The sequence below is a fragment of the Pelophylax lessonae genome, assembly GCF_965119305.1.
Source record: "Pelophylax lessonae genome assembly, chromosome: 2".
NCBI classification, from domain to species: Eukaryota; Metazoa; Chordata; class Amphibia; order Anura; family Ranidae; genus Pelophylax; species Pelophylax lessonae.
The window spans coordinates 547,090,061-547,162,149 of record NC_138769.1 but is presented as its reverse complement, the minus strand read 5'-3'; positions in this window follow the sequence as shown (position 1 = coordinate 547,162,149).

Below are 72,089 nucleotides of genomic sequence, written 5' to 3'. Positions count from 1 at the left end.
GCACATCTGGACTTTGCAATATTTGCCCACTCTTCTTTGCAGAAGTGCTCAAATTCAGTTATATTTGATGGTGACCATTTGTGAAGTGCAGTCTTCAAGTCATTCCACAGATTTTCAATGGGGTTTAAGTCTGGGCTCTGACTAGGCCATGCAAGGACATTCACCTTAAGTAAATAAACTAAAATTAACCACGCTTCTCGCTTATAACATTAGTGATAAGATCAATTCAAGTATATATGCAAATATAAACATTTACCTTTTCCTATAGTAACAAGGCTATAAAATATACAATTAGAAAAATATAAAAATTCAAAAGGTCCAAAGTGATCTTAATGTGATAAGCATTCATCTTGTGAGTGTCCTCTCCGCCAGCATGCAAATACACCACACACTCACTTTACTCTGTTAACCCCTAATACAGGGAGTTAAATGTGCAAAAGGGGAGATCCCACAAATTGACCACCATATTTTGGAATCCTGGTCACTGCTGACATCTATCCAGATATCCGGGTGGGACTGTACTTTAATACTCCAACATCACCCCATAAATGTTAAAAGTAAGGAGTTATAGTAGTGTAGAATTATAAAAAGATTTATTTTAAATCCAATAATATTGCACTTACATCAAAGTAGACATTCAATGCAAAGGCATTCACCTTTTTCCCCTTCAACCACTGTGTAGTAATTTTTGCTGTGTGCTTTGGCTCATTTTCATGTTGGAGCAGTTGGCAGCAGATTTTCCTCAAGAATTTGAAGTTATTTTGCCCCATCCATTTTTCCTTCTATTCCTGACAAGTGCTCCAGTCCCTTCTGCAGAGAAACACCCCCATAACAGGATATGACCACCTCCCTGCTTTACTGCAGGAATGGTGTTATTTGGATGGTAAGCTGTATTGGATTTCTGCTAGACATATCGTTTGATGTTAAGGTCAAATAATTCAATTTTAGTCTCATCTGACCATAACACCATTTTCCATGTGACTTCAGAATCTTCAAGGTGCGTTTTGGCAAAGCTTGACTGCATGTGGCCTTTCTTGAGGAGTAGCTTTTTACTTGCAACCCTGCCATACAAGCCACATTTGTGGAGAATTTGTAATATTGTTGTCACATGCACAAAATTCAGTTGCTGTAGGCCTCTTGGTAGCCTCTCTGACCAGTTTCCTCCTGGCTCTTTCATCCAGTTTGGAGCGACGTCCTGATCCAGGGAGGGTCTGTGCTGTACCAAATACCTTCCACTTCTTAATAATAGGCTTCACTGTGCTTCTAGGCATTGATTAAGCCTTTACAATTTTTTTTTTTTTTTGGGATCCATCTTCTGACTTGTGCCTGTCCACAACTTTATTCCAGAGATCTTTTGACAGTGCTTTGCCACCCATAGTTGATTTTTTGCTTCAGTTGCATTACCAGGGACTGAAAGGCTCCGGGAGAGCTCTTTTTTAACTGAGCTAATCAAAAAAGTCACATGGCTTTGTATGCCATTGAGAAGGTGATAAGCTACACCTGATTGAGTTGAAAAGTAATTTTTAGGAGGGGGTGGTCCTTTTTCCAACTCAGTGATTCTGTTTTTTATTTATTTATTTATTTTCTGACATGTTTGTGTTATGTCTTTCACTTGGATGTAATAAGTTGCACTGAGTAAATACAGCTAGATAAAACAAAAACTGTCTAAAAACATGTGTTAAGTGTGCGCTATAAGGCCATTAGTACAAAAAGGTAAATATATAACCTTCTTGCCAATAGATACAAAAAATGTGTGCAGTGCTAAAACAATAGCAATGATATTAAATAAACACTATGTGCTGTGCCTGTGAACTAAATTACCAGTCCAAATGTGCATAATAGTCCATAATCCAAAGGTTATAATAAAGAGTCCAATTGTGTATACAGAGTTTTAGAACGCTCACCAGATATATCATCAAAGAATACAGTGATGATTGATGCACCTCAAGTAAGTAGTAATCTTAAAATGTGCTCCTCCTCCACCATATAGATGCACTCGCCAGAAATTGTATACAAATGAGCCTGAAAAACAATCCAAGCGAAGGCTGGAAAGCCAGCCTGGCCTGCAGGACCACCCCTTAGATCGCCGTGAGCTGGATATACTGAAAAAATGCTCACCAATCGGAGCCAAAAATGCTTGTATAGTGTAGTATTTATTTAAAAGGTATTTAAAAAGAACATGTGCATGTAATAAAAAACAAAACAAATGGTCATGAACTCACATAGAAAGACCGCTGTTCCTGGAATAAGGATACAGCGGTCTAATGCCATCGTGTAGGCCCCTGCTGACGCATTTCGTGTACTAACACGTTTTCAAAGGGATCCGCCTATCACTGGCGTCAGATTCTTACTGAGATGAAATAGCCAGAGAATTGGATGTTGGGCCGCATGTTGCCGGAAGTAGTCACACCACCATGTTGCAGGAGACCAGAAGTGACCCGGGTGCCATTTTGTTGGTGACTAAGGGTAGTAAAGATGCCATGCTAACCAGAACCAGGAAGTATATCTATCCAGTCATATGTAAACAGCTCATATCATCAAAAGATAAAAATAAACATAAATTTGCCCATCAATTAAAGGGGCCATAAAAACAATGCATGGACTCTTTTGGGGTCGCAACATGACGGGACTATACTAAGGTAATAGATCTATTAAGGCCATAAAATAACATCCGTGTCTTCGGGTTATCAATACAACCATAATGAAAATGTTTATACATATTAAACATACACATAAAACCCACCCATGACTGATCATAAACACTAATTTCAAGTTAATTCCCTACAACAGAGTGGATTTAAGCATAAAAACACAAAAATTTGAATAAAAAAGCAAAAGAAAAAAAAAAGGAAAAAAGGGGAAAAAGTGCCTTTGATGTCATTTTAAAGGGATATACACCATAGTAACCATGCCAAAAAAATTAACATCAAACAGTGCATACGTGTGAGGCAAACGGCATCTGTCTTCATGTCAGGCTGTAAAGCAACAAAACGGGATTATTTAAAGGAGGGTGATTATTTTCTATACCCACTGTACATGCAGTGGAAAAAATGCACAGATTTGACATGTAAACAGAAAAATGCTATAGCTCTGAAGACACAGAGCTCTCGCTGTAGCGAGGAGTGACGAGGGCTGAAAACCAAAAGGTGGGACTTTACGGGTACCAGATAGAAATTTGAATCTTCACCAAAATATATATAAAAGTATCAAAACTTTATTGATCATACATAGATAAAAACATCCACTGAAAACTAGAGTGGAGTAAAGACATAGACATATACATATACATAATACAAACAGAAAAGAACAAAAAAATCATTGAATGGATATATCATCTGAATATTGGCAACAGAATTATCAAGACCAAAATGCACTTAGATAGTATTGGCTACTCCGGTGAGTATTCCGGCTCTAGTCCACAAGCTGGTGCCCAACATGTTTCGCCGAAGGCTTCTTCAGGGGCATTTAAGATGTTACATAGATATGGTCATGTTTGCTAAATCAGGATATAAACAGAAACACAAGGAGATAGCCATTAGTTTCAAATATCAGTGAAGGCAATATTAGAAGATATGGGCACTATACCATGCAGGCCCAGGATGGAGGAGCCACACCAAGTGGGAAAAAAAGCCCAAAAGTCCAGACATAGAGGCCACCGGCGACACACATGCAAAGAACCGTGGGACACATAGAGGAAGCTGGGGGGAACGAGTGCGGGAGCCGATATACAATACTATGGGTTATAGATGGATGTGAGTTAGTGTATAGAAGATATCTAAATTTGACAAATGCAAAGTGCATGCCTAGATTGGTCTGTAGCTTTACAATGTACTTTGATAGAAATCTGTTTTTGTTTGGTGATTCAAATGTAGTATATCTTATGGTTATCATGAATATAGAGAGCTTTAAAAAAAAAAAATCTCCTATATGGGGACATGCAATGGTCAAATTTTATTTGAAAAAAAGTACACAAACTGGCAGGTATGGTGCTGCTCAATGCATTGTTAATATTCCGCTTCAGGAAAGTAATCTCTCAATTAAGAGTAGGAGTGTACGCTATATGATTCTATTGTATTGATCCCAATTAAGAAACTAAAATGAAAATAGGATACATAGGCAGGCAACACAGAGATAGGCACGTTTTTCAGCAGATCACAGATGTCATGAAATGTGTTATTTTAATCTCTTTACACATCTCCATTTGCATTTATACTGCTGATCCAGTGCACTTTGGATTAAGCACAATTTCTCATTATAAAGCAAGGGAGGCCTATATTTAGTGCCTGCAAAAGTAATGGCACAGTTCTGTGCCAATGAATATTTATGAGAGAAGGTGATTTAATTCTGTCAGTGAATACTTGAATACAGACAAAATTGTTTCCTAGGGATGCAAAGCAAATCACAACTGACCATGCAAGATGTGTTTCACTAAAAAGGTAAAAAGACAGAAGCTATAAAAGTTCGCAGAGCGGAAAATACTCTGGAGATATGACTGACAGCTCTGGACATAGCACTATATTCAGCTATTCGGCTACACATTCTCTGCTCTTTAGGAAATGAAGCCCTGGGTGGTTTGAAGAACACAGTAGCAATGCTACAGTTGCACACAATACTGTTTTAGCATCTGATGATGGTTATATTCAGCTGAAGAAAATGTCAATAAAGATTATATAGCCTGCCTATTGTGTTATTTTTAGATAAATATAAGTAATGTGGAAGGCACCTGGGTGGCTGACACATGATTTTTGTGTTTAGTTATCAGTTATTTTAATGCCCTGGGAATTCTGTATTTCTGGGAAGAAAAAAATAATTTCTTACTGTTGAGAGGTTTGGTAATAGAAATGAAGAAAAGCAGACACGTTTGGCCTGTATGACAAATATGGCTGCCTCCACAATTATCATTTAAACATTTGTGTAGATATTAAAGACTATGTTCACCTTTTCCTTGAATATATCCTATGCAGATGGGGAGATGGGGGGGGGGGGGGGTTGGGGGTAGCAGATTACGTTAGCTACCACTGCTTGGATCAAGAGGAACAGCCCTTTATTCATACATTTTTAATCTGATGTGTCAAAGATGAGGAACCCCCGGATGTGGACATCTGGGCTTCCAGATTCAACCACAAACTACCATGTTTGTGGCCATGGCCAGGGATTCTTTAGCCCTGGCATCAGATGCCTTGATAATCCCCTGGTTTCAGTTCAGGCTAATCTATGCCTTCCCATTGGCTGTGAATTCTACCCTATTTCCTCCACAAGATAGAGAAAAAGAATCTGGTGATTCTCATTGTGCCAAATTGTCCCAAAAGAACCTGGTACACAAACATATTCAGACTACTAAGAGATGACCTCTGACCTCTTCCCAATAGGACATACCTACTGGCTCAGGGCACTCTATTCAATGCGTCCCAGTTTCTGGATTTAACGGCATGGCTGTTGAAACCCAGGTCTTAAGAGACAGAGGGCCCTCTGTGATTGTCATCCCTACCTTCCAGAAAGATCTACTATCACACCTGGAAATCCTTCTCTGCCTGGTGTGAACACAGATGCTTAATTCCTAAAAATGTCTTGGCGCCTTGCATTCTGGCTTTTCTTCAATCTTGACCTTACCAGAACTTAGCCTTAAGCAGCCTAAAAGAACAAGTTTTGACCTTGTTAATTTTCTTTCAAAAAACACTGGCTTCAATCTCCCTTGTCAAAATTTGTAATTCTTGGTGTATCTTGCATCAAGTCACCCTTGCAACACCCTGTGCTTTCTTGGGATCTCAGCTTGGTTCTCTCTGCTCTGCAGAAAACACCCTTTGAACCCATTAGAGATATCCCCTTGGATGGCCTCTCTTGCAAAGTGGCCTTCTTGGAATTGTTACTTATTCTTCACAATGACAAGGTTGTCTTATGCCCAGGGCCATCCTTTCATCCTAAGGTGATACCAGTCTTCTACCTCAATGAAGACATTGTCCTTCCATCCCTATTCCCTGCTCCAAAGCACCCAAAGGACATTTTTCTACACTGCCTGGATAGAGTCAAATTCAGAAGAGTCTGCCTAAAAGCAACAGTTTTAGTCGGGAAGACAGATTCCCTATTTGTCCTGTACTCTGGGCCGTTGCAAGGGACACCCTGTTTCCAAGTTCACTATTCCTCAATAAATAAGAAATCTCATTGCTAGAGCCTACACTCTCACAGACAAATTGTCCCACCAAATCAGTGGGAGTTTCCTTGGCATTCCAGCAGCAGACCCCTTTAGCCCGGCCTTGTATGGCTTCCACATAGTCCTCTGTTCATACCTTTTCAAAGTTGTACCAGGTGGATGCCCAATCATCTGTTATTAAAGCTTTTGTCTGCAAGGTTCTTGCAGCAGCACTCTGAAGTTAGTTCTGTTGACCCTTGTTGTTGGGCCTAATTGCGTAGGGATGCCCCAGGGTCTATGAATACTTTGCCTGTGTCCTGTACTGTATGATTAAAGTGTAACTAAACCCACTACAGGAATATCAATCTGTCTATGCAGTAAAGCATGCTTGTTATACTCACTGTGGAACCTAAGGGGTAATCCTCTGCATTGTGTAAAAAGGTTGTTTGAACCTGTCTACTCTGTTCCTCCCCCTTCTTCCAAAGTCCCCAAACCATCTCCTTCTAGAACAGAGGCTTGGGGACAAGCTGCACATGCTCAGTTTTGTGTGTATTTTTTATTTTTTTTTGTTTGGTAGAGTACATGTGATCAGCACAGGGCCAATCAGCAATGTGCAGACAGAGGATGAAGGGGTCCTGCAGCCTCATAGGAGAGTCAGAGTAGAATGAAAACTCCTCCTACAAGCTTTAACAGATACTGATAGAAGTCACAAGACTAGTGACGATAGATCGAAGATAATGAGCATATATATATATATATATATATATATATATATATATATATATATATATATATATATATATATGGAAACCCCATTGTTTGACGGTTAAACTGAGTTGGATGGAAGGTTCCCCTTTCCTATTTCTCTCCCTGTCCTTTCCTCCTTTCCTCTCCCCCCCCCCTTTTTTTTTAGGCAAAATGTTATGATCAATAATTTTATTGCAACATTTTATGTTGATATTTTGTTATTTTGTTTTTTGTGTATGTGTATTATTATTTTTTTGGAAAATTACAATAAAAGAGATATTGAAAGAGAAGTCACAAGACTGCTCTAACTGCTGATGACAAAAGGTATTTAGCAGTTTAAATTTACTAAAACTATTGCATTTCCATGCTCTGTGTACTGTGGGAGATCAGATATAGTGAATGCAGGGTCCTGGGTTTAGTAACACTTTTGGAGAATAGGAATCTTTGCTTACCTGTAAATCCAATGTCTTAAAGTAGAGTACAGGGCACAGGCTACCATTACTTGGTTACTCTGCATTGCTTGCTATAAAAATGAGAACTCACATAGTGCGGTTTGGTTATAGGGGATGTGCCAAGGGGGAGTGTCATCAAAAAATTTGCCCATGTTCAGTCACCCGATGGTATGAGCCTATAACCCAGGGTCTATGAATACTGTGTGTCCTGTACTGTACTCCAAGATAAGGAATTTACAGCTAAATCAAAATTCCTCCTTTCTTTCTCTCTTTGAAAGACAGGCAGCTTGATCTAGGCCAGTGGTTTTCACATCCTCCTGGGGAGGGGAGGGAAGTACAAGGAGGGCAAATGACTGAAGGTGTCCTGCTCTTTAGCAACCAGGCTGTTTGATCCTGGGATTTACTTAAGGGACTATTGTCAAAATATGCATTACATGGTCCTGTACATTAAGTGGAGGATCAACCATTAGAAGGGTGAAACTATGCAACACACTTCACTAAACTAGAGGTGTTTGGCCAGTGCCATTCCTTAAAGAAAATGAGGCTCAGGCTGTGTGTCGCACATCTACAGTATGCTGCACTTTTTTGAGGTGCTTTGGTGGGCTGGAATGAAGGTTCAACTATTTCCAAATGGGGGTTTTGGTCAAAAATGAACCACTGAATTATGTGAATAATGATTCTGTCCTATAGAATTCTGATAGGATGGTTACATTTCTAGTTTGGATCTCTCAAGTTCTTCTAGCAAGTAATGCAAAAAAAAAAAATTATATTTTCTAAGAAAAAATTTGGGTTTATCAGGGTTCAAACAACTTCCTAAATCAGAATGATTACTTTTTTTTTTATTTAAAAGCACTCAATTTCATTTTTGCCCAAATTATTTTGCAACAATTGTGTTATTTTCTTGTTTTAATACAAATTCACTAGTGGATGGGATGTTACTGTTCAATGACATATCTTTGTCTTGTTTGAGCCAGAGGGCTTTTGTAGGTATATTGAAAAGACCAGCTGTCTTGATGGCAATTCTGACAGATGCAACTGCCAAAATGTCTGCAGTTCTTTTAAGCATGGGGATAGACTTAATTATCTCTTTTCTGTAGGGCTATACTTTAATTGGTGTTCTAGTTTATTAAAGCACAGCTTGACCTTGACATTAATGTGATATTTATATTTGCCTTAAACTGATTTTTTTTTTAATATTCAAAAAAGATGTAGAAAGGTATAAATTACCTACATTCTCAGTTGCAGCCACAGCAAAATACTCTGGGGGGAATTTACAAAAACTGGAGCAGACAGAATTTGGATCAGATGTGCATGGCAACCAATCAGCTTCTAGCTTCAGCTTGTTTAGTTTATCTTTGAAAAAGAATTGTAGAAGCTGACTGGTTGCCATGCACATCTGATCCAGATTCTGTCTCCTACAGTATTAGTAAATTCTCCCCTCTGTGTCTGCTGATGTTGAACCCTAGAGGGAACACAGCTTTCACACCCCTGGTGATGTATCATGGGAGATGGTCACATGCTCCCCCGTGTATTTTCTGAAAGCAGAGACCCTGGAGAATAAAACAATGGTAGTTTTGATTTATTAATATATGTTCTGAGAGAAGGGACCCTGGAGGGTAAAACGATGCCAGTTGCCAGTAATGCTTTTGAAGGTACAAATGATCCGAAGTAACGATTGCAGATCATAAGGAGTGATCTGATTGTAGCATAACCCCCTTGAGGGCTGCTGGTTAGTGGAAGTTCCTCTGCACTCACCTGACCCTGAAAAATATCCAACCCACTGGGCACTGTAGGTTTTGACATTTCAGTGTTAATCTCCAAAAATACACTGACACAATGGAGATGCAAATCTTACTGTTTACTGAGGTAAAGGCAAGCCGAACAAACTTAATAAGAATAATTAGAGTTCAGTAATAACCAAAGTTGCAGTGTCAATCCGTTAAACCCCACTAATCACAATGGAGTTCAAAAGACTGACACTGAAGAAACAAATGCTTAACAAACAGGATATTATGTTCAATGAATAATAGTGCCTGACTGAGTTTTCAGCTCTAATTGTCAAGGCTATTGTTAGATTTGTTAACTATGAACACTGCTTAACCTCTTCTAAAACCAGAATTAGCAATATCTCATCTTTACTTAATAAGGTTCTAACATTACGCTAACAGGTCCCCTTTAAGAACTGTGAATAATAAAGTTCCTATCCTAGCAAGGCCTTGTGGAAGCTTCGCCGGCAATTGGAGCTCTTTAAAACTCTTCAATGTTATTTGTAATCCCAATATAATGGTGTTCATGAAATCCTATCTGCAGTCAGTGTATAGTGGATGCAGGTTTATACTTGCGATTTAGGATGTCACCAGGCACTATTTCACACAGGCAAAGTGTCCCCCCACATTACAGCGTCACTGGGGATCTTTGGCTCTTGCTGCCCCAGTCAGTTAGTTCAGCTTCACCCGCTCTGCACTCAGCTCTACTGGATTTGTCACCATCCTGTGACTACCAGCATCCGCACTACTGAGGATGGGCTCCGCTCTCCCTAGGCCAGACGCTCGGGCCTCCATCACCAACTGTGTCCTCTGACACCTCTCTGACCGATCCGTCCTCCACGAGTCCCGGAAGCAAGAGAGCGTGCGTTCAGCCCAGCAGAGAGGTATATCGGTTCCCCCATAATCCTTCACTCTACCGTGGCTCCCTGGGAGTATAGTCCCTCCTGCCATCCACGCAACAGTTGGCCTTCAACTCCAAACTACATCCCCCACAATCCCATTTCTGGGGGAAAGCCAATGCTTCTTGTAAAACTTTTAAAGGGGCACTCTGGTTACATTACAATGATAACTTGAATATATATATATTCATGACATCTACACATATGCAGTAGTCCCAGCTTGGCTGCATCATAAATGAAAAAAAAAAAAAAAAAACCAGAAACTAAACACATTTTCAATAGTGCACATGTTTAGTTCAGACTGCAGTACCCCACAGCAACCAGAATTCATTACTTATCAATTTTGATTAGTCAGAAGAATGTAAGATGATTGGTTGCTATTTGTTTGATCACATAAAGCTGCAATTATACTTAGGTACTATATGCAGCTACAGTGCCTTGCGAAAGTATTCGGCCCCCTTGAACTTTGTGACCTTTTGCCCCATTTCAGGCTTCAAACATAAAGATATAAAACTGTAATTTTTGTGAAGAATCAACAAGTGGGACACAATCATGAAGTGGAACGAAATTTATTGGATATTTCAAACTTTGTTAACAAATAAAAAACTGAAAATTTGGGCGTGCAAAATTATTCAGCCCCTTTACTTTCAGTGCAGCAAACTCTCTCCAGAAGTTCAGTGAGGATCTCTGAATGATCCAATGTTGACCTAAATGACTAATGATGATAAATAGAATCCACCTGTGTGTAATCAAGTCTCCGTATAAATGCACCTGCACTGTAATAGTCTGTTTAAAGCGCAGAGAGCATCATGAAGAAAAAGGAACACACCAGGCAGGTCCGAGATACTGTTGTGGAGAAGTTTAAAGCCGGATTTGGATACAAAAAGATTTCCCAAGCTTTAAACATCCCAAGGAGCACTGTGCAAGCGATAATATTGAAATGGAAGGAGTATCAGACCACTGCAAATCTACGAAGACCTGGCCGTCCCTCTAAACTTTCAGCTCATACAAGGAGAAGACTGATCAGAGATGCAACTGCAGAGATCTACAGCTGAGGTGGGAGACTCTGTCCATAGGACAACAATCAGTCGTATACTGCACAAATCTGGCCTTTATGGAAGAGTGGCAAGAAGAAAGCCATTTCTTAAAGATATCCATAAAAAGTGTTGTTTAAAGTTTGCCACAAGCCATCTGGGAGACACACCAAACATGTGGAAGAAGGTGCTCTGGTCAGATGAAACCAAAATCAAACTTTTTGGCAACAATGCAAAACGTTATGTTTGGCGTAAAAGCAACACAGCTCATCACCCTGAACACACCATCCCCACTGTCAAACATGGTGGTGGCAGCATCATGGTTTGGGCCTGCTTTTCTTCAGCAGGGACAGGGAAGATGGTTAAAATTGATGGGAAGCTGGATGGAGCCAAATACAGGACCATTCTGGAAGAAAACCTGATGGAGTCTGCAAATGACCTGAGACTGGGACGGAGATTTGTCTTCCAACAAGACAATGATCCAAAACATAAAGAAAAATCTACAATGGAATGGTTCACAAATAAACATATCCAGGTGTTAGAATGGCCAAGTCAAAGTCCAGACCAAAATCCAATTGAGAATCTGTGGAAAGAACTGAAAACTGCTGCTTACAAACGCTCTCCATCCAACCTCACTGAGCTCGAGCTGTTTTGCAAGGAGGAATGGGCAAAGATTTCAGTTTCTCGATGTGAACTGATAGAGACATACCCCAAGCAACTTACAGCTGTAATCGCAGCAAAAGGTGGCGCTACAAAGTATTAACTTAAGGGGGCTGAATAATTTTGCACGCCCAATTTTTCAGTTTTTTATTTGTTAAAAAAGTTTGAAATATCCAATAAATTTCGTTCCACTTCATGATTGTGTCCCACTTGTTGTTGATTCTTCACAAAAAATTACAGTTTTATATCTTTATGTTTGAAGCCTGAAATGGGGCAAAAGGTCGCAAAGTTCAAGGGGGCCGAATACTTTCGCAAGGCACTGTAACATATTAATTCTGTTCCATTTATTTAGATACAGCTTTTGTTACTTCAGATAATTCATAACTTCAGATTCATTTGTATTCGTTTCGTTCCATTTGTTTAGATACGGCATTCATTACTTCAAACTCGGACCCTTCATTCATTCGGAATTTGGTGGTTGTATTTGTAATCGTTTGTAACCTTCGTTGGTTCAGATATTTTAGTTTTTTACATTTTCTAAGATTATTCACAAATCCAACAAAACAGTGCCACCGGCTCACCACATCCTGTCTGGACTCTGTATAGAATGCAGTTTAACACAGAAAAACACACAAGGCAATAAGGGACAAGCTCATTGGCCTGAGGTAACACACTAATACTGCCCATTCAATAATTTAATTAATCCGAATATATCCAAGAGAAATACAAATGCATTCAATAATTATTTTTTATATTGTGGACGGTAACGAATAGTTGGAAAGAACGAATATACAAAAAGCAAAATTATCCGAATGTAATATATATACACGTTAAACTCATGGGTTGAATCGTTTTTTGTTTGTTCGGATTTTTGTATTTTTGTTCTTTCAGATTTTCATTCTTTTGGATTTTCATTCTTTCTGACAATTCGTTTTCGTACGATTCCTCAAAAGAGTCTTTCGTTCATTTGGATGCTCCGGAATGAATGAATATGCTGAATTTTCCCCAAAAATGAATTAGTAACGAAAGCAATTGCACGTGTCTAGTCTGAACCACATTCCTGTTTTTACAGGAGCAAGTACCTTTTAATAACACATTGAGGGCAACATGGAAAATGTATGAATCCTTTACAATTACAGCTGTATGTGGCATTGCAAAACCAGCAAGGTTTTCAGTGGGAACCTTAGTGACAGTGTAATTTGCATGTCTGACTTTAGAATTCATGTTTTTCTTTTGCAAGTATATCTTGACTTTTGGAATTTGCTGCCCCAGCAAACTGACATGCAGTGTGGGAAGTCACAAGAAGTTGTCTGTCTGAAAAAAAGTCCTTAGGCATGTCTGTAAAAAAATGAACGCACAGTTTGTTGGCTTAGTTCCTGAGCTCCCTTTTGCTTTCACCACCGCACAGTGCACTGCAATATTTTAATATCTATAAAAGTGTAAAAACAGCGTGCACAAAAAAAAAAAAATCTTCACATTGCCCTCAACATTCTTCACACTTTCCCCCATTCCCAAATCATGATTTTTTCAGGAATATTTAATGCCAAAAAGCAATAACACAAGTTATGAGCAGCTGTTTTCACTATAATTTAGAACTTTGGTGGTCAGATAAGGATGTATAAAAATTGGCCAGCAGCAGGGCAGTTTTGCAGCATTGAAAAACAGTCATAAACAGAGCCGCTGTTAGAAATCACAGGGCCTTGTACAGCCTACCTGACAGGGCCCCCCCAATGCCCCCAAACATTAAAATTATATTTTTGCTAAAAATACACTAAAATCATTATTATGGGCACAAACACAACATTCCTTAACACTCTCCTGCTCATCCTATAGCAGAATGAAAGGCGGCCGCAGCTTTTCTATCCTGACTATGATGTCCTTTGCACTGTGCCACTCTTGCGCATTTCCGAGGGTGCGCAGTGTGACGATCACTGGTGAGCTGTGTCCCTTGGACACAGCGCATCACTGATCAGGGTAAAGAGCAGATGACGTAGGCTTTTTACCAAGTGATAGTCTGTGTCCGGTTATTGACATTTCCGCTGTCAGTGTCTGAGGAAAGCTCAGCTTTCCAGTTACAGGGGACCTTACACTAATAATCAGGGCACTGATCATCAATGCCCTGATGATCAGTGCAGCCCTATTAGTGCAGCATAACAGTGTCTATCAGTGCAACATATCAGTGTCCATTAGTGCAGCATTTTAGTGCCACTTATCAGTGCCCATCAGTGTCCAATATCAGTGCAGCCTAATAAGCGCCTCCTCATCAGTGTCCATTAATGCAGCCTATCAGTGCAGCATATCATTGCCCATCAGTGCAGCCTCATCAGCGCACATCAGTGAAGGAGAAAAATTACTTATTTACAAAATTGTATAACAGAGAGCTTTTTTTTTTCTTATTTGTTTGTTTACAAAAAATAAAAAACCCAGTGTTGATTAAATACCACAATCTGGAAGGAGTGAGGGGACAGAGAGTAGTCACCTCAGAGGGTTGCTTAAGAAGAAGGGATGCTCAAATCTGATAATGTAAAAATATTATGAAAACTTTATTGTGAAAAATTAACAGAATAACATCTGGTACACAGTCCACCAAAATGGGGGGGGGGGGGGGGGGCAATGATACCACTGAGGATCAGCACACATGCAGGGCAGCCATCAGACATTTTGGGGCCCCTTACACAGCTTTAGGCCTGGGCCCCTCTGAGCCTGACCATCAACATTTTGCGGGGCCCGCCCTCTGGCCGTCCCACTGAATCTGCCCACTGGCCATCCGACCGAGTCCTTCAGTGCACCCACTTCTATTTTAACACTTTTACAACTTAATGAATGAAAATGAATCCAATCCATCAAAGAGACATCCCCATATATTCAGCAAAGAGACATTCCAATCCAGTAAAGAGACAGCCTCATATATACAGCAAAGAGATATCTTAATCCAACAAAGAGACAGCCTCATATATTTAGCAAAGAGACATCGCAATCCAGTAAAGTGATGGCCTCATATATTCAACAAAGACACATCCCAATCCAGTAAAGAAGACAGCCTCATATATTCAGCAATGAGATATCCCAATCCAGCAAAAAGACAGCCTCACATTTTCAGCAAAGAGGCATCCCTTCAGCTGCATCGGCTTACTCTGCATCCTCCATGCTTTAGCAATTGCTAGTTACTACAGCAGCAACAACTCTGTCTTGTTGGTTGGGGCCTGGGTGGCTGGGCCCCTCAGAATGCCTGGGCCCCCTACATGTGTATGGGCTGTCCCCCCCTGATGGCTGCCCTGCACACATGTGCAAACAGTAATACAAAGGACAACATGTAAAACAATCACAAAGACATACGCGCCTTGTCGCACACTCATCACCCAGGATCTAATCAGCATGTACGTAACTCAGCATGCAGCAGTGTTTAGTCCTTGCGGACCATATCCCTACTGAAGCTAGCTGAGTACACACTGAAATGCCAGCTATAATGGAGAAAACCACAGCAAATTGTCTCCCAGTGTGTAGAAATTGCTGGAACCCACATAGAAGGACCAATAAATGTGGCTGGTGTTATTGGGTTGGAGGTATCAAGTAATGAAAATATTTGGTAATGGTCACTGCTGATGTCCCTGCGTACATTACACTGGTAAAAATAATAATGATCAATGAACATTAAGCCAAAACCCAGCCAGTGATGTATGGTGAATGACTCACTAATTGAGGACACTTGGGGTTTATTGTGGTGAAGTTCCTCCTCACGTATGCTAGATGGCGGGCCAGGGTGGACTGTACTGGAGAACTCACTGCTAGTCCTCGGGAGAGACCTGGTACATCAGGAAACTTGTAACAAAGGTAAGTGCATTATCAGGAGACGAGCAGGGTACTAAAAAGTCCAGCCTGTGCCGTGGGGGAGGGGAGACCCAGCGGTACAAAGAGTGTGGGCATAAGCTGCAAATATGGATCCGACTGATTCAAGATATTCAAGCGGAAAGGTAAACAATCTTGCTGGCAAATCACCGTAACAGACTCAAATGCAGGTGGCTATAGTAATGTTCCAGGGGGTGTTGATAGGTATATCCTGTATGGAGTATAAGGAACACTCTTACCACATACTGCAGAGTCTAATCGATCAAGGGAATGTCCATTGCCGACTCTCCATCCCCTGTGATTTGAAGAAATTCCATAGTCCGGAGCAGCTATGCACGCCACAGTACCTCGCCAATGTTGTGGAATAATCAAATCCCCTGGTCTCCAGGCGTCTCCCCACTCTGGCCGGAAGTCCGGTTCTTCATAGCCGGATGTAGTATCCCGTCATCACTAAAGCTCAGCTCGGCAAAAGAGATCACTCCGGGTGAAGGGCGGGCGGAGGCGTGTGACGTCAACGCGTTTCGCGTGCGTGACTCACGCTTCTTCAGGACATCATTGCGCACGCCGGGATCCCTTTTTATAGAGCATTTTGATTGTTAATTGTTCACAGGAGGGAAACAGAGAATAAATGTCCTGGCGGATTACAGTACATGTAAAGCGCCGGGACATTTATTCTCTGTTTCTCTCCTGTGATCAATTAACAATCAAAATGCTCTATAAAAAGGGATCCCGGCGTGCGCAATGACGTCCTGAAGAAGCGTGCGTCACGCACGCGAAACGTGTTGACGTCACGCGCCTACGCCCGCCCTTCACCCGGAGTGATCTCTTTTGCCGAGCTGAGCTTTAGTGATGACGGGATACTACATCCGGCTATGAAGAACCGGACTTCCGGCCAGAGTGGGGAGACGCCTGGAGAGTACACCGCGGGATTTGATTATTCCACAACATTGGCGAGGTACTGTGGCGTGCATAGCTGCTCCGGACTATGGAATTTCTTCAAATCACAGGGGATGGAGAGTCGGCAATGGACATTCCCTTGATCGATTGGACTCTGCAGTATGTGGTAAGAGTGTTCCTTATACTCCATATAGGATATACCTATCAACACCACCTGGTGCTTTACTATAGCCACCTGCATTTGAGTCTGTTACAGTGATTTGACAGCAAGATTGTTTACCTCTCCCCTTGAATATCTTGAATCAGTCGGATCCATATTTGAAGCTTATGCCCACACTTTTTGTACCGCTGGGTCTCCCCCTCCCCCATGGCACAGGCTGGACTTTTTAGTACCCTGCTCGTCTCCTGATAATGCACTTACCTTTGTTACAAGTTTCCTGATGTACCAGGTCTCTCCCGAGGACTAGCAGTGAGTTCTCCAGTACAGTCCACCCTGGCCCGCCATCCAGCATACGTGAGGAGGAATTTCACCACAATAAACCCCAAGTGTCCTCAATTAGTGATTCATTCACCATACATCACTGGCTGGGTTTTGGCTTAATGTTCATTGATCATTATTATTTTTACCAGTGTAATGTACACAGGGACATCAGCAGTGACTATTACCAAATATTTTCATTACTTGATACCTCCATCCCAATAACACCATCCACATTTATTGGTCCTTCTATTTGGGTTCCAGCAATTTCTACACACTGGGAGACAATTTGCTGTGGTTTTCTCCCTTATAGCCGGCATTTCAGTGTGTACTCAGCTAGCTTCAGTAGGGATATGGTCCGCAAAGACTAAACACTGCTGCATGCTGAGTTACATGCTGATTAGATAATGGGTGATGAGTGTGCGACAAGGCGCGTGTGTCTTTGTGATTGTTTTACATGTTGTCCTTTGTATTACTGTTTGCACATGTGTGCTGATCCTCAGTGGTATCATTGCCCCCCCCCCCCCCCCCATTTGGGTGGACTGTGTACCAGATGTTATTCTGTTAATTTTTCACAATAAAGTTTTCATAATATTTTTTCATTATCAGATTCGAGCATCCCTCCTCCTTAAGCAACCCTCTGAGGTGACACCTCTCTGTCCCCTCACTCTTTCCAGTTTGTGTCCATACTTTATGGTTGCGGTGGCTCTCAGGTTTAATGGGGCCGACAGGAAATTTTCTGCTGGACCTGGGATGTAAAGGAGGTTACCTGTAGGTGTTACTAACAGTGATCCTCTGTCACTCCACACCGTCTTCCCCTCTTTTCTCTTGATTAAATACCACCAAAAGAAAGCTCTATCTGTCTCAAAAAAATGATAAAAATTTTCATTTGGGTACAGTGCTAGATGGCCACGCAATTGTCGTTCAAAGTGCGACAGCACTGAAAGCTGAAAATTGGCCTTGGCAGCAAGAGGGTAAAAGTGCCCTGTATTGAAGTTGATTTATTATGCATTTTCATTTTTTTTTTCTTTTTACAATTTTATTTTTTTATTTATTTTTTTAAATGTAACTGTTGGGAGGGGGGGGGGGCTTTGATAAAATAAAAGGGGTCTAAAGAGACTCCTCAATCTCTGTCTCTGCAGCCTCAACTGCACAGAATTCATGAACAGGAAAAGCTCTGCACAGTCTTCCTGTTTATTCACAAATTGAAGCATAGTAAATAGGAAAGACCAAAGAGTATGCGGGCGCCCTATGTTATTTGGTTGCTGAGGTGAGAAATTTGTCTGCTGACTTCATTGTAGTGCTTATATAGATATAAAGCATTTTACTATTGATTATAAAAGAGGTAAAGTGGTGTTCTGCTTTTGCATAGTGGAAAATGCCTTAACTTGATTCCTAGGTGCTATAAGTGGGTCTCCATGCCAGCACTAAATTCGCAGCAAAACATAAGGAGCCCTACAGAAGGCTGCCAGAGGACATGAAGACCTGTGTCCAGCTCCTTTTCAGAATTCAGACATCAGCTCCATCATTGAATAGATGTAAACATCGGCTCCATCATTATCTGCTCTGTCAGATGATAAACCAAGGGGGAGAGTGCCATTTTATTGATTGTATGGTTTTACACAGGCTGGTGTATCATCCTTCTGCCTATGTTGTTTTTTTTTTTTTTCTATGAGTACACCCCTATCTTTCTGGACTGGGGCCAAAGATACCTGCTAACTTTCATGGACTCAGCAGAGGACTGGGAATCTTTGACCTAGGGAACAAACACAACCAACCAGTCCTTTTATGGTAGGGAACGATTTCTTTTGGCTAAAGAAAGTGTACCACACAAGTGTGCCATGGTGTTCCTCTGATTTGTGGGTATGGTGAAGGTGAATGTTCCCACAGGACATAGTTTATTGTGACACACCGTACTGTTGTAGCATTAGCTACCTAAAATTATCGGCACTATGTTTGGACAGCAGTGACTTTCTTTCTACTGCCGGAATTAAAAAGAGTTAACCTGAGTGCTTCTCAGCCATTCAAGAGAAGCCTTGTATTTTATCAATGAATACAAGGCTTTCTCTTATTGGCCGAAGTGGACAGGTTGGCCAATATTTTTCACAAATATAATGCACAGAAGAGTGCATAGATCAGGAGTACATAATGGATAGAGCACAGTGGGTCTAGACTTTGCAATGCAACAGAGTTCAGGGGTCAGGAGAATGTAATGCACAGTGCGCAGGAGTATGTAACCAACAGAACACTCCTCTCTAAGCCCCCCTTCTCCTTCACCAGTATGAATTCCTGCTGTAAGCCAAAATTCTCCCCAACCAATACAAACCCTTCCAACTCAAACCAATCTCTCCCCAAACTAAAGTGGCCTGAACACACAATTGCTCTTTGCTCTCCCTTCTTAAAATGTATTTACAGACCCGAGTCCACCACCCCTCTGCATGTTGTGGCTGGATAGCACGGACAACATCACTAAACAGAGGAAATTATGCCCTGCCTGAGGACTGACCACGTCCACCTTTGCCTGTGGACACATAAGCTACTGGCCCCCTCACAGTGCCATGGGAACGTCTGTCTGCCTCTTCTTGTTGACCTCCGAGACATGACGTGGGGGTTCTTATTAACAAAATGTAATAAAGATGTGAAAATGTGTACGTGGATGCACTTTATTCAATGTAAAGTGGTGTTTGGTGCACTTTAACCTGAGTATTCACTACATAAACACACTCCACCGACACACTACAATATACTGCAGTAAAACTGCACTAACGCTCAGAAATATACAGAGATTAAACATGCACTAATGCACCAAAATATACTGCAATAAATGGGATGTAAAGTACTGAAATATACTGCGTTAAACGTGCACTAATGCACAGAAATATACGGATAAAAAAAAAGTTTTGAGCAGAGTGGAGATTCGGGCACCTATTAGATTTTTATCATCGTCTGTGATTTTTAGATTTTTATCACTGTCTGTCTGACATTGGAATTTATTTTGTTTTGTTTATATTCTGAATAAAGTTTTCTTTTTTTTTTAATAAAAAAAAGTTTTGAACCGAGTGGAGATAGATTTGGGCACCTATTCGATTTTTTATCACCGTCTGTGCAGGCATGGAAGTCAAGTCATGGAAGTTCTCTCATGTAAGGAGTGGATAGCCCAAATGGGTGACACGTTACACTTATAAAAGGACATTTTTCAGCATAGAGGGCGCCCAGGCAAGTTCCAGGCTATTTGGTCCCCCTGGCTAGACACACCAGGTTTGCCTCCTGTAGAATTGGTCCTGGACAGAATATTGGGGTGAAACTTCATTTATATACATAGCTGCGGGAATGAGGGTTGTGGAAGGGTGGGATTGGGGAAAAAAACTGAATGACTGGTACCTTACATTTTGTAATTGGTGGACTATGGTGCTGTTGTTCATATATAAATGTTTTGGTACATTTTCTCTGGAAGTTGACATTGGAATTTACTTTGTTTTTTTTATATTCTCAGTAAACGTTTTTTGACATTCCCAATACTTCTGTTATGGCAGAATTATTTTAAAGTGCAACTAAAAGCTAATAAAAAAAACTGCTGGCATATAGGCATGTGTTGCAGAAGAGGCTCTCTGTTTCTCTTCTGCAATAAAAGCTCCCTTTCTGCCTGCTAGCAAGTTCTCTAATTTGTGCACTGAGCAGGGCAAATATAGCTTAGTGCGCAATCTTGGTATGCGTTGGACACTTGGATGCATTTATAACTTTGAACGTGCTTAGGAACTACGTCACCCTGTGCCAGCACTGATGGAGCAGTTAGAGAGGTCACAGTAATAGCTTACTTGAAGTGTCACTTTGGCAAGTCTGCCATACTGTGCGAATACAGTATGTTATACATATTTGCACATTTAAGATAAGCCCACTTACTGAAATGTAGAATTAGTTCATTTTTAATAGGAATTGCTTGTATCATACCATACTTTAATTTTCCAGCTGCCATTGGGGAGAATGTAGGATAGAAGTACAGCTTTTTTTAATTTCTACATACATTATATTACCAAAAGTTTTGGGACACTTGCCTTTACACTAACATGAACTTTAATGGCATCTCAGTCTTAGTCCATAGGGTTTAATATTGAGTTGGCCCAGCCTTTGCAGCTATAACAGCTTCAACTCTTCTGGGAAGGCTGTCCACAAGGAGTGTGTCTATGGGAAGGTTTGACCATTTTTCCAGAAGCTCATTTGTGAGGTCAGGCACTGATGTTAGATGAGAAGGCCTGACTTGCAGTCTTCATTCTAATTCATCCCAAAGGTGTTCTATCGGGTTGAGGTCAGGGCTCTGTGCAGGCCAGCCAAGTTCCTTCACCCCAAAACTCACTCATCTATTTCTTTATGGACCTTGCTTTGTGCACTGGTTCAAATCATTTGGTGGAGTGGGGATTATGGTGTGGGGTTGTTTGGGCTTGGGTTTGGCTTGGCCTCTTAGTTCTAGTGAAAGGAACTCTTAAGGCATCAGCATACCAAGACATTTTGGGACAATATCATGCTCCAAACTTTGTGGTAACTGGTTCTCAGTCATATTGGAACAGAAAGGGGCCATCCTCAAACTGGAACTGGGATGACATTAAAGTTCATGTGCGTGTGAAGGCAGGCGTCCCAATACTTTTGGTAATATAGTGTATCTGCTGCCACACGTCCAGTTTAAAAACAATTTTTCAGTTCTTTGACATTCGCTTCCATAGCTGCATTTCCTGATTCTATGCTACTCTTATTTGGAAAATGGCTTTAAAAATGGCTTGTACGCAGTAGTAGTAAACAAGCCATTTGTTCATAATTATAGATTGGTTTAACTTTTTTTGTGTGAATAATACAGAAAACAAGTATTTTCTGTATGACAAACAGCTTAAACTTTCATCCTAGAGATATTTTCTTGCAAGACTTAAAGCCAAAATTTGTGTTGTGCTTAATTAACTTGCAATAAATTTGTAACTTACGTTTATGCTGGATATAATATCGTTAGATAATTACAGAAAATGTTGTGAACTTGAAATGAACCTTTGTTGACCTAGATTTGTATTTACTAGTTATCTTCCTATATATATTAATTAGTTTGTTTAATTCCCAATGAAAGAAAATTCACAGCGGCACTATGAGTTGTGTTGCTTTAGGCGTTCATGAGGAGCTCCCTTGAAGAACTTCTCAAGTCCAAACAAAACATGTCCTACATTTAGTTGGTTAAGGCAGAGCTGTTTTCATTGCTAAATATAACTTATTAGCAATTTAGTCTCATATTCTGAAGCTGGGAGGGCTGGCAATGTACGAATAAACTGACATGCTAATTCAGACAGCCAGATTGATGATTACCTATGCATATATGAGTGGTAAGAAAAATAAAAGGGGGTGGGCAGTTCCCTTTTTGGCTATTAAGTCACATTTGATGGTAGATGGTTGGGCTTAACTATGAACTTGTTTATCAAAGTAAAACTGGTTTCAGAGGGGGCACATTGGAGGGGTTTTAGGCTAGTAAAAATACTGGTAGACACTTTTCAGTGTCTGCCCTTTAGAACTTTAACTTTAAAAATGTAAAATTGATGAAAGAATAACTATAAAGTGGACTTTTTTGTAACTTTACAAGTCATACATCTTTACAAATCATAAGTGCAGTGACAGGACACTGTTTCAAGCTTGCGTTCTTGTGCAATTTGAGTGCAGTGCGTTTTCAGCCTTTTTATTTGAATGGGCTGAAATCCCACTGCAGCACATCAAAAGTAGTGCATGCACTACTTAAAAAAATTATGTACCATGCATTCCGGTGCAGGCAAACGCACTACATTTGTGGCCTGGGTTTGGGGTGCCCCTAGCATTGCATTGACACTCACTGCAGATCGTAAGTGCAGTGCATTTTGATTATAGTGCAGGAAACGCACACAGAACACGGGTCTCCTGATCCACGCTCTGGTGTGAACAGATTAAAACAAATAATTTTTAAAGCTTCAATAAACTCTTATTACTTTCACCTATCCATTATTGTATAAGGTACCTCATGCATAAATAATTATTGTTTGCAAACATGGTTTGGGACTTTATATAAGTACCAAACTTATGAAATAGTTCTTAGTATAAAAATATATCACATTATTGGTTGACTATTAAAATTAAAATTGTGATGCGTTTTCAAGGATTGAAATTGACTACATCAAGGCTTTATATAACATGTATACATTCCATAATATACAGATATCTTCAATATCAGTCTGTACCAACACTTCAACGCGTTTCAACTCATACAGAGTCTTCATCAGGAGGTAAAGAATATGTTCTGGAATAAAAACTGCTTTGTATCCAACCCACCACTGACAGTCCTGAGTCCTGACACTAAGGAGGAGGTGTCACTACTAGTAATGGTGCTTGGGTTTGGTTTGCCGGCCATTCGTTGAACCCATCATGGTGTCTGAAAATTGTGAACCTAAATCCAAACCCTACTTAAAACTATGGAGGGTGAAACTTCAAAATCAACTCTGGCCATTTCCAAAATTAATAACCAAGGGATTGCAAACAAATGGCATGGGGAGCTTGGCACTGCCATTGGGACATGTACCAATGCAAAAACATTGCAATTTAAAATACTGTTCAGCAGGAAGAGCATGCTCCTTATAATGTGATGTTGATGGTGGTCCTTTCTAGTACATGCTTGGGAGATGCTTTTAAGGTCTATGTGACATTATGTAACAGTGCAAATCTAATAGACAGTGTCAGCAAAACCATATTCTGGCATCACATATTTAGTGTGTAATTTATTTTGTAACTTTCACAATTTGCTTGGCTTTAATACAACAGCAGCACCCCTATTTGATTAATTTCATGAACAAGCGGTTATATAACTGTGGAATTATAATAATAATAAAGGTACAGTGCCACAAAAACAAAAAAAAATATAAATGAAGGTAGGATAACAGTGAAAAAAGAAAAAATCAAACATCTGTGTAATAATAGGTCCACTCAAGGTGAGTCCATAAGTCCCACAGAATAGGATGATTCACTATGACTAGATGAATGCTGAAGATTAAGGAGAACCCAGTGCCAAGAACAGGATCAAATCCAAAAAGGATGCATCACCACATGCACAGAAGAAGATATCTGCTTACCAGCTCGTTTGACCATCGGTTAGGAATGGTCAAACAGGCGTGTGTAGGATGGTAGCTCAGGATTATTTACACTCCACCAGACTCCGTTAGCAATCAGGTTCTTATAAGCAGGTGGCTCCTCCAAACCTCCCAATACTAATCAGCTTGACCAGCCATATTACCTCCAAAAACAAAGGGAGACTCCAATGGCATAGTATAACATTTTAATTGTTAAAAAAGTAATACAAGGGCAACTCACATATCAGCTGTTTGAACATGCATGAAGTACGAGCTAGCGTGTCTACGTGCTCTCTGTTATATAATCCTTTATTCAATAAATGTAAAACCACTTATAATTCTGTAACTTGTCACAAGTGCACAAACGAGTGTTCTGTGTATACACCTATGATCCAAAAGGATGGACACAGGTAACGTTATGCGTGGCTCCTTCCCCTGTACGCTTCATCAGAAGGAAGGACTTCATCAGCGGGTATTCCTAAGATGTAACCCGTACGGGGTAAGGAGCCATGCGTGAAGTTACCCACAGCCATCCTTTTGAATTATATGTGTATACACAGAGTGCTCGTTTGTGCACTTGTGACAAGAGCCAGAATTGTAAGTGGTTTTACATTTATTAACTAAATGATTATATAACAGAGAGCACTAGATTATTTCTATTTGCTTTTATATCACTATCTACGATCCTACCTAGGAATTGGCTGTCTCAGATCCACTCAGACCATTGGGAGACTATTAGATCTCTTCATGGGAATGCTTGTTTGACCGTCCTGTTGGTTCAGAGGTCATGGTCCTAGGGTGAGCGGCCATCTGTGTGTATGGTGGAGGTGCTGCACATTATATGACACCTGCATGTTCAATCTAGAGACACCACTTTGCACCATCCGGGATCTTTTTTATGAATTTTTTATGAAAATTTATTTTGGACTTTCTCTTATATATTTATAGGATTTATATGTTTTTCAATATATAAATATTACTTGGGCTGCACTATTTTCATTTATTAGCTTATTTGAAGGTGTTGTGAAATTAGACTTGAGTGTTCAGCTGCAATTATTAGTATTTACTCAGTATTGTTTGCGCTGATTATTTTTAGATTATATTTTTTGGAATTACACTGTTTGTTTTTGCACATAATCACTTATTTACCCTCCCTGGTGGTCTAACTATGTCAGAATTTTTGTGCTAAAAGTGGTACATTGTTTTGCATGGAAATATATTGTTTTATATTTTAGGCTTGAATTTCTTAGGAATAACCTACTTAAATCTGTCCAAACAAGAGTCTAGTAGACATCCCGGGTATGATAAAGTTTGAAACACAAAAACACAATATCATAAATTATAATATAATAATAATACATTTTATTCAATAATATAATCAAACCAAAAACACTGAAATATGTACAAACAAGGGGTGCGATATTACTAGTCACTGTAGCAAAGGTTTAGTAAACATCTCGGGTATGAAATATTTTGAAACATGGGACTGCACAAAGTCCGACGTCACAATCGGGACAATAGAATCTGGTTTCTTTTCTTATTTTCCTTTCATTGTCATAGAAACATAGAATGTGTCGGCAGATAAGAACCATTTGGTCATCTCTCTTTGAGCAACAAACCACACACATCCTTGCAGGTGCTGACTTTTTCTCAGTTGGTGGGATGTAGTCCATGAAGTGACGACCAGTCAAGCGTTTTGGGTTGACAACGCCAACAGCACGACGTCCAGATCTGTTCACAGCCATTGATGGTATTTGGTGACACAGAAAGATTTGTTCGGCAACTTTCCAAATAAAGTCCGCATGAATCAAAGGCTTGTCACTCTTTTTTTTTAGCAGAAAGTAGGCATTCCACAAGCATTGCTCAAGAAGATGTCTGAAGATCTTTTTATAGTATTTTTTTTGCTGCTTCCTCATAGCTGGGTAGAATTCCATTGCTTGGTCGGCTCTGTCGACACCTCCCATGGTGTTGTTGTAGTCTATCACTACTTGTGGCTTCATTACTTCTTTCCCACCTTTCGTGCGTACCATAACAGTGGAGGTGGTATGCACTGTACTCACACATCACACATTAGGCACACATCTTTCTTGTCCCTCCATCACAGTGCCATCATTTTTTCTTTCTGCCAGGCAACCGTTTCTCCTGTCTTGAGCTTCATTTTGCCAAACATTGGCGGCATGTCGCGCTGGTTAGCCCTTACGGTTCCATAGGCATCAGTTTTGTTGCGCAGTAGAACCTCATAACGTTCAGGAGATGTATAAAAGTTGTCCATGTTGCACAATACCCCTGATTTAGCAATGGCTCAGTTAGTGAAAGAACAGAAGATGTTGCCATTCCATAATTACTGTATTTTTCATCAAATGTTGTTCCTTTTCCAGTGTATATCATTGAATTCCAAATTTGGCCAGTTGACGATTCGCACAGCATGTAGGATTTTATGCCAAACCCTGCCCTCTTTGATGCAATGTATTGCACCCTGCTAAGCCTTTCCCTTGTAGGCCATTAGACTTTCATCTATACTGATGTCTCTTTCTGGCACATAGCTCCGTTGGAAATTCTGAAGAATCAATTGATATACTTTCCAAATTTTTTTTAGTTTTGGTGCAGGATGAGTAGATTCATCAAATTCTTAATTAGTGGAGATATTTCATTATGACAGAAATATGTATTCTGACATGACCGTGCCAAAGAATGGAGTAGCAAGTATGTATTGGTTATCCAATACCACTTCTGCAGGGGTTTCCCCACCATTCCCTGAAGAATTATTAGGCCCAGAAATTTCCAAAGGTCATCTTTGGTCAGTGTTTCCCACTTTCTGCATCTTGCAAATCTCTGATGCGTAACGCATTGTTGCTCTTTGTACCGGTTGGTCTCAGTAACTATTTTTCCAATAACCTCATAGGTCAAAAATAATTGTAAGTATGCCAAGGGGTTGTCATGGTCAATGTCAACTTTCATACCAGGTGCTCCTGTAAATGGGAATCTTGGGGGGCGCTACCTGAGTCAATAGAGCACCAAGTCCGCACATCGATGAGCTCAGTCGCAGAATCGTTGCTGTCGTCACTTTCTGTACCTAGTGATGAATTTTCCCACGAATCGCTATCGCTCGGTTCTTCAAGTATCTCCGTTTCCCTGTCGCTGTTTTCCAGTTCGTCTAAAAGCACCTTTGCACAAAAAAGAACACTTAATGGACGCAATGGTTGTTCTCAATTTTCTAGGCACAAAGAACTGGAAAAGCACAGGCAGGACACTGGAAAAGCCATAAAGTGAAATCCTGAGGTGAAATGGCATAATACAGTGTAATCCGTTAGGATAACAACTTTGTATCATGTCATTTTTTTTATGTACTTTTTTAAATTGCCGCCGGTTCCACCCCCCTGTGTCACGATGCTCACAGGGAAGGAAACCGGAAGACAGGTGCCAGCATCTGCCGAGCACACAGCGGGAGGACAGCGGGAGGACAGCGGAAGGATGGCTGGAGGATGGCTGGGCAGGACAGTGGGGGATTGCTTGGGAAGGTGAGTTTGATTGTGGGGTAGTCCCAAGTGTGGCTCAGGGTTATCGCTTTTGGTACTCTATATTAACCCAGAGCCACAATTGGGAATACTGCTAGGGAGGTTAAAGTGTTACTAAACCAACAACAGTACAATCAGTCTGTATATGCAGTAAAGCTTGCTTGTTATACTCACTGTGGAATCTAAGGGGTTAATCCTCCGCATTGTTTAAAAAGGCTGTTTGATCCTGTCTTCTCTAGTCCTCCCCTTCTTATACTGTCCCCAATTATCTCCTGATAGAACAGAGCCTGTCAGAGAAACGGCCATGCTGCAACTGGCAACTCCGCCAGTACTTCCAATGGCCGCAATGGACTCAGGCCATAGACTCATTGTCAGTGAAATGGCTGTGCTGCAACTGGCAAATTTGCCAGTACTTCCCATGGCTGCAATGGACTCAGGCCATAGACTAATTCACTGGCCTATAAAAGGACTCTGCTCAGCCCATCTGATTGCTGGATTGTCTTCAGCTCTTCCTGTTTCCTGTGCATTACTACTTCCTGGATTCCAGTTTGACCCGGCTTGTTTCTGACCTGTCTGCTCTCTCTCCTGGCTTTGACCCACGGCTTCGTCTGACCCTTCGATCCTGCTCCAGTGTTTGACCCTCGGCTTGTGTGACCATCCTTGCTCTCTTGTCCTCTGCCTGACTTCCAGTGTACCGATCCCGGCTTGCTCAACGGACTTGCTTCTGCTCAATCCCCTTGTCTTGGCGACCTGTTTGGACTGATACCTGTGTATGACCCTCGGCCTGGCTTTTACCTGCACATTGCTTGATTCCCTGGAGGCCCTGCAAGTTGTTCCAGGATATCCTTGTGAACCTTTACCTGCACTCCACAAGCATCCAGTGCTCCTTGGGACGCGTCACCTCCTGTCCCACTTCCAGGGGTGATTCGCACCGAGCTGCAAGGGAAGCCCTCTCAGCATTTCGGCCTCTACCTAGAAGTGATCTGACAGAGCCCTAGGAGGCACTCTGCACTTGCTCAGTTTGGTGTGTATTACTTCAGAGTTTTTTTTATTTGGGAGGGTGCATGTGATCAGCACAGGGCCAACTAGCAGTGTCCAGACACCAAGTCCAGGGTCCTAAAGCCTCATAGGACAGTGAAAGGAGAATGAAAAGTCCTCCTATAAGCTTTAACCAGTGCTTGGCCAGACATTGATAGAAGTCACAAGACTGCTGATATGAAAAGGTATTTAGCAGTTTATATTTTAAAAAAAATTGCATTTCCATGTTCTGTGTACTGTGGGAGACCAGATTTAGTGAATGCAGGGTCCTGGGTTTAGTAACTTTTTAATTCAATTGCATATGTCTACTGAATTATACTGTTTAAAAAATCCCCATTCATATGTGGAGTATATAGGCGTTGGGTACTGGAATACCTGGCTGGAAGGACTTGTTTTATCTAATAGGACATCTAAGCCCACGACAGCAATCCCATTACCCTTCGAAATCCTGAACTGGGATCCTCCTGGGGAACAATCCAGTCCCCAGAAAGATTGGGATTGCTTTAACTGTGGACAAATCTATTTGACCCAAGGTACCCCGGCTATTTTTCTAGACATTCCCTCCCCATCTGGGCAGTCAAGATCCTAAATCAATCATAATCTGGGCAGTGTATATCAAGTTATCTGTGGGAATTGGATCCCATGTGTGGATAATCCAATCTGCAACTGTCTCTGGACGCCCCATTGGCCCTTGCACATGTGTGACCATCCATTGAATTGATTTTATTAACAACCCCATGAGCCTCTGTGAATCTTTGGCACCTATTTTGCCCTGAAGAAGCCGCACAGGCGAAATGCATCGGTGATCCATACCCTGCACCACTGTAGGCTAGTCCTATATATTATATGTGGAACTGGGTGTGGTAAGGTGTTTTGCAGAGGTCCACATTTATGGTTTGATGGACATGTGATGGTGGTTGCATCAATGTATGTTTGTTAGTTTTCCATTTTAATATTTGTATTTTGAAATAAAGGTGTTTTTATATAAAAAAAACATTGTCTTGCTACTTTTTGTCTCCAGGGACGGGATATACAGCACCGCTAAAGCCCCCCTTGCTAGCTCCTTAACCAATTTTTGCATTTTCAGTCTAGGGGTGATGGTGCAGTTGGTTGACTGACTGAACGTTAATCTTTTTACCTTTGCATTATACTGTTTGTCTATTATATGAAAGTCTGATTGGCACAATTCAGTTTAAGGCTATCTCACTATATGAATAAACGTTTATATAATATTTTGTTTGATATACAACTTCTTATTTTTATAAGATGGAGTTTGGATCACATATCTTTTATTAGGAGTATTTGAGTTTACACTGACATAACCTTTTTGGATAGCAATGCACTTTTTTCTTTGTGTATTTTTGTGGACTGAGGGTGTGAAACACTTACCAAGTGCTGGCTAGCTGTCCACATATGTAGTTAGATGTGGCTGCACATACAGTTTTTTTGAGTGCATCACTGCACTGCTGGTTCAACATCACCATAAGCAAGTTCAGCACCAAGGACTGCACTTTATGGAAGGAGCAGTAAGCTCTGCAAAGTTTTAGATTGTCAGGATGAAAAAATGCATATCATTTAGCCTTCCCAAATGTGTCAAGTGTCAAAAATTGCAAGGAAGGCACCAACAACAGAAAATGTCAGATCTATCAGCCAATAGATTAAGCACAGAGTGCCCTTAATCAATGTTCATAGATGACAGTGGAAACAGGTTCAGCACCTTGCCAATGTCTTCTGGAGTCATTGGAAGGAGTACATTTACAGCCTTCAGGGTCGCGGCATATGGCAAACTAGCAAACCTATCCTGCAAGTGAACATAGCCCTCTAAAAAGAAAAAGGATGCTCGCCATAACCATTGGTTAATGGGTCTCATTACAAAGAATAAACAAAGCAATGATGGAAAGGTTTGAAAAGTAGAGGTCTAGGTAGTAAGGAAGAATAAGCACCACTCTACTTCAGGCCTATCAACAAACTGGTACTTCTTTTGCCAAAGGAAGAGGAATCGTCTTCTACACCAGTGACTTAATTCAAAGGGAGGTTTTGTGTGTCACCACAGGATAACACTGTGGACATCAAGGTAATTAATGTGCCTCGTCCTAATATTAAATATCAAGGAAGGAATGGGGGTAGTTGAACTTTGTTGGCACAACGACAGGACAAATTGTCATAAAAAGTTAGGTTTTTATTAGAAAATGAATTTAAAAATATAAAGCAAAAGGTATTGTAAATATATAGAACCAACATCTATAAAGACATGAATTTAAAATCAATGCTGACAATATATGGACCAATAACATATGAGTATCCCATACAACCACATAGTTGGAATGCAACAGAAGAGAAATGTTAAATATAAAAGTGTAGACAATGACTAAACCATTGATACTCAGAGAGAGGCCTTTGAATGGTTCTATATATGTACAATACCTTTTGCTTTATATTTTTTAATTAATTTTCTAATACAAACCTAACTTTTTATGACAATTTGTCCTGTCGTTGTGCCAACAAAGTCCAACTACCCCCATTCCTTCCTTGATATTTAATTCAAAGGGAGGCAAGAAGGACTGGTCCAATTTGCTGCCTTCCCCTCTGAAGACAGTGTTTTGGTGAACTGTGGGAGGTGTTTTAGTAGGGAAAGTAATTGATTTTTTTCCCTGCTTTGCGGGGAAAGAAAATCGATTACTTTTCGCTGACAGGACAGGGTTCTGCCTTGTTTACAGAGGCAGAGCCCTGTCCTGTGTGAATTCATGACGATTGCTGGGTGCATGGAGTAATCCATTGGCCGGCATCCGGTGATTGATATCTGCTGTATTTAATCACAGCACAACCGGGTAGTATCAGATCACGTATTAGGTACGTGATCCGGCACAGCCGAGCCACCTGGCTGCCGTATATCTAAGTTATACAGTCGGGAAGTGGTAAATGTTTGGACTTGGGTGTGGCTAGCGGCTGCTGTCCCCCAGGGCAGGTATGGCTGACAGCTGCTGCTGCTATCCCCCATGTGGGTATGGCTGATGGCTGCTGGCTGCTGGTGGCTATTCCCCAAGGTGGGTATGGCTGGCGGCTGCTGCTGGCTGTCCACCAGGGCAGGTAAGGCTAGTGGCTGCTGTTGGCTGTCCCCCAGGGCAGGTATGGCTGGCGGCTGCTGCTAGCTGTCCTCCAGGGCAGGTGTGGCTGGCGGCTGCTGCTGGCTGTCCTTCAGGGTGATTATGGCTGGCATATACTGCAGGCTGTCCCCCAGGGCGGGTATCATTGTTGGTAGCTGTCCCAGGAGGCGGAATGCATTTGATATCACTCCCCCTGTGACAGGTTCTACTCTCTACTGCAGCCACATGCTTCCTAAACCGCCAGCTCTATTCTTTGCTCTGGGATGGCAGGTCGGGAACCTGCGATCTGGGCTTGCTGACCCACTATCCCAGAGCAGGAGGTGGTGGGCACCCCTGTGCTAGAGTAAAGGTTAAAGTATTTGTGAACTCTCACCTTGTAAAACAAACCATTCCGTTTAAAGTAGAAATGAAAGGCAAAACATTTGTGTATATATAACTTTAAATTTTTTTTAATACTTTTTGTTTTTTATAAGTGATCACATGACCTATGTTCTCAGCTGCATAAGGGGTGGGGGTGGAGACTGCAGGGAGGTGTGTCAGCAGGGGGCAGAGAAAGAGCAATGCACTGATCTTCCCAGTGAAGAGCTGTGCAGGAGGGCGTGTCAGCACAAGTCCTGGTCATTGGAGGACAGGCAGGGTGTGCTCCCAACACAGCCAGAAAACTGACCATGCTGGGATGGATGTGCTCTCATGCTTAAGAGTGGTCAGTTTTAAATAGGAAAGCAGGAGGAGTGGCAGAATCATCAGGTTTGTCACACAAAGGAAGTAATACAAAGAAAACAGAATACCTCCTAACACATACATCCTAACACACATGTGATACAATAGACACATATTAGGAATATTAAATATTGTTGTAACATACACTTAAACCACTTGCCGATCGCTCTATAGCAGATATACTGCTACAAGGCAGCTGCTGTGCGCAGGATCACATATATACATTATATTACCAAAAGTATTGGGGCACCTGCCTTTACACGTACATAAACTTTAATGGCATCCCAGTCTTAGTCCTAAGGTTCTATATTGGGTTGACCCACCCACTGTAGCTATAACAGCTTCCACTCTTCTGGGAAGGCTGTCCACAAGGTTTAGGAGTGTGTGTTTGACCATTCTTTCAGAAGAGCATTTTTGAGGTCAGGCACAGATGTTGGAGAGAAGGCCTGGCTCGCAGGCTCTGCTCTAATTCATCCCAAAAACGTTCTATTGAGTTGAGGTCAGGACTATGTGCCAGCCAGTCAAGTTCCTCCAACCCAACCATGCTCATCCATGTCTTTATTGACCTTGCTTTGTGCACTGGTGTGCAGTCATTTTGGAACAGGAAGGGGCCATCCCCAAACTGTTACCACAAAGTTAGGAGCATGAAATTGTTTAAAATGTCTTGGTATACTGACGCCTTAAGAGTTCCCTTCACTGGAACTAAGGGGCCAAGCCCAACCCCTGAAACACAACCCCACACCATAATCCCCCCTCCACCAAATGATTTTGACCAAAATTGTATTTGGGTACAGTGTTGCATGACTGCGCAATTGCCAGTTAACGCAATGCAGTGCCCAATTGCAAAAAATGGCCTGGTCATGAAGGGGGGGGGGGTAAATCTTCTGGAGCTGAAGTGGTTAATGCACCCTGTCTCCCAGTTTCCCTTTTCAAAACAGGAATAGACAGGGGTGTCCCCTTTTTCCCCTCCTTTTCACGTTGATAGTGGAGGCCTTCCTTCATAGTCAGAATAAATATAGCGATTGCTGGTACTCTATATACAGGTGCATACCATAAAAGAATATCATTAAAGAGTTAATTCTGCTGGCACCTGAGGAGCATGGTCGTGGTCTGAAAGAGCTCCTGGAGTCTGTCCTGATTGCAGGGTGATTTAAGCGACCCAAAGCAGCAGTGACCTGACCATCTAAGCGGGTAACATTAGGCAGTGTGGGGGATCCACAATATGGGAAAGAGGAGGCTGCAGAAAGGTCCCATTAAACTGACCGACTTCTTCCAGAGCGTCAGCTCTCCCTCTGGTCAAGATGGCACCGCCTCACCTCGCTCTGCCACATCCTCGGTCAGCAGCTCTCCACAAAATCAGGAGTAGAGAGCTGACTCACAGGGGAGACCGTCCTCTACCCCTCTACATGGAGCCCGGGACTCGCTGGACGATGCAAGGGAGATGGCTGATCCTGTTTAAAACTACCCTACCTCAGGCCATCCTATCCTTGACACCACCCTGAAGGATATGTTGGTGTCTCTGCAGGGCACTCTCCTTAGAGACATGATTTCATTTATGTCACAGTTGAAAACAGAGATAGCAGACATAAGGGAGTAAATCACGTGGGGAATAAGACGGGGGGAGTTTGCTGTTGCTCAGAATGAGCTTGTGGACTCTTATAATGATCAAGAAGAGGAGATACAAAAATTGCGGATAAAGATAGCTCACCTAGAAGATAGGTCACGAAGAAACAATGTCAAATTAAGGGGGGTCCCGGGAGCAATAATACCTGCAGAGCTAAAACAATATGTGCAAAAATTGCTGGCCCCCCTTTTGCCATACATGGGGAATTAATTATAGATAGAGCACACCGGCTCCCAAAACCTCCTCATCTCCCTGAAAAGATACCAAGGGATGTGATAGTTAGAATACACTTTTTCCCTGTGAAAGAACAACTAATGCAAACGTCCGGACAGCACTCCCCTCTGCCTGATCCTTACTCGGTCCATATATATCCATATATGCTGACTTATCACAATTTACCATCATGGCACGTAAGCAGTTGGTGCCTATTACTAAACTCTGTGATATACAGATGGAGCTACCCAGCCAAACAATCTATTACCAAGGATGATGTTATCTACAATGTCACTACGGTAAAAGAAGGCCTCAGCCTGGCTCGTAAGTGGGGTCTACTTCCACTAGATTCTGGTAATAACCCCCCCGAGAGGACATTCTCCCACCGCATCCTCGTCACAGAGGTTTTTCAACCAGTGAGAAGGGGGGATGATCCCCATACTCCATCGCAGTCTCAACCGCCCTAACTAACAGGGTCACTGCAACTACATTGCCTGTTACAGATGCCTGTACTCGACCCCAGTTTGCCACAGTAGCGGAATGCTACTAAACGCATGTTTACGCAAAGTTTTTATTCTTTTTTCTTTGTTTGTTTTTTCTCATCCTTTGTTTTTTGTAGTTTCCTTACCTATACGACAACAGCTCAGTCACAACACTTTGGTTCCCTACGCATACTACGGCACACTTATGAAATCCTGGATAAGACCCCTCTCTTCACCGTCAACTTGGAATATGCCTATACAATCGACTGCTATCTTTCTACAAATGAAGGTACGGTACTACCAGTCTATCATCGGTTTTTCTCCTTCACCATGGCGATCAAGTTTCTCTCTCTCAATGCTAAGGGCTTGAATAGTCCCTACAAGCGTAAAGCCTTATGGGTTGATGCCCACAAACGCAAATGTGATGTTCTATGCGTCCAGGAGTGACATTTCCATGTGGACAAACTGCTGAAATGCTCTCATAATCTATTCCCAATTATTTTCTTTGCAAATGCAAAGGCCAAAAAGAAGGGGGTGTTTATTGTCTGTATCCTTTACATTGCATGACAAACTTATAAATGATAAAGGCAGTTATATAGTATTAGTATGCGAGTTGAATAATGCTATGTACACCATTGTTAACCTGTACGCCCCTATTAGATGTCAAATATGCTTTATCCGAGCTCTCTATAACAGGGTCTGGAAGATTAGCAAGGGTTATCTTCTTATGGTGGCCGACTTCAACTCGATGGTCGATAAAGCTGAGGACACCTCAAATCCTAGCCCTGCCTATAGGCATACCTTGCAATCCTTGCTCACAACAGAACGGCTATATGATGCATGGAGATTCCTCCACCCATCTAAGAAAGATTATACTTTTTTCTCACATTCCCACGCTACTTGCTCTAGAATAGATCTGACTATTGTGGATCTACATACTTTGCAAAATATATCTTGCGCTGATATTCACACTATTACATGGTCAGATCATGCCCTGATCTCAGTAAAGGTTAGAGAAACACATAACGTCATAACGTGGCACCCTCAGTACTTTGGTGTAACAAATAATTTCTGTTTACGCAGCAAGGCCACCGAGAGATGTTGTACGGCAGCCTTTGGGAATACTTCCTGTTGAATAAAATTGCAGGCTCCAATCCTAGCATGTATGGTGTGCTCACAAAGCGTATATGCGAAGACTTTTGCTCCAAGCATCAGCCTTAGAAAAGAAAAAAAAAAACGCCTTAAAGCGGTAGTATACTCTGCTATTTGACTTTTACCTACAGGTAAGCTTATAATAAGGCTTACCTGTGGGTACAATTAATATCTCCTAAACCTACACGAGATATTCAACCTGCATGCAGCCGCTGACGTCTGCGGCGCATGCGCTCTGAAGGTCCGGCGGACCTTCAGAGCTCCTTGCTGGATCTTGCCGGAAAGTGAAACTCCCGCGTGCATGCATGGGAGTGACATAATCGCGGCTCCGGCCACTCACAGCGCGGAGCCGCCGAACCAGGAAGAGACACGAGGGAGCATGTCAGCTCCCTCAGCGTTGTCCAGACGACCATGCCGGGGCTTCGTTCTAAGGTAAGTATTTCATAATGAGCTAGTATGCGATGCATACTGGCTCATTATGCCTTTGTCCTGCAGGGTTAGTTTTTTTTTTTTTTTTTTCATGAGTATACAACCGCTTTAAAGTTCAATTGGTGACATCTTGCATTGCTCAGCTAGAATCTCTACACAATAGACATAACACCTATGTTGACCTCTGAGTTACTTAACTCATTGGATGAGTTAAAACGAGCTACGTCAACTGTTGCTCCTGGAACAGGAGAAGAGCCTCAAGCGCTTAAAAGTTTTATTTTAATGCCCAACCTCCTGGATGTCTTTATAGTAGTAACCCTACCTAAACAGAGGAAGGAGCCTAACTGTCCTCAAAATTTTCGGCCTATTTCCCTTCTCAACACCGACTTAAAATTATACGCGAAAATATTGGCTAATCGTTTAACAGAAATAATCCCCTCTTTAATTAGTTTTGATCAGGTCGGCTTTGTTAAAGGATGCCAGGCTCCAGATGGAACCAGGCATATGTTGAATCTAATAGAAATTGCTGAAAACCATTAGACCCCCATAGTCCTGTTGACGCTTGACGCAGAAAAAGCCTTTGACAGGGTCCATTGGGGATACTTAAGAGCTGTCTTAGACAAATTTGGGTTTATGGAACCTACCCTTTCTGCCATTATGGCACTATACACTAACCCGTCAGCTAGAATTTTCACATCGTCAGTGCTGTCAGAGAGCTTCACCATATCTAATGGCACTCGACAGGGTTGCCCTTTATCCACGCTAATTTTTGCACTGGCGATGGAACCCTTTGCAGAAGCCATAAGAACAAACCCTCACATCTCAGGAATTACTGTCAATCAAACTTTACATAAAGGGCTGTTCGCCGATGACGTCATACTTTCCCTCACAGACGTCGCTGTTTCACTGCAAAACAGTTCAATCGGTAATTGATAATTTTGGAAGGGTATCCTACCATAAAGTAAATGTTCCTAAATGCTCGATCCTACCTTTTAATATCCCGCATCAATCTCTGCAATCCCTGCAATTCCCATACCAATGTCGCTGGGCATCACGTTCCATAACCTACTTAGGTACTCAACTGACAACTCCTACATCTAGACTATATCAGGTTAATTATATTCCCTTACTTAAACATATTATGTTGGAAATGAACCAAATAACAAAACACAAACTATCCTGGATGGGGCGAATAGCCACTTTCAAGATGTTACTTCTGCCAAAAATCTTGTATCTATTCCGCACAATCGCCATCACACTCCCGAACAAATTCTTCAATATACTAAAAAAAATCCCCCACAGATTTTATATGGAGGGGGAAAAGAGCTAGAATCCATTTTTTGATCCTGACGGGACAAACCAAATTGGGAGGAGCAGGACTGCCAAATTTGAAAATGACTATAGAGCATCCCTCTTGGCTCAGCTTAAAGATTGGGTAACATCCCCACCAATCAAATCATGGGTAATATTGGAAAAAAACTCTGCTAGCGGATAGAGACCTTACAGCATTGCTATTAGCAAAAACCACTATGCAGCCGGTGTATATTCCTTCCCATCCAATCCCATCCAAATCCTCTGTAGAAGCATGGGAATATTGTCTTACTACTCAGAGCCCTAATGCATCTGTTAAAACTTTGGAGATACCACTCCATATATATGAGTACGTTATTCCCTCATACTCAGTAGCATCATTGATTCAGGAAGGACATCCATGGATCAAGGATGTAGTCACAGACATGTCCATCCAAGGTTAATTTAGATATATTCATATTAGCCATTTACATCGTAAATACAATAGGTGGCAACTGATGGTAAACGAGGCGATATGGAACTATCTACACTCCTCTCACACTCAAAAAGGGGGCATATCTTAGTTTTATGACAGGATACAAGGCCCTTCTTCTGCCTCTAAAATTCCGGCTTTCGACCGGTGGGAAAAAGATCTTAACCAAGAGTTCCCACTGGAATCTTGGCTTTCTGCTATCCAACAAATGCACAAAATCACACACTGTGTTTCCCACAAAGAAAACGCATTACAAATCATATATGGATGGTACCTCACTCCTTATCGGTTGTCCAGAATCTACTCAAATGTATCTGATGGTTGTTGGAGAGATTGTGTACAAGCCGGTAATCTGCTTCATACCCTCTGGCATTGTAAATCATCGACAAGCTTCTGGAATAAATTTTTTTCTCTGATCTCCCAAGTTACGGGTGTACTAGTTAAACCTTCTCCACAACTAGCCTTACCAGGCATCCCTATAGACAACATGCCCAACCAATTTCGTGCAGTAGTCCTCCATATCTTAATAGCAGCACGGCTCACAATCATTAGCAAATTATAGCAGACCTCCTGCAGAGCCCCTTATCTATCCGAAGGTATCCATAGAGTGCGTCTTCAATGTTTCTATGAATGTGCCTTATCATACTCCCAAGATAGGGGTTCCAAATTCCGAACAGAGTGGCAGCCCTGGCTGCAATGGTTTAAGGTTGAAAATGTTAAATAATATTGTCAGGAATATTGGGGAGATTAAATAAAAGAAACATGGAATTATATTATAAAAAGCTATGTATATTCAGTTCTATACAGAGATTCTGAACAGTACAGCAACCATCTTGTATGAGATCATGGAAAGTTCATGTTCTTTTACAAAATGCCTTTACAGAGAGTCTTGAGATTTTCAACAGATATCTTTGTATTCCTTTAAATCGTAAATTATGGGACTTTCTGACATTTCACCTGATAAAAGCCTAGCCAGGATGGCACCAAGTTTTAAGGGGGGTGATGTTTTCTTTATTGTCTGTATTTTACAATGAACAATAGGTTCATTTAAACTATATTTTTAAAGATACATTATATCACGTGTAAGAAAATATTAGCAATAATTATGTCATTATATTATGTAAAATATACATATGTAGGAATGTTTTATATACCATATTTTGGTTTTATATTCTTTCTACAGTAATAATCTTACTTAGACGAAGCTAAGTACTAATTCTACTTAAATTACCCCATTTAGGGACGTTTGTGTTTAAGTTTTTATGGCCACATATATCTTCCAATCCTAGCCTAAATGTCTGACAGCATATGACATGGTCAAATGAATTAAGGCTTTTCACTAGCCAGCCAGGTCATAAGGTTATCAGTTAATAGTAGTACTATTGTATTGTTTATACTGAATTTAAAAAGCAATACAATATTGCCCCCTTTGGAGACTACTACTAAATGCAGTCTCGGGGTAAATCAGGTATTTCCAATAAATATATATATTGTATTAATAATATATTCTTATTAAATGGTGTTACCATATTCAATCCCTGCCAAGATACATGATTGAGATATTAGATAGACATGTATATATTATGAGAGTATAGACAGGTTTTTATGTTGTTTTTATAATTATTCTTAATTGGAGAAATGATCATTTAATTTTAATATCCAATATACTGGGTGATTAGTAGAGACGTTGCCAATGACCTCACCAGTTATTGGATAAGTAATCCCAACCAATGGGGATAAAGCTCCTCCTTCTGGGTTCGACTTATGGTCATTTTACTGTCCTTTTGTTCAATACAATATAAAAAGGGAACACCAGATGTGAGAGACACACACACATTACGACAACATTCATTACACTTACAACACACACGCTACTTACATCCATACATATACTCATCTATACATACTGCATCTTGCTCCATCATTCATCTGAAACTTTGAAGGATGCCAAACGAAACTCCTCCCTAACTGGCCACCGTTTTGGGAAGGCAGCCATCTTAAGGACTCTGGTAATGACCATTTTAAGCTAGCAGCCATCTTAAGTGTGGTAAATATACCTTGCTGTTTACTTGATTATTATTTACTATTGTTTATTTCCTTCCTTATATGTTTTAAATAGCATATTCAAGGGTAATAAGATTACAATCCCAGCCGTATGAACAATAGTAGATTTTTCTCTAAAAGCTGATTTTTGTTTTTATACATTTTTATTAATATCAGATTTGGCGCATTTTTTGCAATATTAGTCTCCCGTTTTGCATAGCCTATTCTCGCTCCATCTGCAGCGGAGTGACTGTTGACTGCGCAATTCGCAGACAATTGTGGTCTAATTATATAGAACACTTATATATGGTTTCTACTATACCTGGGGAAAAAGTAATCTTGCTTTCATTTTAATGTCATCATTGAGCTATACATCACATTGCATTTATCGTTTTAAGTTTGTATTTTATGTAAAGTTATCTCTTTGTGTTACCTTAAGTCTAATCATTTATTGTGAATACATGTCTTGTGAATAAATATTCTTAAATATTCCCTACTGTAGACTGGATTTACTAAGATTGGTATATGCTGTTAAAAAGAAATGAATCGATTAAAAAGAACTTGTTACATATTGATTTGTGGAAATAAGTTGAGATTCTCCTACCTTACAGATCTTTGCTTATTGACATAAATAGACACTGTTATATTCAGAGCAGTATAAATATTCTGACAATATCATCAAGTGGTCCAGGTGTTCTTAAAATGAAAATGACATACATTGCACTTAGCAACGCAAAGTTTAGTGAGCATAGTTGCTATAATCAATATATATTTTCCTTTCTTTTTTATATTTGTTTTCCCTCTGTACCCTCCCTATTCACGTTACTCTTTTTCTTTCGTTTATCTTCTTCCTAGCATGTTAAGGAATGCTGTTTATCTGTTAATTTGGATATAATACACTCTATTAACATATATGATTACTGATGTAAGTGGACTTATCCATTAGGTCCTACGAACCCTTTAACAAGTGCAAATGTCTTTTAACTTTATAGCTCGGAGGTAAGCTGGGGGTGCTGCCCCACGCCAGTGAACACAGCTTGTGCCCAATAGGTGTGTCTGGATGTGGGGACCGTACTTCCCATAATAAGATCGAGGAAAGCATAAGCTAAGATGTATAAACTCATTGATGATGTAGGACTTACTGTAGCAACAGACTAATAATTCTTTGATATGTATGTACCTTATCCTTCATGGAATGTAACAATATTCATCTACGTATCCTTTGTGTTCTATTATTTTATTGTTATAATTTTATGTGAAAATACTATTAAAAAAGATTGAAATATAAAAATTTAATTATTTTCAGTAATTCAATTCAAAAAGTGAAACTCATATATTTTATACACAGAGTGGCATATTTCAAGCAATTCTTTCTTTTAACTTTGATGATTCTTGCTTACAGCTAGTGAAAAAAAGTGAAGGATTTTTAATACAGAAATGTTGGCTTACTGACTGTGGAAACCTCACACTGGACCTCGTGCAACTTGGATTATGTGCCTCTCCACTCTTCCTGCAGACTCTGGGACCTTGATTTCCAAATGAAATGCAAACTTTTCCACAGTCATTAATGATTTGGGGAGCCATGTCATATGCTGGTGTTGGTTCACTGTATTTTATCAAGTCCAAAGTCAGCACAGCCCTCTACCTGAAAATTCAAAGAGCACTTCATGCTTCCCTATGCTGACCAGCCTTATGGAGATGCTGATTTCATTTTTCAGCAGGACTTGTTATCACCTGCCAGCACTGCCAAAAGTACCAATACCTGGTTTAATGATCATGGTATCACTGTGCCTGATTGGCCAGCAAACTTGCCTGACCTAAACCACATGGAAAATCTGTGGGGTATTGTCAAGAGGAAGATGAGAGACACCAGACCCCACAATGCAGACAAGCTGAAGGCTGCTATCAATGGAACCTGGGCTTCCAAAACACCTCAGCAGTGCCACAGGCTGATTGACTCCATGCCACACCCCATTAATCCAGTAATTCAAGCAAAAGGAGCCCAGACCAAGTATTGAGTGCATACTGTACTGTACATAGACATACTTTTCAGTAAGCCAACATTTCTGTATTAAAAATCCTTTTTTTTATTGGTCTTATGTAATATTAAAATTTTCTGAGATACTGAATTTGGGGTTTTCGCTAGCTGTAAGAAATAATCATCAAAATTAAAACAAAGAAACGCTTGAAATATATCACTCTTTATGTAACACATCTATATAAAATATATGAGTTTCACTTTTTGAATTAAATTACTGAAATAAATTAACTTTTTGATGATATTCTAATTTTATGAGATGCACCTGTATATTGGTTCTACTGAACGGAAGCTCTCCGCTTGTGAAAATGAATTTCTACTCTATATTTCAAACCCCCATGATACTATTCCTAATATAATCGCAGGACTTACCTCCCAAGTCCCAAGCCTTCAAATATCCTGGCATTTATCTGATCTCACACTTAAAATCATTGTATGTTCTAGGACAGAATCTGGCAGGTTAATATTATAAAAATGAATATCCTGCCTAGAATCATCAAATGGTACCTTTCAGGCTCCCAGAGGATTTCTTTTCCCACCAGCATTAATCTTTCTTACAGTTTATTTGGTCTAAGAAATCTTTCAGGTTAGCAAAGATCTATCCTTAGACATACGAAATCTGATGCAGAGTAGGGCTTATCAGATATTGCTTTATACTTTAAATCTGTAGCAATGTCTGGGTTTTTAATTTGCATCCTAACGTACAAGACAAATTATTGGTACTAATTGAAAAATCCTGGCAGATAGAAATCTAACTCATGCTTCATGGGTCCACATACAACATAGATATCTTGGAATTAACAATACATCTAAAGTTCATGTAACAACAAATACACATGGGCTTCAAAAATAGTGCCAATGTGCTCTTTATGTAATTAATCGGGAAGAAATATGGCAAATTTGAAGCAAAATCTGATTTTTGGTTAACTCGTGCCTTATCTTCAGGAAATACAAAATGTTACATTTATTTGCTAATAGTGTGCAGGTCAACTAAACTGGTAAGCATTGCACTCCATGAACTTTCATTTGAGCGAAGATCACATTTAACATGTCTTCTGCCTGCTGGGTCAGAGAAAATCAAAAAAGTTTTCATTAAAGTCCAGGACAAGCAAATTTTGTCTCATATACTTTAAGGCATGGATGCTCAACCTGTGGCCAGTCAACTGTTGCTGAACTACAAGTCCCATGAGGCATTTCAAGGCTGACAGTTATAAGTATGACTCCCAAAAGCTTGAGCCAGGATAGGACTTGTAGTTCAGCAACACCTGGAGGGCCATAAGTTAAGCACCCATGCTTTAAGGCCTCGTTCACATGGGCTTTCTTAAGTCCACACCTATGTGAAGGGCTGTGTTTGCCCGCAGGGGATGCATAGGTGTTCTGTGCATCTGAATGCAAGCAGTCCCATCATTGTCTGTTTGGATGCAGAGGCTGCATTGACACAGTTTGCTGCTCCCAATTTGACATCTCTGTGGGTGCTTGTCCCTGAAGGCAGACGATGTGAGTTTGGGGACCCGAACCTACATGGATGCCAATTTGAAAGCAGTGGCTAAGTCTGTAAAGCCGCTGAACCCCAATAGACATGAATGGGACTGCCTGTATGCAGATGCATGGAACACCTGGGCAAACACGGCCCTTAGCACACTTAAGTATGTCCGTGTAAAAGAGGCCTAAGAGTAATGTGTATTCTTATTTTAATCTTGGTGTGCTTTGTGATTTCTTCCAGACCTGTGAATTAATCCAACATTCTCTGTGATCAGTCCTTGCTGCTCTCTCTCCTTGTGCAGAATAACTGGTCTTGTATCTGCCCCTCTCCTGTAGATGGGCAATGCTGGGTCCATAGCTCTGCTCAGTACTCACTGCACAGGTTATGTTTCCACAGTGATGCTGTCATGGTTACTTTTATATAGTAATATCTGGGTTTGCAAAGATGTTTGGTGCATACTAAGTGGATTTATATCATCTGTGGCTAGTAAGAGATATATTTAAATAAAAGTTTTTGTGCCCTGAGTTCAGCTTTAATAAAATATATATTGAGTTTTGATCAATTTTTTTTAAACTTCCTGCATGGGTAAATGATGAGAACACATTCTTTCATAGGCTATGATTAATTAGCTTGCAATAAAATATTTATACAAGACAAGTAAAACGTTTTGAAATTATGCCTTTGCTACCTCTTTACGCTTTTTACCCCTTAGTGACACCACTGGCAAAGGCTTAGAACTTCATGAGACTAGAGCTGCCTGCAAAATCATGCATATTCAATGAATCCCACACAAAGTCAAATAATCCTGCATATGAATGTTCTATCAAACAGTATTAAAAGGGAGCATTCAGGTCTATACATTATTGTAATTAAAGCTGAACTCCAGGCAGACAAATAAATCCACAGTTGGAATACATATACAGTATATATGTGTGAACCAACTGTCATTACATTGCTAATTTATGTGCACTGGGCAGGAAAGTGATCTGGAAGTTTAACCACTTGATTGCCAGTCTGTAATACCCTTTAATAACCAGGGCATTTTAAAGTTTTCTGTGCTCTCATAGTTTGGCTGACAATTACGTAGTAATACAACACTATGTCCAAACTAATTTTATATAATTTTTTTAAAACAGTAAGCTTAGATTTAATTGTCAAATATAACTTTTGTTTGTATTGATATTACAAAGCTGATGTTATAAAATGAAAATGTGTGCTGTAACCATAGACTTCCTTTGATATATAGGTCATACGCAGGGGAAGGAGGCCTGCAAAAAAAAAACATACACAGGGGGGTGCAAACTCCTTGTGCATTACTGTCAATCAAATTTATTAAATGCGCAAAGACAAATAGATACTTACAGAGGTAAAGAAACAGCAGGCATAAAACATGATTGCTTCAGCCGCAAGCAGTAGACTGAGCTCTGAGTAGGGAGGCCAGCCCCCTGAAACTCGTCAGCCTTCCAATCGTAGGGTCCAAGGACATGACAAACTGCCTACGGCTGAAGCAATCATATTTTGCGCCTGCTATTTTTTTTACATTTGTAAGTAGCAGTTTGTCTTTGTGGATTTAATAAATTTGTTTGGCAGTAATGTACAAGGAGTTTGGGAGGAGAAGGGGAAGGGGTTAGTGAGCAGGTCACATACAGAGACAGGCTGAAAATAAATGAATGGATTAACAGTAGTGTGATCATATATACAGTAGTACGTTTACATTTGTGATCACATGGTACAGAGCCACTTGGATCAGCTCTGTACTCTGTCTGTGATGATGGCTCGGTACAGAGCTATAAACAAGCACACTGGCTGCCTGATGGCTATTTCTGCAGTAGCAGTTATAAATAGTGCTGCAGACATAACTGTACACCACTTTACCATTTAAAAACAAGTGGTTATATAAAGGGGTTAAATTAGATCTAAAGCTAAAACTTTATGAATTCTTAATAGATTAAGGGAGTGTTTAAACTCATGCCAGGCTTGTATTGCCACCTGTGCCCCCACTGGTGAGATATACCCTCTCCATTTGCACTGTTAATAATTGTATTGGGGACAGAAATGAATGGGAAATGAAAATGGTAAGGAGAAATTTTCCAGTGGAGACACCTGTTCCAGTGTACTCACTTTCTGTTGCTTTTCCTGGCCCAAAAATAAGGATCATCTTCTCAATGTAACAATGGCAAAAAAACTTCACAGGGAATGTAATCATTTCCTACTGTACCCCGAAAAAAGGTTTTGGCTTTCAATATACCCATATCTCCTAAGGAGGAAGTCTTTACACCTGCCTGACTTTGCTGCCAGTGTAGTGGTTTTGTGGTGGGTGAAGAGCACCTTTAAAAAATGTCTCAAAGTGCTTCTGATTGTTTAAAATCTTGTTCTTCAGGGGTAATTGCTTGGAACTACAAGTCTGTCTGTGATGGGTTGGTGGAGTCAGATAGAATACCCTAAATGAAGCTGAGCCTGTATTCCATCAGTTTGGGTGCGTTACAAACCTATGCTGCCAGTGTGAAAAAGGTATGTGATTTGAAAGACTAGCTGAACAAAGTTATAGATCCATTGACAGGCAAAATAAGTCATATTTATGTATTTAAACAGTTTTTTCAACTGTTTACCTGGGGTCTGCTTTAAAAAGTTACCAAAAACACCAGGACCGTGAGATCACTCCTAACATTTAAAATGCTTGCTATGGTGGTAAAAGGGGTATTGTCCACATGGGCAGAATGACTCACCACACATTAGAATAAAAAATAATTATTAGGGCAAATATGCTAATTAAATAACAAAACAGTTAAATGGAAAAAGGAAAAAATACAGGTGAAATCTATAAAAACAATATTAGACATCAGTAGTGAGGCCTATTAAGATCAAGTTATCAAAGAGTTCCTGCCAATAATTTGTTGCCATGAAAAGGACAAATTGGCAGGATATCAGGTAGTGGCTGAATGAAAGGGGGCACAAAAGCCTTATAAAATATTAGGTGCTAACTATAGATCCAACAGGTGTGCAAAGGGGAGTAATGGAAGTCCCAAAAGGAATCGTGTTTGGAATACTGATCTAAAGGCAAACCTTTGTTTTCCCTGTGCAGGAAAAGCAACTGAATAACCTTTATGGTGGTCCCACCAACTCCATGTATGTACTAGCACATTGCTCCATTACTGCAATTGCCAGCTAAAGTGGCCCAGGTGTTGAAGAGAAAGAAATGGTCTGGTCACTAAAGAGGAAAAGCCTTCTGGAGGTCAAGTGGTTAAAATCTGCTCTTGTCTCTCACTTATAAGTGATATCATCCTCCATCATCAAAATACCTTTAATGATGGCGATCCTAGATGTTTTGTGACATTTTTTCTATTTACAAAGGCTGCCTGATAGTCACCTTAAGAAATCCAAAATTTGAGACCGCACTCAAAGTATATGATGAAATCAAAAGGTTTCTTTATTCCTCATGTATAAAGTAGACAGACAGTGTGCAAACAGGCGTGCCTGGTTGACGCGTTTCACTACAGTGTCGTGTGGTTATGAGTAAGCGACCTACAGCGTCGTGAAACGCGTCAACCAGGCACGTCTGTTTGCACACTGTCTGTCTACTTTATACATGAGGAATAAAGAAACCTTTTGATTTCATCATATACCTTGAGTGCGGTCTCAAATTTTGGATTTCTTCAGTTCTTGGATGACGGATCTGACCTGCACCGGGTTTGGAATACACACCTGAGCGGCTTTCCCCTTCTCATTGCTAGTCACCTTAACTCATTGTAGGTGTAGACTGCTAAGGAATAAACAAATGTTTCTGTAAGTGAGCAGATATGGATTTATAGGTTATGATTATCATGAAACATTACACAGGACTTGCTATAAATTAACAAAATATGTTATGAGAAGAACAGGTAGACTGACACTTATTACCTCTCTTTTAGAAAAAGCTAGCTGCCTGGTTGTCATGCTGACCCTTTTGGTTCAGATCTTTGGACACTGGCCTAAAAAAAGTACACTAGTTAGGTTTTCTGACCTTTCTTTGACTTTCCCGATACGCATTCTTTTTCTAGGTGAATAACTGAGAAATTAGTAAAGTGAGTGAGTCAGCATAACAACCAGGCAAATAACATTTCCAAAAGAAGGTCAGCAGTCATCTCATGAGATGTTTCCTTTGAAAATATGGGTGCTAAGGAGGTCTCTAACTCAAGGTTATCCAAATACTGATTGTCAAGAATTAGAAGGCACCACACAGACCACTCTATTTTGTTCTCTAAAAAATCTTATTAATGCTCTACCTGGATATTTTTCATCACACTGTAAATAATACATCAAACTGTGCATGCTTCAGTAATAAACATGTCAGTTTGTTTGGTGTGTCAACCTCAGGCTGCTATAGCGAATCTGAGACGTTAACTGAACTTGAAATATAATGGATTCGACTTTAATTTGATAAGAAAGTTAAAACATAATGTGCATTATGGATTCTCAGTCCTATAAAATACTTGTGCACTGAAAAGATGGTGACATGATTAAATTTATATACTTTGAAAGTAATAAATCTGCCATGTGGTGGAAAGTATATGCCTTGCCTGACACATAATAATAGAAATTTGATTTTCATATAACATTTCAAGAATCTGTTCATTGCTTTTTTTTTTATTGACGGAATATTATATCTTAAAATATAGAGAACCAACCAGTCCTAATGCAGACTTTTCATTCTTGTTTGCCTGACGGTTATAGTCGACTTGTACTGACATATGCCATTAAGTGCTATGTGGAGGGCGATGTCAGCATGCCCAATTCATACCAGTCAAAGTAGTGATTTATGTGATTTATACATCTTCACTGTCTGATTAAGTGGGATACTTAAGATAGTGGTAACTGCAAATCATAAACTCTGACATTGCAACAGGGATAGGTATTTGATGTGAGTTCTAATCCTTCCCTAAAAAAGATATTGAGCCAAAGCTGTAGGTAAATAAGAGAACTTATAACCTTTGCTAAGTAGAAGAGTGCCTCCACCCAGGACAGGGCCCCTGTAAATAGAAAGGATTCCCTTCCTGGGAAATAAATTTACCAGTAATCTAGTGAAAGTAATTGGGAGCAGAATATTAGTAACTGTAAGTATATAGATGCACATCAGTATGGAAATAATACAAGCTGCTTGTGTCCCTGTTCGTGTCACTCGCTGTAGGCCAGGTTTTTTCTTGGCCAATGAGAGGAGAGACAGAAAGATACACACCAACTTCCATGGTCCTCTCCCAGGGACTGCACTGGCCCTAAAGCTGATACACTGACCAGAGAGGCTAGATTGGTGCTTTTGATATACGTCGGTACAGCGGAGGACTCACATTTGGTCGGTTAGTGGAGGAGATCTGTGACCACTTGCTTCAGGGATTCCACCATCCATCCATCCTGAGAGAGTGTCTATAGAGCCTTTTGGATTACACACACGCACTCTTTTGGTGTGTATTGAGGTAAGCGGCCGCTACACACCTATCGATAGTGGAGCGATAAGAATATTGTTTCATTGATGTTATTGACCACCTAGTTTAATGCCATATTTAAGACTTCTTTGCATATATAGGATTTGGGCTTCAGCACAAGTTATTATTTGGACATTTATTTGTTATTTATTTTCACCGGCACCACATATGTATTGATTTGGACTCTGTCAGGTTTTTTGCCAGCATTATTGGTTCACATTGTTCTTTATATAGCACTATTTGATTGGAGTGTTTTCAGCCATATTTTCAGCAGTTTTATATTGGTTTTATATACAGCACCATTGGATTTTAGTTATTTTCAGCTTGATTTTCAGCAGTTTTCCACTGTGGCTTCATTTACGCCGATTTTGTTCACCAGCACATTTATTCAACATATATTTATTTGAATTAGCGCCGATCTTGCTCACCATACACATTGTCACTTCACGGTGGCAACACCGATTAAGATTAAGGCAGCTTTTTCATGTTCACTTTAACACATTCATTTATTTTCTGTTAGTATCAGACCCTTCGGGTAGCGCACTGGTCTTCGTTTTTTATACTGGCCTGCTTTAGCTGTCTCTATTTCTCTCATGAGGCTAGAAATGGAAACCCCAGGGCACCCTATCCTCCCCGGAGGGGGGGGGGGGCAGAGCAGGAATACGGCAGCAAAATGGTGCTTCATCCTCTTTCTCTGCAGTCTGAGCCACCTCCCTCCCTGGCCCTACCTAAGCTACCAGCCTTCTCCTGGAGGCATAGGCATCTTAAAGGGGACCTGCACTACTACCTGCCTACAAACAGATCAAGGCAATCTACCACCAACAGTTTTTGGGGTTTCAGTAGAAAGTGTTTGACCTGTTGATTTGTTTTTATTGAAAGATGGTAATAATCAGTATCTAGTAGTAGTTTGTCACAATCAGCTGGACCTTTTCTCTAAAGTTGAAGATGTTTAGTAGCTTGCCAAGCAAGTTCTTTAGTTCTGAGTATGAGTATCTTTTGCTCTGTTTGAGGACCTCCTACCTCTAAGGATGTATGAAATGCAGCTCTTAGAGGTATTATCTGTCCAGAACAGCAAGGTAGTATGGAACCTCATTAGTGTAAAACATCATACCCCTACTTAAAGCCCACTACTGGGCTCCTGATTTCCACCCAGTCTTTTTTCCTTTCCCACAGAGGCAAGTATATTATGCTGCTCATGTATTTTTCCTCTTCCTTTCATCCTCTCTTTCGGATCAGGCAGTTCTGTGATGACGTTAGTGCTATGCCTCGCACTATTACAGGGCACAATGGGTACTCTCCCTCAGGGATGGAGCTTTGACGCCCTGCATTCGTGTCCTCAGTCTTCAAGTTTTGCAGCCCTCTAGTGATTCAAATATTTATGGAAGCCAAATTCAGAACAGACAGAATGGACATCTCTACAAAAATATGACCATTATTTTACTTATCTATTTTGAATACTGTTAAGATTTTCTGCTATTTGTTTAATTCACCTACAGAATGGTATATGAACTTTAAAAGTTTAAACACAGAGAAACGCTTAATCTTAAAAAATAAATAGTTTCCCCTTTTTAGTTAAAGGGTAAGTTCAACTTTGTATTCAAAATAATAAATGCATATATTTTTTGCAAAAAAAAAGTGCATTTGTTTTTTTCCCTGCAGGAGCCTGGAAAGCATTGCATTTGTTATTAGTAGATCATGAGTGCAATGTGGGCTCCTGCAGACATTTCCTTTGGCTTTCACCCTGTACCTCTGAAAGGGCTTTCTGCCCTAAAACCAGAGGACGTCAGTGGACTACGAGAACGCTCATCAGCACTCCTGCAGCCCATTGAAACTACAAGTCTGTCTGCCGCAGCAGCAGACAGGACTTGTAGCTTCTTTATTCACAGATCTCTGCAAATAAATGACACAGCTGTGTGAATGAGGTAATTGGAGTGGATGTGACCATGTTTCATGTTACATCCAAAATATGGTCAAAAAGTGATGGGGAGAAGACATTGACATGACACAATTCCTCCCACATCGCCAAGCAGCTTTCCCTGATTACCTTGGCACCCGTGCTAACTAAGGATGATCGAACTTTTGAAAAGTTCGGTTCGACCAGAACACCCGAATTTTCCAAAAGTTCGGTTCGGATTTCAGAACCCCATTGAAACCAATGGGACCCGAACTTTGGTAATCAAAAAACACCATTTTGAAGCCCTAAAACCCAATAAATGCCCCTAAAAAGTGCCTAGGGTTCTGGGTCATGCCCCATTAACTAATAATCACACAAAAAAAGTTCTTAAAAATTGAGATTTTTTGATTTTTACTTTGGATTTAGTATCTGGGGGGTCTAAAAGGTGTGCATGTGAAATTTCAGTTCTGTAGCATGTCCAGAACCATGAAAAAAAAAAAGATAATTTTTCAGTAGAACAGGTATGTGGGTCGGGACCCTCCTTTAACTTTAACACCTATATGATCTTTTTTTCTGGTTCTGGACATGCTACAGAGCTGAAACTTCACAGGTACACCTTTTAGACCCCCCAGACACAAAATCACACAAAAAAAGTTCTTAAAAATTGTCATTTTTGATAAAAAAGCCAATTAATGAAAAATTAAAAAAAAAAAAAGAGATTTTTTTTGATTTTTACTTTGGATTTCGTATCTGGGGGGTCTAAAAGGTGTGCATGTGAAGTTTCAGCTCTGTAGCATGTCCAGAACCATGAAAAAAAAAAGATAATTTTTCATTACAGGGATGTGGGTCGGGACCCTCCTTTAACTTTAACACCTATATGATCTTTTTTTCTGGTTCTGGACATGCTACAGAGCTGAAACTTCACAGGTACACCTTTTAGACCCCCCAGACACAAAATCACACAAAAAAAAGTTCTTAAAAATTGTCATTTTTGATTAAAAAAACCAATTATTGAAAAAATTAAAAAAAAAAAAAAAAAAGAGATTTCAGATCTGGGGGGTCTAAAAAGTGTACATGTGAAGTTTCAGCTCTGTAGCATGTCCAGAACCATAAAAAAAAGATCGTTTGTATTAGAAAACTTTCTGACAGGGGGTTTGCTTCGCTCCTGTAACACCTTGCCGGTTTAATAGAAGGCATTTTTTTGGGATCTTTGCAGTCAGGAAAAACATCTGAACTTGTGTATAGTGGTACTGTGCACAAGTTCAGATGTTTTGCCTGCCTCCAAAACCCCCCAAAAAATGCCAGCAAAAACACACCTGGGCATTTTTTTTTTGACGCTAGCGTTTTTTTGGCATTTTTTTGGGTTCTTTTGAGGCAGGCAAAACATCTGAACATGTGTATAGGGGGTATATATACACATATATGTCTGAATATATACCCCTAGACATATATAGGTGTGATAGTAGCAGATATATATAACTGTAAATGATTTCATTAGCGCAAGCATTTATTTCTGCTACTATCACACCTATATATGTCTAGGGGTATATATTCAGACATATATGTCTATATATACCCCCTATACACATGTTCAGATGTTTTGCCTGCCTCCAAAACCCCCCAAAAAATGCCAGCAAAAACACACCTGGGCATTTTTTTTTATGCTAGCGTTTTTTTTGAATTTTTTTGGGTTCTTTTGAGGCAGGCAAAACATCTGAACATGTGTATAGGGGGTATATATACACATATATGTCTGAATATATACCCCTAGACATATATAGGTGTGATAGTAGCAGAAATATATTCCGGTAAATGATTTCATTAGCGCAAGCATTTATTTCTGCTACTATCACACCTATATATGTCTAGGGTTATATATTCAGACATATATGTCTATATATACCCCCTATACACATGTTCAGATGTCATGTCTGACATCAAACATGTCCTCAAAAAAGCACTGGCAGTGGAAGCCCCTGCAGCATAAAAAATGCTTGGCTGGTGAGAAGCCATATTCCAGTTCCGAAGCAATTCAGAGAAATGATCATTTCTCTATAGCGGTCACCCTGCTATGGAAGGGTTTTGTCACCCTGCCATAGCAGTCACTGCCAGTTAACCCTTCACTACACTACGGTCCCCTTACACTTAACACTTTCCCTACAGAAACTCAATTTTTGAAGCTAACTTAAGTGTAAAGGAGCACTCTAACTACACTAGATATCCCTTTCCTCACACTAAAAATAGCTAAATGACACTTTTAAAGTAAAATTAACAGAACTGCTTCCATTCTCTTCCATGTCCAGTATAACAATGCTAGGAATATGGCGGGGGCGATCTTATATACTGGGGGGCGTATTCACTAATGATTGGTTTACGGACCCCCTAGTCACTCCAATCACATTCCTAGCATTCTCCTGCCCCCTCAATTGGCTTTTGCTAATGGTTCTGGTCCAATCACAGCCCATTTCCTGAAGCATTGCATTTTGGGCGGTTCTGGTTGCCGAATTCCGAACTTTTTGGGCAAAAAGTTCTAAATTCAGCCGAACCTCGAACACCCAATGTTCGGGTCGAACCGATGGTGGACCCGAACCGTTCGATCATCCCTAGTGCTAACACCCATTAGGAAATAGTAGTTTTGAGAGGCAAAACTTTGCACTGTTGCCAGAAGCTTAGTATTGAAAAATATTACATTGAAAAATACCATAAAAACATTACCATATAAAAAAAAAAAAAAGTACAAAAAAAGAAATGTAAAAACCATACGAAAATGTGTTTTTTTTTTTTTTCATTTTATATGATTACAGAGAAGAAATTAACAATAAAATATTTATACAATCATATGAAAAAAATTAAAAAAACATAAAAAAAGAGAAAAATGTGAAAAAAAACCCCAAAAATACACACACACACACACACACACACACACACACACACACTTGGTTAACGGATGATCTTCTTTTCACTTCTTAGCTCCAAGTCAGTCGCCTCTCCACCGGAAACTTCGCTCTTTCTAAACCCCCCTTGTTTTGCTTGCCTTGCTCCTTTCCTGCCTTTCTTCTCCACCCTTTTTAGACTCTGGGACAGTGCCCAGAGTGTCCAGTAGCAGCGACTGGATTGCTTCTGTTTCAGTTATCTCCGTCTTCTCACCCTCCACAACAAAATCAGCATGATTGCTGCATGAATCATGTTGGTAATAGGATCTATGGTGATGATGGCAATGAAAAAAGACAATTAGCTCTCTGTTCTCACAGTTGTCTCTCTGCTCTCAGTCAGAGGCCTTATTGCTGTGTGAGGCTGGCAGCAGACTGCATGATTTGTGGGCAACAGAATTTTTGAGGTGCAAATGGGCAGATCAGTGTTCCAAAAAACACATACAGTTATGACTTATCAAAAGGAGACATGGATATGTAGCACTATGATAAGAAGGGATGCATATTGTAGGTATTCTTTTGATCAAATCTGCAGATCTAAAATGATTGAAAACACGATAAAGTGTATATGTCAGGAAAACCAAGTTCATGCCCATGCTCAAAGAACTGTGAATGCACGTGGAACCATCCACAGAACTGTGCACAGAATCAGGGTCATGTGCATCTACTGTACATGAGCATGAAAATACGCGTTCAAATTGACTTTGGTAGCATTGGCCTATTAAAAGCACTCAGGATCATTGCTGAGTGGTTGTCAGCTGCGGTGACTAGTCCCTGCTTGTTCCTGATATACCTGCTTTGCCTTCCAACTATGCCTGATCTCAATCCCTGTGGCACTTGACCTTTGGCTTGCTTCTAAATTCCGCACCCTGCTTATCTCCTTGACTCATCCTCTGCATATAAAATAAAGACCTTAGCCTGGCTCCTGTGTATGCTCTCATCTTCCAAATTGGTACCTGTGCTGCCTGCCTGATGCAAACTCTGCTTGTGTGACCACATTCATGCCTCCAGCTTCTGCAAGCCTTGTGATGACATCCGGCATGAGTTCCTCTTCTTCAACTTCTACTTCATCGCAAGATCAAGTTCTTTTGCTGGCCAGGACTTCTACAGGCACCCGTGTCCTGTCCTTCCCTTTCAGCATTCTTGGGGAGCAAACAGGATAGGAGATGTAAGGAGTCCTCTCATCATTTCATCCTCAACCAGGAACGTGACAGTATATGAGATTTTAGTGATTGGCTTTAGGTCTATACTAGGCTGCGAGCATCACAACTTGTTACTTTTACATTAACCATCCCAGTTTGTGTAAAATATGAACAACATGAAGTCTATAGGATATTGTCACATGTACCATAAGCTTCATGCAAATAACATTGTTTATCAGGACCCGCCAGAGGACAGGTGTAGTACTGAATAGTATCCCAACATAAACTCCCTTATGCAGGGCCAGAACAAGGGTTGGGCAGGAGGGGCAGCTTCCCTCAGTGCAGCATGAGGAGAAGCACCCCCCTCATTACATACACGCTCCAGATCAGTGGCTGGCAACCAGTGGGCCATGGCTTTGTGCCTGCACTGACAGGTCCTGCTGTCACATTGTGCTTTACAAAGCCCACTCTATACCCCATTCACCCACAGCTGAGACATTAAACACACTGTGCATGCTCAACTACCTATTAGCTACTAGAAAGCAAGAAATTGCCAATGAATATGCATACACGCTCCATGCTAACTATGGATAGCCAGAGCAAGGGGCAGAGAATAGGCGCAGGGTGGTACACCCATCCTCTGCCATACATTAGCAATGGGGAAGGGGGTGCAGTTCTGCATCTTTGCTAGACAAACCTATCCCTACACTGTCGTCATGTAACATACTTATTTCTTTACCATTGTTGTTCAGTGTAATAATGTTACCTTAAATTCAGAACTGCCCATAGGAAGCATTATACCCTGAGTAAATTGGAGTTCTGCTTCTGCTTGTATACTGTCAAAGGCACATGGTAAGCTAGGAGATATTTTTTAGGCAGATGGCTGAGACATATTTCTGGAGTTAGCACTCTGACTTTTTCAATTATACACATAATAGCTCTTTTCCGCAAGATAAAAACCATGTCAATTGTCAGGTTTTAGTGTGTTGAGGCAGTCATTTTCATGAATTACTAGAAGGCTATCAGCTGCATTCACTACATCATTTTCCCCCAGTGCATTTGTGCTCCTTTTTCTCCTAAGCGAGTTCTTTGTAACCTTTTCAAATCAATTAAACATAATTCCCGAATGAAGTCTGGAGAGCCTAAACTGTATGACACCTCTGTGAAATGAAACGGATTTCTATGAATATACTTTACCCTGACAGGAACCTAACAATGGAGCACAGGAAAAATGTACACTTGCTAGAAAGGGTCAGAGAAGTATGGTAAAATGTATACAACTACAAATCTATCTGTTTTTCTTTCCTTAAGGAAGAATCCCAGACATAGATATTTTGACATAGTTATATTGGTCCAGCTTTGTGATTGTATCCACCACAGTGATTTAAAAAAACACAAGGTATACAACGCAATCACAGATGTACACAAACTCAGTAACCCTATACATCCTTATAGCAAGGTGCTATACATTTAAAAAAAAAAAGTCCAATATAATGCATAAAGTCCATAATAAAAGTTTAGGTGCAAAAGGCAGCTCCACCAAGACACAGGAACAATTCTCTGAAATGAGAAAAAAGGGACAGAGGGGGCTCAACTAAGTGCAGCATTAAAAACAGTGTTTAATTAGCCAGCTAAATCTGCACTCACATAAATCCACAAGAAGGATGTAACAGCAGCAGTGTCTATGTATAGATCGTCCTCTCCATAGTCCAGGATGTCGGCCGCTTGTCAGCTGTAGTGGAGGTACATCCGGAACCACTGTGGAGCATGGAAGAGGAAGTGACGTCACGCCTGGGATGATCTGTTGCCTAGGTAATGTGTTTCAGAGCACCAATAAGATCCTTGGTTTGGTGTACAGCACTTATATTTCCTTTGTAAAAGTCAGTCTTGCACACTTTCACAGAGATGCACCCCTTCACAGGCAGGATCAGGACACCCTAAGGCATGTTTTTTTTTTATAGTAATTGAACATTTTTAATGTTTCACTTTATGCATTTAATATAAATCACTCTTGGCCGAATTAAATAAAAAAAAATGGTACGTGTTCTCAAGGACAGTGCCCGTCAGCCTTGCATATTAGCACAGGAAATGTGCATTTTTACCTTAACAGATTTGATTTCAATAGGGCTTGGGTACTGCTTCTGAACTTCTTGAAGCAAAACCAACCCAGTTCAGCTCCTCACTACTGCTTAGTAGTTCAGTTCTTCTTCCTGGAATTGCTATAGACACCAGTCTCCCCACTCACCACTTATTGGCACATCTGGAGATTAGGGAAAGCTCCAACGTCCCTCACATATACAAAGTATTGTGGTGCACATCAGCATCATGCACAAGTACATTATAAAGGCATTAATGTGTGCAAAAAACACCTAGTTGCCTGACCTAAAGTTAGACAATTTACTTTCATGCAAATATTGCCTTAGCAGTCTAGAGGCTGATTTTGACCACATTTAGGCAAAGGCTAAATTACAATGGCCAAATTCACTCTTCTCATCCCTACTTATGGAAGCCCTCTCCCCTATTTTCCTCTTTCTTGAAGCAAACAGACATTTAAGATGCATATGTGAGGGGTAGGATACTTGAGATCAAGCTAGCCAAGTGTTCTAGTAAGACAGGGGTGCCAAACCAGTGGCCAGGGAGCCACATGTGGCCGTGGAGCCCTCTGATGTGGCCCGCAACCTCCTGCTCAGGGATGTGGGTCGGCAAGCTCAGAACGCAAGTTGCCAGTCCAGGGCCGGACTGACCATTGGGCACAGCGGCATAGGCCGCCGAGGCCTCCGCTTCGAGTCCAGGCGCATTATAATGGAAGACAGTGTCCGCCGTCCGGCCGTTGCCTGCCTCTCCGCGGCTGATTCCGCGGAGTCTGAGGGCCGCCGCATTACCGCAATCTGGCCGCCCGCCCACCCCGCCACTGTCCCCGACTGCCCGGGCCCCGCATTACGGCAATCTGGCCGCCCGCCGCTATCCCCGACTCCCCACTCCTTGCTAACATTGCTCAGCTGGCAGCCGGCTCCGCAGCGGCATCCAGGCTCCAGCGTAGCTCAGGAGGGAGTGGAGTCGGTGGGTGGACCGTCTGTGTGACTGTGAAGTGAAGTGAAGGCCGGGGGTGGAGCTAGAGGCCGGCGGGGACCCCATGCTGCCTTGTTGTCACAGGAAGAAGCGGGCGCCGCACACCGCAGACAGACACTGACAGTGTGTCTGAGTCTGAGACAGTGAGTCAGTGACTGTCTGAACTTAAGTGAGTCAGAGTGTGGAGGAGTTGTCAGTGTCAAGTCAAGTTAGTGCCTGCCCTGGAGCTGCATTAACACCACCACCCACGACCAGGACAGGAGCCAAGGCCTCAACAACAGGTAAGGAAAGAATGGCAGCAGGCCAGCAGCACAATTTAAAAACACAGACTCCCACTGCCATACCTCTGCCTCATCCCATCTCTCCCACTGCCATACCTCTGCCTGATCCCATCCCTCCCACTGCCATACCTCTGCCTGATCCCATCCCTCCCACCGCCATACCTCTGCCTGATCCCATCCCTCCCACCGCCATACCTCTGCCTGATCCCATCCCTCCCACCGCCATACCTCTGCCTGATCCCATCCCTCCCACCGCCATCCCTCTGCCTGATCCCTTCTCTCTCACCTCCATCCCTCTGCCTGATCCCTTCTCTCTCACCTCCATCCCTCTGCCTGATCCCATCTCTCCCACCGCCATACCTCTGCCTGATCCCATCTCTCCCACCGCCATACCTCTGCCTGATCCCTTCTCTCTCACCTCCATCCCTCTGCCTGATCCCATCCCTCCCACCGCCATACCTCTGCCTGATCCCATCCCTCCCACCGCCATACCTCTGCCTGATCCCATCCCTCCCACCGCCATCCCTCTGCCTGATCCCTTCTCTCTCACCTCCATCCCTCTGCCTGATCCCTTCTCTCTCACCTCCATCCCTCTGCCTGATCCCATCTCTCCCACCGCCATACCTCTGCCTGATCCCATCTCTCCCACCGCCATACCTCTGCCTGATCCCTTCTCTCTCACCTCCATCCCTCTGCCTGATCCCATCCCTCCCACCGCCATACCTCTGCCTGATCCCATCCCTCCCACCGCCATCCCTCTGCCTGATCCCTTCTCTCTCACCTCCATCCCTCTGCCTGATCCCATCTCTCCCACCACCATACCTCTGCCTGATCCCATCTCTCCCACCGCCATACCTCTGCCTGATCCCATCTCTCCCACCGCCATACCTCTGCCTGATCCCATCTCTCCCACCGCCATACCTCTGCCTGATCCCATCTCTCCCACCGCCATACCTCTGCCTGATCCCATCTCTCCCACCGCCATCCCTCTGCCTGATCCCATCTCTCCCACCGCTATCCCTCTGCCTCATCCCATCTCTCCCACCGCCATACCTCTGCCTCATCCCATCTCTCCCACCGCCATACCTCTGCCTCATCCCATTTCTCCCACTGCCATACCTCTGCCTCATCCCATCTCTCCCACTGCCATACCTCTGCCTGATCCCATCTCTCCCACCGCCATACCTCTGCCTGATCCCATCTCTCCCACCGCCATACCTCTGCCTGATCCCATCTCTCCCACTGCCATACCTCTGCCTGATCCCATCCCTCCCACTGCCATACCTCTGCCTGATCCCATCCCTCCCACCGCCATACCTCTGCCTGATCCCATCTCTCCCACCGCCATACCTCTGCCTGATCCCATCTCTCCCACTGCCATACCTCTCCCTCATCCCATCTCTCCCACTGCCATACCTCTCCCTCATCCCATCTCTCCCACTGCCATACCTCTGCCTGATCCCATCCCTCCCACCGCCATACCTCTGCCAGATCCAATCTCTCCCACCGCTATCCCTCTGCCTGATCCCATCTCTCCCACCTCCATCCCTCTGCCTGATCCCATCTCTCCCACCTCCATCCCTCTGCCTCATCCCATCTCTCCCACCGCCATCTCTCTGCCTGATCCCATCTCTCCCACCGCCGTACTGTAAGATTCTGGTACCTGCGGTACCCTTAATCACCACTTTCCTCTGTAATGCGTCCCACCTTTCTCTTCAGGTGGTACGCATATACCTTTAAGAATGATGATGTCACTGCTGAGCGCCGCAGAGTGGCTATTTCAACCGCCGGCGGTCTCACTCACATTGTTCGTTCAACCGCATGGTTGGTTCGATCAAGCCATGCCTGAAGCAGCCATACCTGATGTTACTCGCTCATGTATCTCGCTACCTGGACTTGTTTCACTCACTGATCTTGTATCTCGCTACCCGATCACTCTTGGAATACTGCTTCTACTTATGGCTATCTCACCCTGCTTTCCTGCCTTGTTACCCACATGCTTTCAAGCCTGTCTCTCGATCGGAACCTCCAGCCATTCCCTTTACCTGGAGCAGACCGGAACCTCGCTACTGATCCCTGTATCTCGCTACCGGATCATTCCTCATCTACTGGACCTCTCTAAACTACTAACATTACAAGTGATAAGTACCCCGCAGGGGAACCCTCCATAACCTTATTGCACTATCTACCTATGCACATTAAGGACTGTTACTACCTATCTATACTATCCTATCATCTGCACTGTTACATAGATTGCTAGCTCTTCAGCCTACTACCATCTATCATCTGCACTGCTGCATAGATTGCTAGCTCTCCTGTCTACTACTATCTATCCTTGCACTGGGTTAGTCTATCCTGTATTTGTCATCTGCTGTCCTCACCACCTGCTAGCATACTCGATACTAACCTATCTGCATTCCTAAATACCATCTTGAACTCTCCTATACAAAACCTATCAAGTGATTACCATCCTTGTCACTGTTCACACCTGTCCCTTCAGCACATCACCTTCATACTATCATATACATCCTATCACTCCAGGAACATCTCATTGAGTGTGTATATATCTGTATGTTGAAGCTGACAGGCCCACGGTGATGAGTCCTGGAGAGTTGGATCTGGTATTCAACACATCTCTACATGACTACTGAGTGGAGATTTTGCAGCTGCAAATCCAGCCTATAATAAAAACGCAGGAGCGTTACACATACCTCTGCCGGATCCCATCTCTCCCACCGCCATACCTCTGCCGGATCCCATCTCTTTCACCGCCATACCTCTGCCAGATCCCATCCCTCCCACTGCCATCCTTCTGCCTGATCCCATCCCTCCCACCGCCATCCCTCTGTCTGATCTCTCCCCCCCTCCCATGAGGCAGTGGTGATGGGGGGGGATAGGGATGACATCAGTAGCGGTGGTGGTGGGGATAGGGATGACATTAGTGGCAGTGGTGAATAGCATAGGGATGACATCAGTGGCAGACATTGTCATTCCTATCCCCACCACCACTGCCACTGATTTCATCCTTATCCCCACCACCACTGCCACTGATGTTATTCCTATCCTTACCACCACTGCCACTGATGTCACCCCTATCCTCATCATTCCCACTGATATCATCCCTATCCTCAACACCGCCACTGATGTTATCCCTATCCCAACCACCACTGATGTTATCGCTATCCCCACCACCACCGCCACTGATGTCATCCCTATCCCCACCACTGCCACTGATGTCATCCCAATTCCCACTACCACTGATGTCATTCCTATTCCCACTGCCACTGATGTAACCCCTATCCCCACCACCACTGCCACTGCTGTCACCCCTATCCCCACCACCACGGATGTCACCCCTATCCCCACCACCACTGCCACTGATGTCACCCCTATGCCCACCACCACTGCCACTGATGTCACCCCTATCCCCCACCACCACTGATGTCACACCTATCCCCACCACCACTGCCACTGATGTAACCCCTATCCCCACCACCACTGCCACTGCTGTCACCCCTATCCCCACCGCCACGGATGTCACCCCTATCCCCACCACCACTGCCACGGATGTCACCCCTATCCCCACCACCACTGCCACTGATGTCCCCCCTATCCCCCACCACCACTGATGTCACCCCTATGCCCACCACCACTGCCACTGATGTCACCCCTATCCCCCACCACCACTGATGTCACACCTATCCCCACCACCACTGCCACTGATGTAACCCCTATCCCCACCACCACTGCCACTGCTGTCACCCCTATCCCCACCGCCACGGATGTCACCCCTATCCCCACCACCACTGCCACGGATGTCACCCCTATCCCCACCACCACTGCCACTGATGTCCCCCCTATCCCCCACCACCACTGATGTCACCCCTATCCCCACCACCACTGCCACTGATGTCATCCCAATCCTCACTACCACTGATGTAACCCCTATTTCCACCACCACTGCCACTGATGTCACCCCTATCCCCCACCACCACTGATGTCACCCCTATCCCCACCACCACTGCAACTGATGTCATCCCAATCCCCACTACCACTGCCACTGATGTTATCCCAATCCCCACTGCCACTGATGTCATCCCAATCCCCAATGCCACTGATGTCATCCCAATTCCCACTACCACTGCCACTGATGTCATTCCTATTCCCACTGCTACTGATGTCATCCCTATCCCTACCACCACTGCTACTGATGTCATCCCTATCCCACCACCACTACTGATGTCATCCCTATGCCACCACCACCACTACTGATGTCATCCCTATCCCCTATCTTTTATAATTTACCCAAAAATTGGGTAATATATTTTTAATGTACCCTAAAATTACCTGTTATCTCTTAGCCTGGGTTCACACCAAATGCGGACTGCATCTAAACAGCAACCCGTCCATGCAAACAGATTGCGGAGTGTATGTTAGGTTAATGACACCCCGCAATCGGTTTTCAAAACACAATGCGATTTGCAGAATCGGATCTCATGGGTGTGCAGGTTAAATATAACTAAAAAACAGAGAAACCGGTAGTTGTTCATCATTGGTCATTTTGTTTAAAAAAAAAAAAAAATGGGCTGCTCAGCCTAAAATGCCCGGGCCTATTTTTTGTCCCAGTCCGGGCCTGCAAGCCACCATCCCAAAGCATCAGCATTGTGAATAAAGATGGCGGTAAAGGAAGCAAGCAGCTGCACAGCAGAGCTGCATAAGCAGATGCTTTCCGTATAGCGCCCGGCTCCTGTCACAGGTGGAGTGATACCAAATGCACCAACAACAGCCGGCCATACCTGAATGGAACACTGGTATTAAAGGTAAGTTTATTACTAAAATCACAGCGTGTATATGGGCATATCTGTTCTGCAGTGGTTACTGGGCTGCTTTCAAACTGATCCACAGGTGCAGCACAGTGCACCTGAGAGTTACCTGCACTGAGCCATGGACTTCTGTTAATACCTGTGGATTTGGTGCGCTTTCTGAAAGTGCAGCACACCTGCAGGATATAATAGAAGTCTATGGCAAAGCGCAGCTAACCCACAGGAAAGCCATAGGTGCACTGCACCTGCAGTGTGGGTAAACCGCAGTGCATCAGTGTGAAAGCAGCCTTTAGGCCCCTTTCACACAATTGGTTCAATCCAATAAGACCCTCTATTCACCATATGACAGTTTACACCCGCCTACCTCTAATCCGATCCACTAAAAAAAAAAAAAAAAAAAATGAAGGGGATCCATTCACTTCCATCTGGGTGGATTGGATTGGAGGGGAGTAGAGTGGAGTGGGCCGTGTCTGTGTCCACCCTGCATATGGAGAGTGGACACTGACCTATCATCTGCCCGCTCTACTCATTGTGGCCTTTGACCAGTAAGTGGCCCTTGCTCTTCAAAATGTTGGAAACCCCTGTAGTAAGGAGTCTTGTACTCCAGAAATCAGGATTTAATCTAAAGTATATTTGAAACAACCAACCTGCTTAAATCCTCCCCTAAAAAAGGAAAAAGATAAACATGTTGTCACAGATTTCATACCCTGCAGTCCACCTAAATCAGTTGTTAGTGGTGTCTTATGTCCCATAATAAACACTACCTTTTTATTTGTAGTTAGTGGAAATGCTGCTGTATATTAGGTTTTATTACATTAGTCCACATCCACCCCAAAGTCCTTTCTATATTGACGATGAAGTGGAAAGACCCCCTTATAATAAAAAAAAAAACACAAAACATTACATTGGTGGTCAGTGTGGATCCCCCCCCCCCCACTTCAGTTAAACACTTAAATTAAATTGGTGGTCATCGGAAAAGCTTGCTCAAAGCCCCCTGTACATTGAAGGTCAATGGAAATGCCCTAATAAAAAAAGTATATTATGACAGTGGTGGTTAGAGACAGAAAGCACTGTTTTTTAATATTAGTGATTGATTATCTGTTGCTGGTTTGTTGTACAGGTGGGATAATTTACAGAATATTTTAAAGCTGCTGTTGCTGGCCAGGTGCTAATATGCTCTAATAAGTCCTTTCCTTTTCGAATTGACCAAAACTATACTGAATGAACCCACAAGAAAGTAATCCACTGTTCTCTAATTCAGTACTCGCAGCTGATCTTTCACAGTTTTAATGTCTGTGGTGGCACTAATGGCTCTCCCTGGAATCATGGGCCCAGTATACCTGCCCATTTTGCCCCCTATGCTTTAATTCACCCTGCCAAAAATGACTGATTTGGGAAATCTCTTCAAATATTTCATAGTAAATTTTAGTGAAATGTCCTTGTTGATAGATTTGTGTTTGAAGTGAAGGTATGCAGCCTGCAGGCAGAATCAATAATGATGTTCTAGAATAAATTTGGTGCTAGAAGCAAGTTACATGGAGGGTTCCTAGCTTATTAAAAATACATTTAAAAAAATAAAAAAAGAGTGTGTGCACAATAAATCAAATTTTATGCAACCATTATGAATAATCAGAATAAGCAGTCACTAACATGACAGAATTGGATACAACATCTACCCTAAAATTGGGTATCATCTACATTTTTATATTAAATCAACTGGCTTTGTTTTGTATGCAGCCCTGCCGAAATCAAAATGCATAGTAAAATAAAAAAAAAATAGTAACCACATTATATTTTTTTTTGGGATTTAAACACATTTGTTATAAACAATAAAAAAGCAGGTTCAATGGAAAATAGTAGCAACGTAACTTAATTTCCACGTGAAACATTTTTTGAGAGATTTTTTTTTCTTTTCTTTTTCAGAATTAGCCAACATACAATAATAATAGACAAATATCACTGAGTAAATATGCAGAAGGTCACAAAATATTTATATCAATGTTATTAGTCTAAAATAAAGATTTGCTCACACTTGCCTTTTCCATAAGAATAATTACAACTGTACTGGTCTCCCCCACTATGTTCCATTCATTTATGGTTTGTCTCAAATCTCTTTGCTATATATGTGACTGCATCTCTTCCAGGCTGGGTGACAGCTGCATCAAGAATCATTCACCTATTATATTCATTGCTACTCTACTAACAACATCTTCTTTTGGATTTCAGTCTAGATCAGTGGTTCTTAACCTTGTTGGAGGTACTGAACCCCACCAGTTTCATATGCGCATTCACCGAACCCTTCTTAATTGAAAAAATAAAATATGATTTTTTCAAATTCAAAACATAGGTATATATTTAGATATATATTTATACATAGGTGCACAAAATGAACAAAACCATAAAAAAAAAAAAAAAAAAGGCTGGGAGGACATACCATGGGGTGTCAGGAGGGAACACACTGGGGGGAGGTGTTGGGAGGGCATTCCATGGGGTATCAGGAGGACATACACTGGGGGGGGGGGGGGTTTTGGGAGGGCATACCATGGGGTATCAGGAGGGCACACACTGGGGGGGTTGGGAGGACATAGCATGGGGTGTCAAGAGGGAACACACTTTGGGGAGGTGTTTGGAGGGCATACCATGGGGTGTTAGGAGGGCACACATTGGGGGGAGGTGTTGGGAGAGCATTCCATGGGGTATCAGGAGGGCACACACCAGGGGGTATTCACAATGCTTTATTGAGCTAAATGAAAAGGACATGCATTTCCATCTGTCAGCTAACAGCACCTCTATGCTAAGCTGCAGTAACTCAGCAGACGTAGCATAGAGGTGCTTGTAAACTAATCCACCATGTACAGCTAGCTGAGCCTACCTCCAGGAACATTCACTCGGCTCCCTCTGCTCAGCTGCTCACACTTCCCTCTTCCAGGCGGGCGCGATCTCCGTGGTCAGGTACATCCCCATCCCGCCCACTCACGCAGCAAGCAGCCTGCAGGAGATAGGCTGGAAACCTGCTGGGGGAGGTACAGGGGGCGGAGTGTCAAGTGTCTATGTGTAATGGCTGTGAGTTGTCCCGACCGCAGCTCTGATTTCCCGGGGTGCGCTCGGCCTCACAATCAGTAATATTTTCTCGGGGGGAGCAATTGCCCCTTTGTCCCCCCCCCCCGCCGAACCCCGGAGACTGACTCACCGAACCCCTGGGGTTCGATCGAACCCAGGTTAAGAACCACTGGTCTATGTGTAATGGCTGTGAGTTGTCCCGACCGCAGCTCTGATTTCCCGGGGTGCGCTCGGCCTCACAATCAGTAATATTTTCTCGGGGGGAGCAATTGCCCCTTTGTCCCCCCCCCCCCGCCGAACCTCGATCGAACCCAGGTTAAGAACCACTGGTCTATGGTAACCCAACACATTAACCCAACGCACCTCTGACACACATGCATTGCAGAGCAGCGTGTTGCACTCGGAAATAATGGCGACTCTGATTTTTTGTCTCTTTAGGTGTGTGTGTTGGCAGTCTGTTCAATTGAACACAATGCTCCAGAATAAACAGCTGTGAATTCAGTCTTGTAGCTAGTAATAAATTGATCAGAGGGGGTGCAACTCCGGCAACAGAAAAACATTAAAGTGGAACTGCACTCTCTCAATCAACATTGACTGTTTTAACTACTTGCTGACCAACCACAGTACATGTGCTGCGGCTGGGCAGCACGTGCAGGCAAAATCAAGTACATATACACCATTCTGCCTGCTCCAGTTTAGGGGCATGCAGAGCGCCCCCCCTGCTGGTGGGAGATAAAGTGTTTTGAAAGCTGGTGGATTATGGTTGGCGGTTGAGGAACCTTTCAAAAAAACACAACATAAATAGGAGGGATGTTTATTTGCAACTTTGTTTTCAACACGATCTTTCAATTCTATTTCTTTAGTAATGGTATTGATTAACATTTATTCAATTTTTATTGATTGTTATTATCATCACTGTTATTATAAATTTTATTGGTTAACATTTTAACATTTATTGGATGTCTATTTTTTTGGGCAATTATATATGTTTTTAAGACATTTACCAAGGTGACTAGGGAAGACTATAGTTTGTATTTCCTAAATCAATTTCTCTTACATTAAAATAAAAAAATGAGGGCTACAAGTTTTAGCTGGAGATGGGCTTTCATCTTTTATCTCTCACTAACCATCCATTTAAAATTAAATGTTCATCTAAGACTACCCTGTCCACAGGGTGACAACAGTGCAAACGGAGAACGGGGAAAAACAAAAACTTTGTTACATAGTTTGGAAAGAGAAACAGGCCCATCTAGTTTAAGAAATATTGATAGTAAAGGGTATGGGCGCTACTTCTAATATGTGCCGGTTCACACTTGTGCGATGCGGGAACGCTGCGAATATGCAGCGTGATCCCGCATTGCATCCGCACATCTGGCAGTTCCCACTGCCATATGCGATACGCAGGGGGTGTCAATTAAATGTTAACGACACCCCCAGTTTGATCGCATATCGCAGTGCGATCTGACAGTTCGCACAGAATCGGATCGCACAAGTGTGAACCACTGCGCTCCGATTCTGATGCGGCTGAAAAAATTCCTCATGTGCCTATTTGGTGCGGATACAGTGCGAATTCAGCCATACAAAGTGTATGGCTGAACTCGCATCCGCACGAGATCGCATGTAATGAAGGAGCAGTGCTCTCCGAATTGCATGCGATCTCGCAAGCCGCACAAATGTGAACTGGCACTAAATGTTGGTATATTTAACACTGGTATGTGATGATGTATCTGTTATAGTGTTATTGGTGTGACATATGGTAAATAGTGATGTCGCGAACCTAAAATTCGCCGTTCGCGAACGGCGAACGCGAACATCGGCAAATGTTCGCGAACCGGCGAACCGGGCGAACCGCCATAGACTTCAATAGGCAGGCGAATTTTAAAACACACAGGGACTCTTTCTGGCCACAATAGTGATGGAAAAGTTGTTTCAAGGGGACTAACACCTGGACTGTGGCATGCCGGAGAGGGATCACGCAAAAAAAAGTTCTTAAAAATTATAATTTTTTGATAGAGAGCCAATTATTGGAAAAATTAAAAAAAAAATAAAAATAAAAAAATTCTTTGGATTTAGCATCTGGGGGGTCTAAAAAGTGTACCTGTGAAGTTTCAGCTCTGTAGCATGTCCAGAACCCCTAAAAAACAGCATTTGTCTTATATTTTCAGGAATATGGCTTCTCTGCGGCTGGCTTTTTCTCTTGCAGGCATTTATCGGGCATTTTTTTAGGCAGGCATGTCATTTTTTGTATTTAGTGTCTGGGGGGTCTAAAAAGTGTACCTGTCAAGTTTCAGCTCTGTAGCATGTCCAGAACCCCTAAAAAGCAGCATTTTTCTTATATTTTCAGGAATATGGCTTCTCTGCGGCTGGCTTTTTCTCTTGCAGGCATTTAGCGGGCATTTTTTTAGGCAGGCATGTAATTTTTTGTATTTAATGTCTGGGGGGTCTAAAAAGTGTACCTGTCAAGTTTCAGCTCTGTAGCATGTCCAGAACCCCTAAAAAACAGCATTTTTATTATATTTTCAGTAATACGGCTTCTCTGCGGCTGGCTTTTTCTCTTGCAGGCATTTATCGGGCATTTTTTTAGGCAGGCATGTCATTTTTTGTATTTAGTGTCTGGGGGGTCTAAAAAGTGTACCTGTCAAGTTTCAGCTCTGTAGCATGTCCAGAACCCCTAAAAAACAGCATTTTTCTTATATTTTCAGGAATACGGCTTCTCTGCGGCTGGCTTTATCTCTTGCAGGCATTTAGCGGGCATTTTTTTAGGCAGGCATGTCATTTTTTGTATTTAGTGTCTGGGGGGTCTAAAAAGTATACCTGTCAAGTTTCAGCTCTGTAGCATGTCCAGAACCCCTAAAAAACAGCATTTTTCTTATATTTTCAGGAATACGGCTTCTCTGCGGCTGGCTTTTTCTCTTGCAGGCATTTAGCGGGCATTTTTTTAGGCAGGCATGTCATTTTTTGTATTTAGTGTCTGGGGGGTCTAAAAAGTGTACCTGTCAGGTTTCAGCTCTGTAGCATGTCCAGAACCCCTAAAAAACAGCATTTTTCTTATATTTTCAGGAATACGGCTTCTCTGCGGCTGGCTTTTTTTCTTGCAGGCATTTAGCGGGCATTTTTTTAGGCAGGCATGTCATTTTTTGTATTTAGTGTCTGGGGGGTCTAAAAAGTGTACCTGTCAAGTTTCAGCTCTGTAGCATGTCCAGAACCCCTAAAAAACAGCATTTTTCTTATATTTTCAGGAATACGGCTTCTCTGCGGCTGGCTTTTTCTCTTGCAGGCATTTAGCGGGCATTTTTTTAGGCAGGCATGTCATTTTTTGTATTTAGTGTCTGGGGGGTCTAAAAAGTGTACCTGTCAAGTTTCAGCTCTGTAGCATGTCCAGAACCCCTAAAAAACAGCATTTTTCTTATATTTTCAGGAATAAGGCTTCTCTGCGGCTGGCTTTTTCTCTTGCAGGCATATATATCAGTGGTGGGTGGGCAGTGGCACAGTACACTCTCTGTGGACCTGACAGCAGTCACTGGCACCCAGGCAACTGCAATTTAAAATATATATATATATTTTTTTACTTTGCAAGCTGCTGTGCCACTTTATATATCAGTGGTGGGTGGGCAGTGGCACAGTACACTCTCTGTGGACCTGACAGCAGTCACTGGCACCCAGGCAACTGCAATTTAAAAAATATATATATATTTTTTTACTTTGCAAGCTGCTGTGCCACTTTATATATCAGTGGTGGGTGGGCAGTGGCACAGTACACTCTCTGTGGACCTGACAGCAGTCACTGGCACCCAGGCAACTGCAATTTTAAAAAATATATATTTTATTTTACTTTGCAAGCTGCTGTGCCACCTTATATATCAGTGGTGGGTGGGCAGTGGCACAGTACACTCTCTGTGGACCTGACAGCAGTCACTGGCACCCAGGCAACTGCAATTTAAAAAAAATATATTTTATTTTACTTTGCAAGCTGCTGTGCCACCTTATATATCAGTGGTGGGTGGGCAGTGGCACAGTACACTCTCTGTGGACCTGACAGCAGTCACTGGCACCCAGGCAACTGCAATTTAAAAAAAATATATTTTATTTTACTTTGCAAGCTGCTGTGCCACCTTATATATCAGTGGTGGGTGGACACACAGTGGCACTGCAGTGGGCACAGTACACTCTGTGGACCTGACAGTAACTGGCAGCCCAGGCAACTGCAATAATAAAAAATATATTTTTTTTTTCAATTTATTGCAACAAGATGCTGTGCCACCGTATATATATCAGTGGTGGGCAGTGCACTGCAGTGGGTACAGTGCACTCTGTGGACCTGACACAGCACTCACTGCAATTATGACAGAGGAAAAAAAAAATATTTTTTAAAATGCAAGGTACTGTGCCTGTGCCACCCGAAATGAGTGTGGTGTGCACACAGTACAGTCTGTGGTAGGTCTGTGGCCTCTCACACACAGCGGGCAGGCAACTGCAGTGTACAATAGATATATATAGATATATATATAAAGAAAAAACTCTATTACCTTACCAGCCCTTAAAAGGGCTTTTGGGGACACTATATATATATATGTATATATATAAATAAAAAAAATCCTCAATTACCAGCCCTTAAAAGGGCTTTTGGGGACACTAGATAGATATAGATATATATATATATATATATATAAGAAGAAACAACTCAATTACCAGCCCTTAAAAGGGCTTTTGGGGACGCTAGGTATATATATATATATATATATATATATATAAAAAAAAAAAAAAAAACACAAATACCAGCCCTTAGAAGGGCTTTTTGGGGTGCTGATATTACAGCAGTAGTGGACCAAGAACACTGCAAGACCAGGAACACTGACTAACTGTCCCTAGCTTAACAGCAGCAGCAGCAGCAGCAGCAGCAGCTCTCTCCCTACTCTCACTACACACACTGCTTCAGAATGATCTAAGATGGATGCTGCCCTTGCTTATTTATAGGAGGTGGGAGGGTGTGGGAGGGAGGTATGCTGATTGGCTGGAAATGTGTCTGCTGACTGTAAAGTTCTGGGTCAAAGTTTGCCTCAATGATGTCTTATGGGGGGCGGACCGAACATCGCATATGTTCGCCGGCAGCGGCGAACGCGAACATGCTAAGTTCGCCGGGAACTGTTCGCCGGCGAACAGTTCTATACATCTCTAATGGTAAATATATAACAACACACTTATACATACATGGCATACAATATGATATAGCTATAAAGTGCTCTCGTGCTCAGTGCCACAAAATTATGATATGTAAATAAATTATGTGATAACAAATCCTGTGAAACGGTGAAATTCTTCTGTGGTATAAGAATATAATAAATATATAAATAAATAAAGTGCTGCAGTGTAAAACCTGTGAAAAAGGTGAATACCTACTGTATAGGTACAAAGTATGATAAATAAATATAGTGCTACAGTATTATAGGTAAAAAATATATATATAAATAAATACACATATATATAAATATCTCCAGATCAAATATGTCCAAAGTCCCAATATTATGTGCTGAGATGAGCTGTAAGCCACATTACTCTTTGAAGGTGCTGTAGTGCCAAACCAATCCAAAGAATAAATCTAAGTATTAACAGTATGTGATCCTTTTTAGGTGTTTGTGATATCCCAAGTATATGAGAAGCCAAAAGAATAGGTGAGACGGTGGTACTGTGTTTATCTCTTACTTGGCTGTGCTCTGTGCGGTGATGCAGTGCCCCTGTAAGAATTGCACTCATAGCAATGCTTTACACTGTAAAGGGGTAGCAAGCTCTGC